At 44.8% G+C, this 72089-nt stretch overlaps 1 non-coding gene across 1 annotated transcript; it reads right to left on the bottom strand.

The window, feature by feature from the left end:
- Positions 1-40242: 40242 nt before the first annotated feature.
- Trnat-ugu (transfer RNA threonine (anticodon UGU)) lies at positions 40243-40317 on the bottom strand. Its single transcript has one exon. It is a non-coding gene; the product is annotated as a tRNA-Thr (tRNA).
- Positions 40318-72089: the final 31772 nt, after the last annotated feature.

Genomic DNA, 72089 nt, shown 5'->3' with positions numbered 1-72089 from the left:
ATCGTACCGACCGAGCGGATGGCAGGAGGGGAGGCGGCACGGCAATCATCATACACAGAGACATAGACCACACGAACATCGAGCTCCCAGCACTTGAAAGACTAGAGGCTACGGCCGTCAGGGTCAAGTTCAACGGAGCCAAAACCACACTGGTATCGCTATACAATCCTCTTATAAACATAGTAACACGCGATATCAGCACAGTACTCAACATAGCACCGCGGGTAATAGCCGCTGGAGACCTCAACGCAAAACACCCCGATTGGAACTCACGAATACGAACCTCCAACGGCAAGAAACTGTACGAACACGCACTAGGCCGAAACTACATTATACTTGGGCCGGACGTTCCCACCTTCGTGCCTACACAGGCTCGACATAGGCCAGACGTGTTAGACATAGCCCTCATAAAGGGCATCACATGCACACTCAACCTAACGGTTGAAAACGATCTGGACTCAGACCACATGCCTGTATTACTGCACATGGAAGAGACACTGCAGGACATCGAACCACGCAGGATGCTTAACTACAAGCGTGCGAACTGGACACTGTTCAAGGAAACGCTTGATAGTCGCATTCCTGACACACACGAAATTAACAACACACAGCAAATCGATGAGGCTGTGGCGGCTCTCACAACTGCCGTCCAAGACGCAATGACTGACGCCATTCCATTTACAACACCAAGACAACACTCGACGGCCCTGCCCCAGGAAATCCTGGGCCTTATCTCAATGAGGAACCGCCTCAGGAGGTACTGGCAGCGTACCAGGCGCCCGTTCTATAAACTGCACGTCAACAGACTCCAGGGCATAATACGGAATAAAATTCAAACATTCAGAAATGAACAATGGGGACAGAAACTCGCTCGGCTGGATACCACACGTCCTGGCGTGTGGCAGCTGGCCAGACACTTCACCAGGGAGAAACACTACATCCCCACGTTACAAGGACCAGACGGCCCAGCCTACTCCGCGACGGAGAAGGCAGAGCTTATGGCCACAACACTTGCAGCGTCCTTCATGCCGAATCTGGTTCCTTCAGACCCAGCATTCACACTTGAAACGGACCAGGAGGTTACACGACTTGTAGCCCAGCCCTCGCGCGACGAAATCAGACGTGCTAGCACAAATGAAGTCACATGGGCTATCAAGCACACCAACGCTAGAAAAGCCCCTGGGCCTGATGGCATTCAAAACCGTGTCCACCAGGAGTTCACGGATAAAGCCGTAGAATACCTCACACACCTAACGAATGCCATCCTGACACACCAACACTTCCCTGACTTTTGGAAGGCGGCCAAGGTCCTGATGTTCAGGAAGCCAGGGAAAGACCACTCCCTCCCACAAAATTACCGACCCATCAGTCTGCTGTGCTCGCTCAGCAAGATTGTTGAGAAGGTAATACTAAAACGTATCACTAGGCATTGCATCGCCAACGACACCCTAAGACCGGAGCAATTCGGCTTTAGGAATCACCACTCGACAACACAACAACTCCTCCGCGTAGTCGAACATATAACACACGGCTACAACATGAACAAAGCCACAGGGGCCGTGTTCCTAGACATCGAAAAGGCTTTCGATCGTCTCTGGCACAACGGACTCATACGCAAACTAAGCGAAGCTGGTTTCCCGGACGGACTCGTACGTCTCATACACTCATATCTCACGAACAGATGTTTCAACACTAACGTGCAGGATAAACAATCAACACAACACGGTATCCAAGCTGGAGTACCCCAAGGAAGCATCCTAGGGCCCATCTTGTTTAACCTGTACATTAATGACTTCCCAGCGACACGAAACACGACGTTAGCCGTCTACGCGGATGACACAGCCATCCTCGCGCAAGACTGGAAACCGTCGATCATCAACTCACGAATACAGACAGCACTCAGAACAGCTGAGCCTTGGCTGGAGCGATGGCGTATTAAAGTAAACGTCGACAAGTGCGAAGCAGTTCTGTTCACACGCAGACCGAAACTACTGTGCAAACACCAACACTGCAAACCGATAACACTACATACACGCCCAATACGTTTTCGAAAGAAAGTCAGATACCTTGGTGTCTGGCTGGACCAGAAACTTACATGGGGGGACCACATCGAATACGTTGCCAACCGAGCGCACGCGAGGCTCAAACAGCTCTACCCAATGCTCAGCAGGGAAAGCACACTGAATAGGAGGGTGTCGAGGTCCTTATACATGACACTGATTAGACCTCTGATGACGTACGCAGCTCCCGTCTGGGGATATGCAGCTCCCACACGACTGCGCCGCCTGCAGATCATACAGAACAAAGTGCTACGAATCATTAGCAATGCTCCACGCTACACACGCACCGTGGGTCTTCACCATGAATACCGCATTGATACCCTCAAGGAAGTATTCAAAAAACACGCCACACGACTATACAGGAACTCGAGACACTCGAACAATCCTTTCATCCTCACTCTGGGAAACTACGATAACAACCACAGGTGGAAGCACAAGCGGCCAAAGACACTGCTAGCTAGGGCACAGCCACCTATGGTAAACTAACATACGCAAACAGCGACAAACGTCGGTAAGCCCCTGCATATCAGCAACGCTGACTGGCAACTACCAGCTGCTATTAGAGCCGACCAACAGGCCACAGCAGGGACACCGACGAGCTCGCCCACAGACGCACGAACAATCTGCCAACACTGCCTCACACTGTGCCTCCGGTATATGACCTATCGGACACAAGACCGATAACAAACCTAACTGTTGCAGTTTGCTGACGCTGAACGAGGACTCTGTACCAGCACCCAGCGCCAGCCGCCGAGCAGCACAAACGCACAACGTCAAGGTATCGACATGCATGATACCCACTACTAACAAAGCCTATCCTTGCACAACCTATCGCAGGCAGCAAGACAACCGCTACTGTTCTTGCCGCCCGACCTAACTTTCGCAGAGGTTTTTTTCCCTTGGCTCTTGCCTAGGCACTTTTTTTCCTCTGCCCTTCAAACCGCTACCCTTCGTCAGATTTCGACCAATCTATCTCCAGATGAGCGCGTATTAATGGTTAATCCTAACCAGACGTACGCAAACATCGCAGTACCCACATCCTGCGACACCTCACTTTAGTGAATACTAATCTTATGCAGAGATGGCAGTAGACCTTTCGTGTTGGCCATCATGCCGGTGCGAGCGTGGAGGGGCTCCACCTCCATTTTTTTTTTTTTTTTTTTTTTTTTTTTTTTTTTTTTTTTTTTTGGCAAGGAAAGCGTTTCTGAAGAAGAGAAATTTGTTAACATCGAATATAGATTTAAGTGTCATGAAGTCGTTTCTGAAAGTATTTGTATGGAGGGTAGCCATGTATGGAAGTGAAACATGGACGATAAATGGTTTACACAAAAAGAGAATAGATGCTTTCGAAGTGTGGTGCTACGGAAGAATGCTGACGATTAGATGGGTAGATCACATAACTAATAAAGAGGTATTGAATAGAATTGAGGAGAAGAGGAATTTGTGGCACAACTTGACTAGAAGAAGGGGTGGCTTGGTAGGACATATTCTGAGGCATCAAGGAATCACCAATTTAGTATTATAGGGCAGCGTGGAGGGTAAAATCGTAGAGGGAGACCAAGGGATGAATACACTAAGCAGATTCAGAAGGATGTAGGCTGCAGTAGGTACTGGGAGATGAAGAAGCTTGCACAGGATAGAAAAGCAGGGAGAGCTGCGTCAAACTAGTCTCTGGACTGAAGACTACAACACCACACAGTCCTATTTCAAACGCTCGAGGGGAAAGGGGGGGGGGATCACTATCAAGTTTTCGCCCCGGTTCGGAAATATCATAGATCCATTGAGTTGCGACAGGTGGCCTTTTCAGATGAATCACGTTTTATGCCCTATCGAACAGGCGGCGATTGGTGTCTACGGTCCTGCAACAATGGTGGGAGGGGTCCAGGCCGGAGAAGGGGGGTTTGTGCTCTGGGAAATGTTTCTTGGCGTTCCCTTGGTGATTTAGTCATTCTGCGAGACACAATGGATCAAAACAAGTATGCATCTATTCTTGGAGACCATTTCCAGCCCCACATGCCATATTATTTATTTAAACGGATCTGATTAAGGTCATCAGGCTTTCACTTACATTGGACCAGGGTTTCACATATTTGGCAGCTGTTTTTACATCATAGGTACCTAAGAAAATAACGATTTCAGTACAACAGTAATATTAAAATGAGTGGAGTGTTTGAATCGGCAATGTAAGTAAATAATACAGACTATGAGCTAATGAAGTTAATAGTGGCAGTACTTGCTCTTGCTCTACAGCAGCTGCTGTCACTAATAGTCATAATGATAACCACTCCGTCTACAGGCGAGAAGTGGCCCATCGGGACCATCCGACCGCCGTGTCATCCTCAGAGGAGGATGCGGATAGGAGGGGCGTGGGGGCAGCACACCGCTCTCCCGGTCGTTATGATGGCATTCTTGACCGAAGCCGCTACTATTCGGTCGAGTAGCTCCTCAATTGGCATCACGAGGCTGAGTGCACCCCGAAAAATGGCCACAGCGCATGGCGGCCTGTATGGTCACCCATCCAAGTGCCGACCACGCCCGACAGCGCTAAACTTTGGTGATCTCACGGGAACCGGTGTAGCCACTGCGGCAAGGCCGTTCCGCTATAATGATAACAATAATAATCATGATTATAATAGTAATAATTGTTATGGTGTAAAGCAAAGCGCCGGCATGCCAACTGGAAATGAGAGAGCAGAGAGGGCTGTAAAGAAGAAGACATCAGCCAATTGCACACTGACCGAACACTCTCCAGGACGATAACGCGGCAGCAGTTGCCTAACATAAGCGCCGTGCCCGACTGGTCACAGCCCAGTTTTACCAGAAGCTTCAAGACCAGCGACCTGGATAGAAGCGTGAAAGCTCATTACACTGCTCGTACATTCTATGTTGCTCAAACTTGCAGTTGTTATACTGAAGAGATTGTTTATTTTGCATGTCGCCCTTTGCTTGCGACATCACCGCCACACCTTCACCTGCCCATGTCAGGCAAAATTTTCTGCCTGACTCATGTATAGTACTATCACCGTCAGAGGGTGGTACGGGACTACAAGTCCCACCGCCACACCTCCAAAGTGAATTGCAGTGACGCAGTCACTGCCCAGTGGAAATTCACTGCCTCACCAACACAGTTAGACCGCAATAGACCGGTGATGCTGTATTGTAACATATCACCCCGGACTAGAAGTCCAATTAAAAAAAAAAAAAAAAAAAAAAAGGAAAAATGCTTGCGACACATTTATTGTAATTGTCAAATTTAAGTTCTATCATTTACTTTTCGTAATAAAACTCACTCATATGATTTGCTTGAATTGTTGTCTAGCGGCTGGCCGCTGTGACCGAGCTGTTCTAGGCGCTTCAGTGTGGAACCGCGCGACTGCTACGGTCGCAGGTTCGAATCCTGCCTCGGGCATGGATGTGTGTGATGTCCTTAGGTTAGTTAGGTTAAAGTAGTTCTAAGTTCTAGGGGACTGATGACCTCAGATGTTAAGTCCCATAGTGCTCAGAGCCATTTGAATTGTTGTCTAGCGCTCCGAGAAAGCAGGTTTTCCTAGACGCCCTATCTTTGACAACTTGGCAGGATTCAACAATAATGTCAATAATAACAATAATGATGGTAGCAGATATAAAAAGATTACGTAGGTGTGCAAAATAGATGTTTTCTGAGGTAGTGTGTTCTGGAAATTTAAGACGGCTGGTACGTGGCTCCTTTAATACGACCTTGCACAATCCGTATCACAACTATTAACAGGGCAGGAAACGGGATAGCGAATCATGGTTGGTAGTCATACTTTGATTTACACATATTTAATTTATTAACTTAAGGTTACTTCAGATAATTCACCACAATCTTCGGTACAATGCAACAGTTACTTAGTGTAAGTTCTTATTGAGACAAGGCAGTTATCAGAACCCAACAAGTGTAACCATAAAATGCATATGAAATCAGTTAAGAAACAACTAGCAAATCAAGAATTACCGTGGCTTCGCCACACTTAACAAAAGCTTACAACTGACAGTAAAGTTCCTATCAGAGTGAGCGAGCCACTTAATTGCGTTTCATAAATACACGGCCCAAAATAACGCTTAAAACTCACGTGGTTAACCCCAGTTCACTACAACATGGATATGTAATACAAGCAAGAAAGATTGGCATGAAACAAACCCAGATTACACTTTACATGACTACACACTGTAACTTAAATAGAGATGTGACATCGACTCAACAAGCACTGTGGCCTGTCTATTACTACAGAGACAGATCGCTGCAATTAGCCCAGAATTACATGACAATCGATAGAGAGAATTTAATTACTCTACACCTGCTCCATTTGCTAACGTTTACTTACTTTCAGGTCTGTCTTTTTATGTAACCCAAAACAAACATTTGTTTAAACACCAGAAAATCAAATTGCAAAACGCGTTTTACTCGCCTTGGCGGAAAGGAAAGATATACTAAACTTTTGGTATGAGGTCTTCGCCCAAAGCAATCCAGCCGTGGCAGGGTTACGTAAACACAGCTTTTGACAAACACAGGACAATTGCAACTCTCTGAAACACACACACAAAAATACAGGGCAGAATCCTTGCACCAGACGTAGATGCATGAGTCTACAAAATGTTCCATCCACAGCAATCACTGCACTTTAAACTGAAACCATTCAGGGACGGTTCACTGATAATAGTAATATCACTTGGGTGCAGTTTTCAGTCATTTAATGCCCTTAATAATCAATTAGAGAACAACCGATACAGTTGTAACTAAGACTTCAGTGCGAAGCCAACATTTAACCAGCTCACACGGAGCTCATCCACATACTTTTCGATTAATGGCTGTGTAAGTTCCACAATCACCGCCTCTTAACACGTCGCCGGCCGAAGTGGCCGTGCGGTTGTAGGCGCTGCAGTCTGGAACAGCGGGACTGCTACGGTCGCAGGTTCGAATCCTGCCTCGGGCATGGATGTGTGTGGTGTCCTTAGGTTAGTTAGGTTTAACTAGTTCTAAGTTCTAGGGGAGTAATGACCTCAGAAGTTCAGTCCCATAGTGCTCAGAACCATTTGAACCATTTTTTTCTTAACACGTCGCTCAGCCACACAGACTGATGGCCAACTTACTTGATGTTTACACACAGCACAACTCAGCGGCTCAAGCAGCTTAACTTCAGGGACCTTTCGCATGATAGAAATCACGAAACTTGGGTCTCCGAGCTGCCCCAAAACACAACTTGCCGACCAATACAACTCCGCGGCATATAGTGCTGATAGGGCACACCTGGATGCAATCGACACTCCTTTCTCTGGAGACGTCCCAAGTGTCTCAATGTTTTTCTTTCGAAAGCTGACGGCCGACTCTTGAAGCCCGCCAACCCGGGAGAAAGCCACACGATATTCAAAGATGACATACACACTCCAAAATCGATCGCAACGATATAACGAGCGTGCCGCGTGCTGGCGCCAGTCCGCCACGGTTCAGAGGCTGCACCAGGTAAGTACGAGCGTTGTTTTTTAAGTAAGGGCCGTTTTTATTTAAAAAAAAGATACAAATAATTTTGTAAAAAAACTTTTATTTTCTGATTCTACACACTTTTACCTATTTTTCTACATAGTTGCCTTGTTTATTTAAGCACTTGTCATACCGTACAACTAAGTTTTTAATTCCCTCTTCAAAGAATTCGGCCGCCTGCTCCGACAGCCAAGAGTTCACGGCCGCTTTCACTTCACCGTCGTCATTGAAGCGCTGCCCGCCAAGATGGTGTTTCAGGTACCGGAAAACGTGAAAATCGCTAGGAGCAAGGTCGGGGCTGTATGGCGCATGGCGCAAAACTTGCCAGCCAAAAGAATCAATCAAATCCCGAGTCTTTTGAGACGTGTGAGGCCTAGCGTTATCGTGCAGGAGCAAAACTCCTTTTGTCAGCATGCCGCGCCTTTTGTTTTGAATTGCTCTGCGGAGCCTCTTTAGAGTTGCACAGTAGGCATCTGAGTTGATTGTAGTTCCTCGTGGCATAAAGTCCACTAGCAAATCACCGTGCCGGTCCCAGAACACAGTTGCCATAATCTTGCGCGCGTCTGTTTGGCTTCGACCTTGACGGGTGAGGATGTGTGTCGCCATTCCATCGATTGTCGCTTGCTTTCGGGAGTGATATGGGATACCCATGTTTCATCTCCAGTGACAATTTGACTCAACGTGTCATCCCCTTCTTCCTCGTAACGAATCAAAAAGTCCAATGAAGTGGCAAATCTCTTCCCTTTGTGGTCCTCTGTGAGGAGTCTGGGTACCCACCGAGAACACAGTTTCTTAAAGTTTAGGTTTTCAGACACAATTTCGTACAAAACCGATCTCGAAACTTGTGGAAATTCCAAAGAAAGAGTGGAAATTGTGAATATTCTGTCCTCACGAATCTATGTTTCGACTGCAGCCACCAAATCATCAGAGATCACAGAAGGCCGGCCTGAGCGTTCTTCGTCACGGACGTTTTGACGGCCATTTTTAAACTCTCTAACCCATTGAAGCACTTTACCTTCACTCATTGCATTCAAGCCATAAACTTCTGTTAACTGACGATGAATTTCTGCAGCTGATAGTCTTCTCGCGGTCAAAAAACGTATCACTGACCGTATCTCACACGCGGCGGGCGATTCAATAATCGTAAACATTATAAAGTAGCACAGCGATGCGTACACGTCAGCTACAGAGCTGCAACTTGCATCAGTGTGAACGGGAAGGATGCCGGCAAGTGGCGCAGTGGCTTGTTGCGGCGTCCGCGCGAACTACGGGACTGTACGCGCGAACGGCCCCTACTTAAAAAACAACCCTCGTATGTTGGCATAAGCTGTCGCCAGCACACCAGTCGGCATGGACGAAGTGCGAAGATCGATTACTAGGCGCTGCATCAAGCGCGCCTATCACGAGAGAGGCCAGACACACACCTACAAGCAACAGGCAGCCAACGCCCTCTCGACAGCATGTATTCAAGCCGCCGCCGCTGACTGGACGGCCTCACTCAGTCAACCAGTTTGGCGTCTGTCAGTTTACCCGTGGAGTGGGTTTAGTTTGTCACAGGCTACGACAGTACGTAGTGTCCAGTGGGAATAGTTAACATCAACCAGAATTGCACTTTACTATCTGCAAGAGGACTATTACTGATGAACTTGTACGACAAAACATGTACTCTCTTCAAGTTAAGGGGGGGTAGGACGTCAAAGGGGCCGACTTGGAGCAGGAGAGGCACCACAGGACATTTTAATTTCCACTATCTATACTTTTACAAATAAATTCATAAACGTTGGTCAGCATGACCAGGAAGGTTTCAGAATTCACACTCATAGCGGTGGAAGTTCGAAAACATAACGAAATTGTTGTGGCTTGGCAAGACAGCCAACCCAGTATGAAGAAGCCGAAAGGCACGCGGTTAAGCTCACGCAGGCTGGCGTGAGGTCTGGAACAGGACACGGAAATGAGACTAGTAAAAAACGTACGTAGCTTCTGGAATACTTAACTTTAATCCATAATTGGTGAACATCGCTCTTGACGGTACATGTTTTACAGCATCAATAGTAACTGGTAATGGCGCCTTGCTAGGTCGTAGCAAATGACGTAGCTGAAGGCTATGCTAACTATCGTCTCGGCAAATGAGAGCGTAGTTTGTCAGTGAACCATCACTAGCAAAGTCGGCTGTACAACTGGGGCGAGTGCTAGGAAGACGCTCTAGACCTGAAGTGTGGCGGCACTCGGTCTGCAATCACTGATAGTGGCGACACGCGGGTCCGACGTATACTAACGGACCGCGGCCGATTTAAAGGCTACCACCTAGCAAGTGTGGTCTCTGGCGGTGACACCACAGAAATAATTTTCTTTACATGTGAAATTTCATCATTTTTTTCACTTACTAATGGCAGCATTTGTTGCTATAGGTACACTTTTCTTCATAAGTAAGAGAGATTCTTCGATGAATTTTGCACAGCATACAAACCATAATTAAAGGTGTATGAAACTCTAGAATTTTCCACATCTATTAAAAACTGTGGTAAAAATTGAGGTAATTATAAAAGTGTTTTTTTCTAAACATGAAGTTTAAAATATAACAGCTCATTCGTTTTTTCATAAATTACGTAAATTCTAGAGCTTCATACACCTGTAAGTATGGTATGTATTCTGTGCAAAATTCATCGAAGAATCTCTCTAACTTATGAAGAAAAGTGTACCTATAGCAACAAATGCAGCAATAAGTAGTGAAAAAATGATGAAATTTCACATGTAAAAAAATTATTTTGTTGTGTTTTCCAACTTCCACTGCAATGTGTGTGAATCCTGAATCCTTCCTGGTGATGCTAACAAAGTTTTATGACTTTATTTGTAAAAGTATAGACACTGGAAATTAAAATGTCCTGCGATGCCTCTCCCGCTCCAAGTCGGCCCGTTTGACGTCCTACCCGCCTTAAGCAAATGTTTTCAGTGCCATCAAATAAAGAGCCGGCCGCTGTGGCCGAGCGATTCTAACTGCTTCAGTTCGGAACCACGTGGCTGCTACGGTCGCAGGTTCGAATCCTGCCTCGGGCATGGATGTGTGTGATGTCCATAGGCTAGTTAGGTCTAAGTAGCTCTACGTCTAGGGGACTGATGATCTCAGATGTTAAGTCCCGTAGTGCTTAGAGCCATTTGAACCATTTGTAAAAAGAAAAAAACCATTTTAACACACGTGCACGTGCTGTAGAAAGAGGATATCAGCCACCGATAACAACATCCTCTCCATTGCTGCCTTGCAGTACAAGACTCCACAATAAGAATACCCAACGTAGAATCCGTGGGACCACCTCAGAAATCCGACGGTGCTGGCGGCAGCACTGGAGTCGGTACCTTCTATAAGCTCACTGAATCTTCTTTCTCGTCTCTCGCTGGAAAAGGTCGCTATTCATCTTCTCACAGGCGGTCACATAAATGCAGCTGGACAGTGTATTTCTCTTTTAAAGCAACAGCTCAGCTCACAGACTCAATACCCGGAGGTAAACTGATCTCATTAAAGACGGGGCGTGAATCGTGCTTGGGTAGCTCAGATGGTGGAGCACTTGCCCGCGAAAGGCAAAGGTATCAAGTTCGAGTCTCGGCCCGGCACACAGTTTTAGACTGCCAGGAAGTTTCATATCAGCGCACACTCCGCTGCAGAGTGCAATCTCATTCTGACCTGATTAAGTGCTCGAGACAGAGCGGCAATAAGAGGTGTCATTATCGTTGCCTGAAGATGATGCCGACGAATGTCGTCGAAACGTCGCGCCGTTTCCGCCACACTGAGTCAGCTGCAAGACGGGGAACGTAGCGAGCGGCCTGCTTCGTTCTTTGCGAAGCCTGGCGCGGGCGGTTTCGGTCCCGCTGTTGAGACTGCATGGCACGTAACGTCACGCGTACTGTGCGTGTTTTGTCAGCGCGCGCGGTTTTTCTATGAGGTCGGGCGCGAACACGTAAACACGCTGCCATCTGCGGCACCGCGCAAAAAAGCGGAACGCTCAGAAATTCAGGGATGAGAACGACTTTGCACATCGTCAGTATGAAAGTGAACAGCTACAGGAGGGAAACGTAGGTGAGCTCCTAGTAGACGTTGAAGACGTTATTTGGTTGGTTGGGGGGGGGGGGGTACCAAACAGCGACATCATCGGTCCTACCGGATCAGGAAAGAATGAGGAAGGAAGTCGGACGTGCCCTTTCAAAGGAACCATCCAGTTTGCCTGGAGCGGTTTAGGGGAATCACGTAAAACCTAAATCCGGGTGGCCGGACGCGGGATTGAACCGTCGTCCTCCTGAATACGAGTCCAATGTGCTAACGACTGCCCCAGCTCGCTCGGTCCTCGTAGTAGCAAAACTATTACAATATGCAGAACTCTGCACCTGCAGCTGTAGCTGCCAAGTTAGGAGAGTTACATAATGAAATACCCGCTACCGCATCCATATAGGAAGTGAATCATGCAATTCAAATGGCTCTGAGCACTATGGGACTTAGCATCTGAGGCCATCAGTCCCCTAGAACTTAGAACTACTTAAACCTAACCAACCTAAGGACATCACACACATCCATGCCCGAGACAGGATTCGAACCTGCGACCGCAGCGGTCGCGCGGTTCCAGACTGTAGCGCCTAGAGCCACGCGGCCACAGTGGCTGGCTCAATCATGCAATTCCTGAAGGATACTTGAGTATTGGATTCGTCGTATCTTGCTTTCATTGATCTACATTCGCGAATATGTTTCACATTTTAACCGTTGTTTAACACAATTTGCAGTAACTTAATGACTGATGTAACAAGAGCCATGGGATAGTGATATGCATGTATACAGCTGGCAGCAGTATCGCATACACAAGCTATAAAAGCATAATGCATTGGCGGAACTGTCTCTTGTACTCTGCTTATTCATGTGAAAAGATGTCCACACACCGGGAATTGAAACACTTTGAACGCGAAATTGTACTTGAAACTAGGCGCATGGGACATTACATTTCGGTAATCGTTAGGGAATTCAGTATTCCGAGAAACAACGAAACAGACATGCCAATTTAAACAGACGCAACAACCCCACGATTGGCGATCTATTACAGAAGCTCGAAATTTAGCGCGGACTTCAATGCGAGATGCCTATAACAGTTTCCACAACGAAACTTTGTCTCGAAACCTGGCAGACAATCCAAAGAGATTCTGGTCGTATGTAAAGTATGTTAGCGGCAAGAAACATTCAATGCCTTCTCTGCCCGATAGCAATAGAGATACTATCGAAGACAGTGCTGCTAACGCAGAATTATTAAACGCAGCCTTCCGAAATACCTTTACAAAAGAAGACGAAGAAAATATTCCTGAATTCGAATCGAGAACAGCTGCCAACATGAGTAACGTAGAAGTAAACATCCTCGGAGTAGTGAAGCAACTTAAACCACTTAACAAAAGCAAGTCTTATAGTCCAGACTGTATACCAATTAAGTTCCTTTCGGACTATGCAGATGAATTAGCTCTATACTTAACAATCATGTACAACCATTCGCTCGACGGAAGATCCGTATCCAAAGACTGGAAAGTTGCAAAGGTCATACAAATATTCAAGAAAGGTAGTAGGAGTAATCCACTAAATTACAGGCCCATATCGTTAACGTCGATATGCAGCAAGATTTTGGAACATATATTGTGTTCGAACATTATGAATTACCTCGAAGAAAGCTGTCTATCGACACACAGTCAACACGGGTTAAGAAAACATCGTTCCTGTGACAGTGAAACACAACTAGCTCTTTACTCACATGAAGTGTTTAGTGCTATTGACAAGGGATTTCAGAGCGATTCCGTATTTCTGGATTTCCGGAAGGCTTTTGACACGGTACCACACAAGCGCCTTGTAGTAAAATTGCGTGCTTATGGAATATGGTCTCAGTTAAGTGACCGGATTTGTGATTTCCTGTCAGAGAGGTCACAATTCGTAGTAATTGACGGAAAGTCATCGACTAAAACAGAAATGATTTCTGGCGTTCCACAAGGTAGTGTTGTAGAGCCTCTGCTGTTCCTTATCTATATAAATGATTTGGAAGACAATCTGAGCACCTGTCTTCGGTTGTTTGCAGATGACGCTGTCGTTTATCGACTAATAAAGTCATCAGAAAATCAAAAGAAACTGCAAAACGATTTAGAAAAGATATCCGCATGGTGCGAAAAGTGGCAGTTGACCCTAAATAACGAAAAGTGTGAGGTCATCCACATGAGTGCTAAAAGGAACTCGTTAAACTTCGGTTACACGATAAAACAGTCTAATCTAAAAGCCGTAAATTCAACTAAATACCTAGGTATTACAATTAAGAACAACTTAAATTGGAAGGAACACATAGAAAATGTTGTGGGGAATGCTAACCGAAGACTGCGTTTTGTTGGCAGGACACTTAGAAAATGTAACAGACCTACTAAGGAGACTGCCTACACTACGCTTGTCCGTCTTCTTTTAGAATACTGCTGCGCGGTGTGGGATCGTTACCAGATAGGACTGATGGAGTACATCGAAAAAGTTCAAAGAAAGGCAGCACGTTCTGTACTATCACGAAATATGGGAGAAAGTGCCACAGAACTGATACAGGATTTGTGATGGTAGTTGTTAAAAGAAAGGCGTTTTTCGTTGCGACGGAATCCTCTCACGAAATTCCAATCACCAACTTTCTCCTCCGAATGCGAAAATATTTTGTTGACGCCGGCCTACACGGGGGAGGACGATCACCACGATAAAATAAGGGAAATCAGAGCTCGTACGGAAAGATACAGGCATTCATTCTTTCCGCACTCTATACGAGACTGGAATAATAGAGAATTGTGAAGGCGGTTCGATGAACCCTCTGCGAGGCACTTAAATGTGATTTGCAGAGTATCCATGTAGATGGAGATGTAGAAGGGAGCGCTGAGAACACCAAATTTCGGGCATCACCTCTCACCACGGAAGACACAGTGGCCGACGGCCTTCACATAACGACCGAGAGCAGCGGCGTTTGCGTAGAGTTGTCAGTGCTAACAGACAAGCAACATAGCGTGAAATAACCGCAGAAATCAATGTGAGTCGCACGACAAACGTGCAGCGAAATATGGGGTTAACGGGCTATGTCAGCAGACGACCGACGCGGGTTCCTTTGCTGACAGTACGACATCGCCTGCAGTGCCTCTCCTCGTGACCATATTGGTTGGACACTACATGAGTAGAACACCGTGGCCTGGTCAAATAAGTCCCGATTTCAGTTGGTAAGAGCTGATGGTAGTGTTCGAGTGTGGCGCAGATCCTGGTTGTCAACATGGCACTGTATAAGCTGCTGGTGGCTCCATAGCGATGTGGGCTGTGTTTATGTGGAATGGACTGGATCCTCCGGTCCAATTGAACCAATCATGGACTGAAAATGTTCGGCTACTCGGAGACCATCTTCAGCCATCCGTGGGCTTCTTCTCCCAAAGGTTGGTTGGTTGGTTTGGGGAAGGAGACCAGACAGCGTGGTCATCGGTCTCATCGGATTAGGGAAGGATTGGGAAGGAAGTCGGCCGTGCGCTTTCAGAGGAACCATCCCGGCATTTGCCTGGAGTGATTTAGGGAAATCACGGAAAACCTAAATCAGGATGGCCGGACGCGGGATTGAACCGTCGTCCTCCCGAATGCGAGTCCAGTGTTCTTCTCCCAAAGAATGGTGGAATCTTTATGCACGACAGTGCTCCATGTCGCTGGGTCGTAACTGTTCGTGATTAATTTGAAGAAAATTCTGGACAATATGAGCAAATGATTTGTCTACCCAGATCGCCGGACATGGATCCCATCGAACATTTATGGGACATAATCGAGAGGTCAGTTCGTCCAGGAACTCATGTACCCGCAAGACCTTCGCAATTATTGGTGGCTGTAGGGATAGCATTGTTGTATATTTCTGCACGGGACTTCCAACGACCTGTTGAGTACCTGCCACGTGGAGCTGCTAAAGTACGCAGGGCAAAAGGAGGGCCGACACGGTATTATGAGGTATCCCATGACTTTTGATACCTCAAGTATGATTCTATATACTAAACTAGGTAAATGTAAAAATTAAAACTTCCAATTAACATGTCGCAGTTCATTTCATTCATTTTAATGTCTCTTCGATTATTTAATCCAGATTCGTTATCTACACTCATAAACTAAGGAAATGCTAATACATGGTGAAACAACGATCTGGCGGGCTGTTTGCGCGTTTAAATCACCTCGGGGTATGACCATGCGGTGCATTTGACCTGCGGTCGTCGCACGGTGGCGCTGGCAGCAGTCCACATACGCAGAGGTGTGTTGGTGCGCGTCAGAGTACGGTGCAGCGAGTAAGTGTGCAGACGTTTGCAGACGTGCTAGTGCTGACTGTGTCTTGAAAATGGCTCAGAGAACACATATTGATGACGTTGTGAGGGGTAGAATACTAGGGTGACTGGAGGCTGGTCAAACACAGCAGGTTGTAGCACGGGCCCTCCGTGTGCCACAAAGTGTGATCTCAAGATTATGGCAACGATTCCAACAGACAGGAAACGTGTCCAGGCGCTACAGCACGGGACGTACACAGCGTACAACATCACAAGAAGACTCAATATCTCACCATTAGTGCCCGCAGACGACCACGCAGTACGGCAGGTAGCCTTGGGTGGTCTGATGGTCTGGGGTGGTATTATCATTGGTGCACGTACACCCTGCATGTCTTTGACAGAGGAACTGTAACAGGTCAGGTGTATCGGGACGTCATTTTGCACCAGTTTGTCCGCCTTTTCAGGGGTGCAGTGGGTCCCACCTTCCTCCTGATGGATGATAACACACGGCCCCACCGAGCTGCCATCGTGGAGGAGTACCTGGAAACAGAAGATAGCAGCCGAATGGAGTGGCATGCCTGTTCTCCAGACCTAAACGCCATCGAGCACGTCTGGGATGCTCTCGGTCGACGTATCGCAGTACGTCTTCAAACCCCTAGGGCACTTCACGAGCTCCGACAGGCACTGGTGCAAGAATGGGAGGCTATACCCCAACAGCTGCTCGACCACCTGATCCAGAGTACGCCAACCCTTTTGCGGCCTGTTTACGTGTGCATGGTGATCATATCTCATACTGATGTCGGGGTACATGCGCAGGAAACAGTGGCGTTTTGTAGCACATGTGTTTCGGGACGGTTTTCTCAACTTATCACCAATACCGTGGACTTACAGATCTGTGTCGTGTGTGTTCCCTATGTGCCTATGCTATTAGCGCCAGTTTTGTGTTGTGCCACGTTCTGTGGCACCACATTCTGTAATTATTCTTAGTTTATGAGCATGAGTGTAGTATGTAAACAAATCAGGTAATTACAACGTTAAATGAGATTTCTGAAACGCTTCTGCTTTTGAATGAATAGTTAATCAGTCATGGAGTTTTTGTAAATGAAGGCAACTGGAATCAGATCCTGCCACAAACGTGCACATACACTAAATCGCCAAAAAAACTTTTATAGGTATGCATATTCAAATACAGGGACTAAAATGGCATTGACCATTAGAGATCGTATAGTTGTTGATAATTCCTTTCTGAGTTCACTGGATATTGAAAACTTATATACAAATGTTCCTATAAACAAGACATTAGAAATCATAACGAAAATTTTTGTGAAATATAATAGAATTAGCACTGGTGAACTGTGAATCTTTGGAATTACTCTAGTTATCCTTATCCTTTAATTACTTTTCCTTTAACGGTAAGACTCGTTACCAAAAATATGGGATAGTTATGGATCGTTCATTGTGTGGGATTTCAGCAGTAATTTTTATCAAAGGCTTAGAAAATAAGTTTTTGATTCTCATCCAGACCTTACTATCAATCTGATCTTGTACCACAGATGCGTTGATGACGTTTGTTTGGTATTCAAAGGTAGCAAGGATAAGAACATGTATTTTGCGCCAACTTCCGTCACACACAATCTAAAATTCAGATCACAGTTGACCTAGAGGACGATTCCCACCTTTTTTCAGACATAACGATTGTGTGGGAGGACTTTAAACTGACCACAGACATCCACAACAACTGTTATAATTATTGGTGTAGTTTCAAACCATCCTAATGTGCGTAACAGAGCTTATTTTTTAACTTAGCCGGCCGGAGTGGCCGAGCGGTTCTAGGCGCTTCAGTCTGGAACCGCGCGACCGCTACGGTCGCAGGTTCGAATCCTGCCTCGGGCATGGATGTGTGTGCTGTCCTTAGGTTAGTTAGGTTTAAGTAGTTATAAATTCTAGGGGACTGATGACCTCAGCTGTTAAGTCCCATAGTGCTCAGAGGCATTTGAACCATTTTTTAAACTTATTTTAATAGACTGTCAGAGTAACAGTGAGGGAGGAAACCGACATCATTCTTGAAGTTGCATTATTGATTGGTTACACGTCAGTGCCATTCGTGCAGTTGTTAAACCATTCTCAATGACAAAAGCAACAAAATGAAAGTAAAAACAGCTGTTTCACTCTCCACTGATGGAAGTAAATTCGTTTCCGTAGCTTAGTATACACAGCCAACGCCCTTGTCGCAGTGGTAACACCGGTTCCCGTCAGATCAGCGAAGTTAAGCGCTGTCGGGCTGGGCTAGCACTTGGATGGGTGACCATCCGGCCTGCCGAGCGCTGTTGGCAAGCGGGGTGCACTCAGCCCTTGTGAGGCAAACTGAGGAGCTACTTGACTGAGAAGTAGCGGCTCCGGTCTCGTAAACTGACATACGGCCGGGAGAGTAGTGTGCTCTCCACATGACCCTCCATATCCGCATCCAGTGACGCCTGTGGTCTGAGGATGACACGGCGGCCGGTCGGTACCGCTGGGCCTTCCAAGGCCTGTTCTGACGGAGTTAATTTAGTTAATACTGAAAGAAATGTTAACACGAATAGCACCCAAGATTGGAGTGGTTTCTGCATTTGATTGCGTTTCTTTTGTCACTGCTAGATAAAACGAAAGAGGCCATTCTAATACTGCAAAAATTGTAACATACACCAAATAAACGAGACACCGTGGTGTACTCAGTAATGAAGCAAAGCAGTAGGCTCTGCCAGAAATATCGACTCTTAGACAACTTGTCTAATAGTCTATGTCAGTACGACAGTATGCCATCTTGGGCAATTTATTACACTTAAAACACTTGATAATGGCACTTTGAAGCCGAAATCATGATTGTATAAGTGTAAATGTAGCACTGTAAACAAACAAGTCTATTGGCGGCACTGACTTTAAAGAAATATACTATGACTGTAGCTCCGCATTATAAAACAATTATCAAATTTTATAGCTAGTTATGTCACTTTTTACGAGAGTTTTTAATATATTTGGAAAATTGTAGAGTTTCATACACCTGTAGGTATGGTTTTGTATGCTGTGCAAAATTCATCTAAGAATCTCTCTTACTTGTGAAGAAGTGTACCTAAAGCAACAAATGTAGCCAATAGTAAGTGAAAAATGATGCATCCAGAATGAGATTTTCACTCTGCAGCAGAGTGTGCGCTGATATGAAACTTCCTGGCAGATTAAAACTGTGTGCCCGACCAAGACTCGAACCCGGGACCTTTGCCTTTCGCGGGTAAGTGCTCTACCATCTGAGCTACCGAAGCACGACTCACGCCCGGTACTCACAGCTTTACTTCTGCCCGTACCTCGTCTCCTACCTTCCAAACTTTACAGAAGCTCTCCTGCGAACCTTGCAGAACTAGCACTCTTGAAAGAACGGATATTGCGGAGACATGGCTTAGCCACAGCCTGGGGGATGTTTCCAGAATGAGATTTTCACTCAGCAGCGGAGTGTGTGCTGATATGAAACTTCCTGGTAGACTAAAACTGTGTGCCGGACCGAGACTCGAACTCGGGACCTTTGCCTTTCGCGGGCAAATGCTCTACCATCTGAGCTACCGAAGCACGACTCACGCCCCGTCCTCACAGCTTTACTTCTGCCAGTACCTCGTCTCCTACCTTCCAAACTTTACAGAAGCTCTCCTGCTTGGGTAGCTCAGATGGTAGAGCACTTGCCCGCGAAAGGCAAAGGTCCTGAGTTCGAGTCTCGGTCGCGCACACAGTTTAAAAAAAAACCGGGAGTTTATAAAATCAATAATACCTCCATAGAGCACACTGGTGTGGAATTCGGGACACGCCTCAAAGAACGTGAGTATAAATATAATAGTGCCATGGGCAGACATCTTACAAGGGAAACACCTCATCACATCCCCCTCAGATTTAGTGGTAAAATGGACCAGCAGACAGTCCATCAAGAAACTGAACACAGATCGAGCATGGAAACAGGAAGATGATGTACTGAAGCGTGAAAAATGAAGCAAAATAGAAACAGTGAACGGTCCAAGCACAAGATGTGCAACATGGAGCGAACTTGAATAGCCCTCGCGTAGTTGTTATACCGTCACGATACTGGAGTGCAGTGTTCAGATCTCACTCGTGCCATATATATATATATATATATATATGTCATGGGTGACTGGAATTTCAGTGTAGGAAAAGGGAGAGAAGGAAACGTAGTAGGTGAATATGGATTGGGGCTAAGTAATGAAAGAGGAAGCCGCCTGGTAGAATTTTGCACAGAGCACAACTTAATCATAGCTAACACTTGGTTTAAGAATCATGATAGAAGGTTGTATACATGGAAGAACCCTGGAGATACTAAAAGGTATCAGATAGATTATATAATGGTAAGACAGAGATTTAGGAACCAGGTTTTAAATTGTAAGACATTTCCAGGGGCAGATGTGGACTCTGACCACAATCTATTGGTTATGACCTGTAGATTAAAACTGAAGAAACTGCAAAAAGGTGGGAATTTAAGGAGATGGGACCTGGATAAACTGAAAGAACCAGAGGTTGTACAGAGTTTCAGGGAGAGCATAAGGGAACAATTGACAGGAATGGAGGAAAGAATTACAGTAGAAGAAGAATGGGTAGCTTTGAGGGATGAAGTAGTGAAGGCAGCAGAGGATCAATTAGGTAAAAAGACGAGGGCTAGTAGAAATCCTTGGGTAACAGAAGAAATATTGAATTTAATTGATGAAAGAAGAAAATATAAAAATGCAGTAAATGAAGCAGGCAAAAAGCAATACAAACGTCTCAAAAATGAGATCGACAGAAAGTGCAAAATGGCTAAGCAGGGATGGCTAGAGGACAAATGTGAGGATGTAGAGGCTTATCTCACTAGGGGTAAGATAGATACTGCCTACAGGAAAATTAAAGAGACCTTTGGAGATAAGAGAACCACTTGTATGAATATCAAGAGCTCAGATGGAAACCCAGTTCTAAGCAAAGAAGGGAAAGCAGAAAGGTGGAAGGAGTATATAGAGGGTCTATACGAGGGCGATGTACTTGAGCACAATATTATGGAAATGGAAGAGGATGTAGATGAAGATGAAATGGGAGATACGATACTGCGTGAAGAGTTTGACAGAGCACTGGAAGACCTGAGTCGAAACAAGGCCCCCGGAGTAGACAACATTCCATTGGAACTACTGACGGCCTTGGGAGAGCCAGTCCTGACAAAACTCTACCATCTGGTGAGCAAGATGTATGAAACAGGCGAAATACCATCAGACTTCAAGAAGAATATAATAATTCCAATCCCAAAGAAAGCAGGTGTTGACAGATGTGAAAATTACCGAACAATCAGTTTAATAAGCCACAGCTGCAAAATACTAACACGTATTCTTTACAGACGAGTGGAAAAACTGGTAGAAGCCGACCTCGGGGAAGATCAGTTTGGGTTCCGTAGAAATACTGGAACACGTGAGGCAATACTGACCTTACGACTTATCTTAGAAGAAAGATTAAGGAAAGGCAAACCTACGTTTCTAGCATTTGTAGACTTAGAGAAAGCTTTTGACAATGTTGACTGGAATACTCTCTTTCAAATTCTGAAGGTGGCAGGGGTAAAATACAGGGAGCGAAAGGCTATTTACAATTTGTACAGAAACCAGATGGCAGTTATAAGAGTCGAGGGACACGAAAGGGAAGCAGTTGTTGGGAAGGGAGTAAGACAGGGTTGTAGCCTCTCCCCGATGTTATTCACTCTGTATATTGAGCAAGCAGTAAAGGAAACAAAAGAAAAATTTGGAGTAGGTATTAAAATCCATGGAGAAGAAATAAAAACTTTGAGATTCGCCGATGACATTGTAATTCTGTCAGAGACAGCAAAGGACTTGGAAGAGCAGTTGAATGGAATGGATAGTGTCTTGAAAGGAAGATATAAGATGAACATCAACAAAAGCAAAACGAGAATAATGGAATGTAGTCGAATTAAGTCGGGTGATGCTGAGGGAATTATATTAGGAAATGAGACACTTAAAGTAGTAAAGGAGTTTTGCTATTTGGGGAGCAAAATAACTGATGATGGTCGAAGTAGAGAGGATATAAAATGTAGACTGGCAATGGCAAGGAAAGCGTTTCTGAAGAAGAGAAATTTGTTAACATCGAGTATAGATTTAAGTGTCAGGAAGTCGTTTCTGAAAGTATTTGTATGGAGTGTAGCCATGTATGGAAGTGAAACATGGACGGTAAACAGTTTGGACAAGAAGAGAATAGAAGCTTTCGAAATGTGGTGCTACAGAAGAATGCTGAAGATTAGATGGGTAGATCACATAACTAATGAGGAAGTATTGAATAGGATTGGGGAGAAGAGAAGTTTGTGGCCCAACTTGACCAGAAGAAGGGATCGGCTGGTAGGACATGTTCTGAGGCATCAAGGGATCACCAATTTAGTATTGGAGGGCAGCATGGAGGGTAAAAATCGTAGAGGGAGACCAAGAGAAGAATACACTAAGCAGATTCAGAAGGATGTAGGTTGCAGTAGGTACTGGGAGATGAAGAAGCTTGCACAGGATAGAGTAGCATGGAGAGCTGCATCAAACCAGTCTCAGGACTGAAGACCACAACAACAACATATATATATATATACCAGGCCAAATATCTCACGAAACAAGCATCAAACGGAAAAACAACAAAGAACGAAACTCGTCTAGCTTGAAGGGGGAAACCAGATGGCGCTGGCGCTATGGTTAGCCCACTAGATGGCGCAGCCATAGGTCAAACGGATATCAACTGCGTTTTTTAAAATAGGAACCCCCATTTTTATTACATATTCGTGTAGTACGTAAACAACTATGAATGTTTTAGTTGGACCACTTTTTTCGCTTTTGTAATAAATGGCGCTGTAATAGTCGCAAACGTATAAGTACGTGGTATCACGTAACATTCCGCCAGTGCTTCGTGATACATTACCCGTGTTAATATGGACCGTTTACCAACTGCGGAAAAGGTAGATATCGTGTTGATGTATGGCTGTTGTGATCAAAATGCCCAACGGGCATGTGCTATGTATGCTGCTCGGTATCCTGGAAGACATCATTCAAGTGTCCGGACCGTTCGCCGGATAGTTACGTCATTTAAGGAAACGGGAAGTCTTCAGCCACATGTGAAACGTCGTAAGGTCAGTATTGCCTCACGTGTTCCAGTGTTTCTACGTAATACAAACTGATCTGCCCCGAGGTCGGCTTCTACTAGTTTTTCCATTCGTCTGTAAAGAATTCGTGTTAGTATTTTGCAGCTGTGGCTTATTAAACTGATTGTTCGTTAATTTTCACACCTGTCAACACCAGCTTTCTTTGGGATTGGAATTATTATATTCTTCTTGAAGTCTGAGGGTACTTCGCCTATCTCATACGACCGGGCCAAATATCTCACGAAATAAGCGTCAAACGAAAAAACTACAAAGAACGAAACTTGTCTAGCTTGAAGGGGGAAACCATATCGTGCTATGGTTGGCTCGCTAGATGGCGCTGCCATACGTCAAACGCATATAACTGCGTTTTTTTTTAATAGTAGCCCCCATTTTTATTACATATTCGTGTAATATGTAAAGAAATATGAATGTTTTATTTGGACTACTTTTTTCGCTTTGTGACAGATTGTGCTGTAATAGTCACAAACGTATGAGTACGTGGTATCACGTAACATTCCGTTAGTGCGGACGGTATTTGCTTCGTGATACATTACCCGTGTTAAAATGGACCAATTGCAGAAAAGTGCGATATCGTGCTGATGTATGGCTATTGTGATCAAAATGCCCAACGGGCGTGTACTATGAATGCTGCTCGGTATCCTGGACATCATCCAAGTGTCCGGACCGTTCACCGAATAGTTACGTTATTTAAGGAAACAGGAAGTGTTCAGCCACATGTGAAACGTCAACCACGACCTGCAACAAATGATGATTCCCAAGTAGGTGTTTTAGCTGCTATCGCGGCTAATCCGCACAACAGTAGCAGACAAATTGCACGAGAATCGGGAATCTCAAAAACGTCGGTGTTGAGAATGCTACATCAACATCGATTGTACGCGTACCATATTTCTATGCACCTGGAATTGCGTGGTGACGACTTTGAATGTCGTCTACAGTTCTGCCACTGGGCACAAGACAAATGACTGGCCGATGACAGATTTTTTGCGTTCTATTTAGCGAAGAAGCGTCGTTCACCGACAGCGGTAACATAAACCGGCATAGTATGCACTATTGGGCAACGGAAAATCCACGATGGCTGCGACAAGTGGAACATCAACGACCTTGGCGGGTTAATGTATGGTTGCGGCATTATGGGAGGAGGGAAAATTGGCCCCCATTTTATCGATGGCAATCTAAATGGTGCAATGTATTCCGATTTCCTACGTAATGTTCTACCGATGTTACTACTTGATGTTTCACTGCATGACAGTATGGCGATGTACTACCAACATGATGGATGTCCGGCACATAGCTCGCGTGCGGTTGAAATGGTACTGAATAGCATATTTCATGGCAGGTGGATTGGTCGTCGAAGCACCACACCGTGGCGCGCACGTTCACCGCATCTGACGTCCCCGGATTTCTTTCTGTGGGGAAAGTTGAAGGATATTTGCCATCGTGATCCACCGGCAACGCCTCACAAGATGCGTCAGCGCATTGTCAATGCATGTGCGAACATTACGGAAGGCGAACTGCTCGCTAAATCCTGACTATAGGGAGGGTTTGGGATGCACTTCACGCTGATTTTTGCAAGATATTCAGCAACAACATTGGCTATATGCGGCCGCGCATTGTCGTGATGCACCGTCCAGCCTGCTTCACCTTAATGTGGTCTTTTGCGCCTGATACGGACTTGAGATGTTTTCAGGACATCCCTATAGCAATGTCCAGTTTCTGATGTGTGTGCAGATACAACATGCTGATAGACCATTCCACGAATATCAAAGAACGAGATGACCATAAGTTTCCAGCAGAAGCAACCACTTCTGCTTTTTTGGGTGTTGGTGATGGAGATTTCGACACTGAGCTTTCCTGTTTGCTCTCAGGATCAAAATGATGTGGCCAAGTTTCATCAACGCCGGCCGGTGTGGCCGAGCGGTTCTAGGCGTTTCAGTCTGGAGCCGCGCGACATGTCAGACATGTTCAGTATCGCCTACCGCTGCAATGCAGGTAACACGCGAGGAGCAATGCTTTCTGCATTCGTCTCAACAAATCTTCAGCTGAGGCCTATACAATGTTACACGAGGCCTATGGAGAGCCTGTTCTTCCCTACAGCACAGCTCGAAGGTGGTTCGACTTTTTAAAGAGGGGAGACAGTCAGTTTCAAAGTAAGGTGGACCCGGTGGTCCAGTTACTGCTCTTACGGAAGAAAACATCAACACTGCTGCTGTCATTGTGAGAGAGGATCGACGAATTATGTTAAGATCACTTTCTGAAATACTGAGTACTTCATTGGGTGCCACCCACACGTTAGTGACAGAAAAATTACACATGACACGTGTTTGTGCGCGATAGGTTCCAAGACTGTTGCTTCCCGAACAAAAGGACATTCGCGTGCAGGTCTGCATGCAGTTACATCTACATCTACATCTACATCTACATGGTTACTCTGAAATTAACACTTAAATGGCTTGCAGAGGGTTCATCAAACCATTTTCATACTACTTCTCTACCATTCCACTCTTTAATGGCGCGTGGGAAAAAGGAACAGCTAAATTTTTCCATTTGAGTTCTGATTTCTCTTATTTAATTATGATGATCATCTCTCTCTATGTAGGTGGGTCTCAACAAAATATTTTCGCATTTGGAAGAGAAAGTTGGTGATTGAAATTTCGTAAATAGATCTCACCGCAAAGAAAACCACCTTTGTTTCAGTGACCGCCACCCCAACTCGCGTATCATATCAGTGATACTATCACCCCTATTGTGCAATAACACGAAACGAGCTGCCCTTCTTTGCACTTTTTGGATGTCATTCGTCGATCATACCTGGTAAGGATCCATTTCTGTGCAGCAATATATCAGCAGAGGACAGACAAGTGTAATGTAGGATGTCTCTTTAGTTGGTTTGTCGCTTCTTCTAAATGTTCTCCCAGCAAAGTGCAATCCTCGTTTCGCCTTCCCCACAGTATTATCTATGTGGTCTTTCCAATTTAAGTTGCTCGTAATTGTAGTTCCTAGGTATTTAGTCGAATTGACAGCCCTTAGATTTGTGCGATTTATCGTATATTCAAAATTTATCGGATTTCTTTAGTACCCATGTGGATGACCTCACACTTTTCTTTGTTTATTGCTAATTGCCACTTTTCGCACCATACAGAAATTCTCTCTAGATCATTTTGTAATCGGAATAGATCGTCTGATGATTTTACTAGGTGGTAAATTACAGCGTCATATGCAAACAATCTAAGGGGGCTGATCAAGTTATCACCTAGATCATCATAGTTGATATTAGACGAGTTTCTTTCAAATGTAATCACTGCTGATGAAACTTGGCTCAAAAATGTCTCTGAGCACTATGGGACTCAACATCGGTGGTCATCAGTGCCCTAGAACTTAGAACTACTTATACCTAACCAACCTAAGGACATCACACACATCCATGCCCGAGGCAGGACCGTAGCGATCGCGCGGTTCCAGACTGAAGCGGCTAGAACCGCTCGGCCACTCCGGCGGGCTGAGTCGTGTCAGGTGTGATGCATCGTTAAGGCCGTGATAGCAGTCAGTGTTACTGTCTTGGTCTTACACGGATCAAAGGGGATAAGGCTTGGTTGTTCACTGAAACCCCTGTCCTACGGATGTCGTCGGACTTACAGAAAGACGTTTTGACGATTATTTTGCGTTATTTGCAAGCAACTGGGGATTCCGGCGTCTACAGTAATTCGGCGAAGATTATTTGTTTCGTCGGAGTGTAAATGACTGAACAAGGAGCAGTTTATTTAATGCTCACCTTGTCCTCCTGTTACTGCGTGTGCATCTTGCGAGTGTAAACGTGACTCTCACGTTTGTTGATTTTAAGCGCATCGTCAAATCCTGAATCCGAGTAGTGACTTTGAATTAATTAGCTGGATTGTTCCATTTCCTCGTCACGACGCGTGTGAAATGGCCAAGTAGAATTGTAGACCTTAACTTTCTACCTCATTTGCGTGGCATCAATAACAGAGCCTAATCTGTTAACTAATTAAGGCTTGTGGTAAACAAACGTATCTAAGTATGTTGTTTTAAATGTTATTTGAAATGTGTCAATGATTTATGTTGCGCTAGTTGATTCTGGGATATGAACGGACACTCTGTGACCAAAATGGTACTGAAACAGAGGATGACAGACTAAAGGCCGAAATACTAAATGTCTTTTTCCAAAGCTGTTTCACAGAGGAAGACTGCACTGTAGTTCCTTCTCTAGATTGTCGTACAGATGACAAAATGGTAGATATCGAAATAGACGACAGAGGGATAGAGATACAATTAAAATCGCTTAAAAGAGGAAAGGCCGCTGGACCTGATGGGATACCAGTTAGATTTTACACAGAGTACGCGAAAGAACTTGCCCCCCTTCTTGCAGCGGTGTACCGTAGGTCTCTAGAAGAGCGTAGCGTTCCAAAGGATTGGAAAAGGGCACAGGTCATCCCCGTTTTCAAGAAGGGACGTCGAACAGATGTGCAGAACTATAGACCTATATCTCTAACGTCAATCAGTTGTAGAATTTTGGAACACGTATTATGTTCGAGTATAATGACTTTTCTGGAGACAAGAAATCTACTCTGTAGGAATCATCATCGGTTTCAAAAAAGACGGTCGTGTGAACCCCAGCTCGGGCTATTCGTCCACGAGATTCAGAGGGCCATAGACACGGGCTCACATGAAGATGCCGTGTTTCTTGACTTCCACAAGGCGTTCGATACAGTTCCCCACAGTCGTTTAATGAACAAAGTAAGAGCATATGAACTATCAGACCAATTGTATGACTGGATTGAAGAGCTCCTAGATAACAGAACGCAGCATGTCATTCTCAATGGAGAGAAGTCTTCCGAAGTGAGAGTAATTTCAGGTGTGTCGCAGGGGAGTGTCATAGGACAGTTGCTATTCACATTATACATAAATGGCCTTGTGGATGACATCGGAAGTTCAATGAGGTTTTTTGCAGATGATGCTGTGGTGTATCGAGAGGTTGTAACAATCGAAAATTGTACTGAAATGCAGGAGGATCTGCGGCGAATTGACGCATGGTGCAGGAATGGCAATTGAATCTCAATGTAGACAAGTGTAATGTGCTGCGAACACATAGAAAGGAGGATCCCTTATCATTTAGCTACAAAATAGCAGGTCAGCAACTGGAAGCAGTTAATTCCATAAATTATCTGGGAGTACGCATTAGGAGTGATATAAAATGGAATGATCATATAAAGTTGATCGTCGGTAAAGCAGATGCCAGACTGAGATTCATTGGAAGAATCCTAAGGAAATGCAATCCCAAAACAAAGGAAGTAGGTTACAGTACACTTGTTCGCCCACTGCTTGAATACTGCTCCGCAGTGTGGGATCCGTACCAGATAGGGTTGATACAAGACATAGAGAAGATCCAACGGAGAGCAGCGCGCTTCGTTACAGGATCATATAGTAATCGCGAAAGCGTTACGGAGATGATAGATAAACTCCAGTGGAAGACTGCCTGAGAGACGCACAGTAGCTTGGTACGGGATTTTGTTAAAGTTTCGAGAACATACCTTCACCGAAGAGTCAAGCAGTATATTGCTCCCTCCTACGTATATCTCGCGAAGAGACCATGAGGATAAAATCAGAGAGATTAGAGCCCACACAGAAGCATACCGACAATCCTTCTTTCCACGAACAATACGAGACTGGAATAGAAGGAAGAACCGATAGAGGTAAGGTACCCTCCGCCACACGCCTTAGGTGGCGTGCGCAGTATGGATGTAGATGGAGAACGGATGTGTTGGCACGTCTGCCGTGTAAGGGAATCCTGCTAGTTTTGATTACTTCTGACCAGAGTCGTTGCTCGACGCTTGTCTTTAAATACGCCGCTAACCTGGTAAGCATATGTCTACATCAACATACGCCGCAAGCCACCCGACGGTGTGTGGCGGAGGGTACCTTGAGTACCTCTATCGGTTCTCGCTTCTATTCCAGTGTCGTATTGTTCGTGGAAAGGATTGTCGGTATGCCTCTGTGTGGGCTCCAATCTCTCTGATTTTATCCTCATGGTCTCTTCGCGAGATATACGTAGGAGGGAGCAATATACTGCTTGACTCTTCGGTGAAGGTATGTTCTCGAAACTTCGACAAAAGCCCGTACCGAGCTACTGAGCGTCTCTCCTGCAGAGTCTTCCACTGGAGTTTATCTGTCATCTCCGTAACGCTTTCACGATTACGAAATAATCCTGTAACGAAGCGCGCTGCTCTCCGTTGGATCTTCTCTATGTCTTGTATCAACCCTATCTGGTACGGATCCCACACTGCTGAGCAGTATTCGAGCAGTGGGCGAACACGTGTACTGTAACCTACTTCCTTTGTGTTCGGATTGCATTTCCTTAGGATTCTTGCAATGAATCTCAGTCTGGCATCTGCTTTGCCGACGATCAAATTTATATGATCATTCCATTTTAAATCACTCCTAATGCCTACTCCCAGATAATTTATGGAATTAACTGCTTCCAGTTGCTGACCTGCTATTTTGTAGCTAAATGATAAGAGATCTATCTTTATATGTATTCGCAGCACATTACACTTGTCTACATTGATTTAATTCCCATTCCCTGCATCATGCGTCAATTCGCTGCAGATCATCCTGCATTTCAGTACAATTTTCCATTGTTACAACCTCTCGATACACCACAGCATCATCTGCAAAACATGCTATCGTATGTTGTGGCTATTTTAAATTAATCACTGCTCAACAGCTCAACACAGTTTGTTGGGCGTCAGAAACCTTGTATGTGTTATTTATTCCTTCATTCTAGTCGATCTGTAAGCATGCTATCGTTTATTTGTTACTCTAGGTAGCCATTAAGTTTCCATTTTTGGGCTGTTTAGATGGAGAGCTGCTCCTTTTAGTATAGATTTGTCAATTTCCAATTTATTGTTTTTTCACCAGTTTTTAATTGTGCGTATGCGCGTATACAGGGTGTTACAAAAAGGTTCGGCCAAACTTTCAAGAAACATTCCTCACACACAAAGAAAGAAAATATGTTATGTGGACATGTGTCCGGAAACGCTTACTTTCCATGTTAGAGCTCATTTTATTACTTCTCTTCAAATCACATTAATCATGGAATGGAAACACACAGCAACAGAACGTACCAGCATGACTTCAAACACTTTGTTACAGGAAATGTTCAAAATGTCCCCAGTTAGCGAGGATACATGCATCCACCCTCCGTCACATGGAATCCCTGATGCGCTGATGCAACCCTGGAGAATGGCATATTGTATCACAGCCGTCCACAATACGAGCACCAAGAGTCTCTACATTTGGTACCAGGGTTGCGTAGACAAGAGCTATCAAATGCCCCCATAAATGAAAGTCGAGAGGGTTGAGGTCAGGAGAGCGTGGAAGCCACGGAATTGGTCCGCCTCTACCAATCCATCGGTCACCGAATCTGTTGTTGTGAAGCGTACGAACACTTCGACTGAAACGTGCAGGAGCTCCATCGTGCATGAACCACATGTTGTATCGTACTTGTAAAGGCACATGTTCTAGCAGCACAGGTAGAGTATCCCGTATGAAATCATGATAACGTGCTCCAGTGAGCGTAGGTGGAAGAACATGGGGCCCAATCGAGACATCACCAACAATGCCTGCCCAAACGTTCACAGAAAATCTGTGTTGATGGCGTGATTGCACAATTGCGTGCGGATTCTCGTCAGCCCACACATCTTGATTGTGAAAATTTACAATTTGATCACGTTGGAATGGAGCCTCATCCGTAAAGAGAACATTTGCACTGAAATGAGGATTGGCACATTGTTGGATGAACCATTCGCAGAAGTGTACCCTTGGAGGACAATCAGCTGCTGATAGTGCCTGCACACGTAATACATGGTACGGAAAGAACTGGTTCTCCCGTAGCACTCTCCATACAGTGACGTGGTCAATGTTACCTTGTACAGAAGCAACTTCTCTGACGCTGACATTAGGGCTATCGTCAACTGCGCGAAGAATTGCCCCGTCCATTGCAGGTGTCCTCGTCGTTCTAGGTTTTCCCCAGTCGCGAGTCATAGGCTGAAATGTTCCGTGCTCCCTAAGACGCCGATCAATTGCTTCGAACGACTTCCTGTCGGGACACCTTCGTTCTGGAAATCTGTCTCGATACAAACGTACCGCACCACGGCTATTGCCCCGTGCTAATCCATACATCAAATGGGCATCTGCCAACTCCGCATTTGTAAACATTGCACTGACTGCTAAACCACGTTCGTGATGAACACTAACTTGTTGATGCTACGTACTGATGTGCTTGATGCCAGTACTGTAGAGCAATGAGTCGCATGTCAACACAAGCACCGAAGTCAACATTACCTTCCTTCGATTGGGCCAACTGGCGGTGAATCGAGGAAGTACAGTACATACTGACGAAACTAAAATGAGCTCTAACATGGAAATTAAGCGTTTCCGGACACATGTCCACATAACATCTTTTCTTTATTTGTGTCTGAGGAATGTTTCCTGAAAGTTTGGCCGTACCTTTTTGTAACACCTTGTATATATTACTATTGAGCTATACTTATTGTCATAACGTGAAGAAAGGAACTTATTGGAGGTTAACTGTCGCCCTAAGGTGTTGTGTACGGTGCACTTTCCTGTTATTCATTTTAATGTTCTAGTCAATGTGTAAACTTGCTAATCATTTTCCCTTTAAATGGAGTGTGCCTGCCTTGATGTTATAAGTGATTGTTTCATAACCAGTTCTTTAACGCACCTACTCGCATATTTACACTTATGGGAGAACTTAAAGTGTGTTCCCCCGTTGAACTTTAACTAAAGTGCAGAAAACTGAATCAGGTGTTTATTATTGTTCTATTGCTATTATCTGTCAAGTGTGACACGCAACATTTTCTCGATTTGTTATCAAGTGTTACAATAAATTCAAATTGCAGTGAAGCGATGCAGTATTTCGATTTTTCCCGCGATTTCCTATCTCCGCATTGGTTAATCTAAAACAAATATTTAATCGTTTACAAGCTGCGACACGTCGCGAAAATACAGGGACCCGTATATGTAATAAGTTTCCTTTAATTTACGTGTATGGTCGCAAACTTTTTGTTAACAGATTACCAGTTTCGGTCTATAATGACCATCATCAGATCTGTTTCATAAAAACAAAGTTTTTCATAAAGTTTTTATGAAACAGATCTGATGATGGTCATTATAGACCGAAACCCGTAATCTGTTAACAAAAAGTTTGTGACCATAGACGTAAATTAAAGGAAACTTATTTAATCGTTTAAATATTGGAGGGAGGTGCGTGTGACCCTGTTGAAACATTCCCTTTGAAAAATTAATGAATTACTGTGCTGATAAACCTCTGCGTTATTTGATTTTCAAACAGCTGAGCAAAACTGAACGTACTCACACATTACTCTCTTTACTTATTCTGATCAACACTAAACTGACACACAATATTTTTAGCGCAACGCAATCTGACTTTGAAAAATCCCTGCAAAAGAATACCCCTGAGTAACAATAACCTATACCTTTCATGAATCTCTTACAAAAATCTTCGTTACTCGAACTACTGCAATACAGCGAGCGCCACTACTGTCAGCTAAATAGAAGATTCTAACTCTTGAAGGCACTAACTACTGATAGGCATAGTTAGAAAATGAAAGATTTTGATAGAGAACAAACAATGTATTTACCTTAATAGTGTTCAGAAGTCATAATATATACATATATATCGGCTCATGACATCCAGTCTTACAAACTTCCTTTTTCTGACAGACACAAACTTCCTTTTTCTGACAGACACACGTCCAGATCGTCCGCTCTCAAAACTCCGCCATCTCTCCCCCCACATCCACCACTGCTGGCGGCTCACCTTCAACTGCCCAACGCTCAGTGTTGCCAACTCTAAAAAACCTGAGTCGCTAGATTCAGTATCAAAAGTCGCTAGAAAGTCGCTAAAACTGATTTTACTAGGGGTGTACTGAAAATTTCGTGCTCTGAATGGTGCAATAAGCCAGTGTGTGTGTGTGTGGGGGGGGGGGGGGGGTGTAATAAAATATTAATACAGATTGTCTCATACGTAATTGCTATATTGTCTTAATTAAATGACGCATCACAACATCATACGTATAAAATACGCTAACGTTTAATTAAACATGTTATCGTAATTGACGCAACGCATAAATTGTTGTTTCTATCACAGTAGTCATATATACTAGAAATATACAACTATATTTGTAACAAAAGAAAGCAAGAACTCAAATTAGGTTACAAAATATATACATACTGGTATGTGAGCTATTCATCGTCGTCACTCAGAAGATCGAATAACTCTTCTGTTTCATGCTCTGACAGAACTGTAGTTGGTGTAGAGGTTGAACGTCGCACAAAAGATGATGTTGCAGTTTGACTGGTTTTGTCGCAAAAGAGTAGCTTTTTCAATAAGCTCCAATACGTGTGACGGTATGTCAAAAGATGCCACAATGTTTATTTTGTTTCTTCAGCTGGTCTCTCAATATGATCAAAGCATTAATTGTCTTTAACGATAATCTGTTACGTTGTTTAGTTTTTATAATGTTCATAGAACTGAATATTCTTTCCACTTCTGCATTTGAAGGTGGAAGGCATAGAACAGTCATTGCTAGCTGTGAAATCAAAGAGAAAGGATTCTCCCCTGCGGCATTTTTATACTGTAAATCCTCACTCCAAAATCGAACAGTGTTAGTAGTGTTATTCCACCTAATGAAGTTGATATTATGCCATTCTTGCAGCACAGCACACCGTCTATGAAATCGCCACTAAAACCCAATTCTTTGGCTACATCCGCTACAGCATTATTTTTATTCAATTTTAGTGTTTCTTCAACATTCAGTATTGACATTTTTTTCAGGATCGTAACGTTACTTGTCAGTCTTTGTTGAATTTCTTTTATGAGTTTCAGACTAAACTGAATGCATCTCTTCTTCAAATAAAATTTATTTTCTTCAAACAAACTTGACTCATACAATTTCTGTTCAAACATAAAGCCAAGGTTCGGATTTGCGTACATAGATTCGCATAGAACGGGGTTGTCAACAAATCAACAGTTGGAAAAAACTATGTTTTGTCCGAGTGACTGCATGAGAAATACAAATGTATCTAGTAATGTAGTGGGGTCATTGTCTTCTCCTTCAAAATCTTTTATTGCTATTTGTACGTCTTTTAAAGCATGTTTAAGGTAAAACATGTAAAGGTGATTTGAGTCGTCACAATACATCTTGTAGAAAAGATCGACAGTGTAAAAATTGTCTTGAACCAAGGCAAGTGAAAAATGTAGCTTTAGTTCTTCCCATTGCTCCAGAATTCTTCGTGTTTCTGGTTCAATTGAAAGCTAACGTCTTGCACAGACCTTCAAAATTTTTAGTGGCTGTTTTCCACAATTTATTGTCTCATAAACCTTTTTATATTCCTCTTGTCTTTTGGGTGAAATGGAGAACCAATTGTAGGTGTCCCGTACAAGAAACTCTATGTTTCTAGGTATGGTATTCATTGAGGCGTGCGAAACTGCAAGCTGAAGAGAGTGACAAATGCAACGGATTAATACCATTTCTCTCTTGATTTGTTCGAAAAGCCCATTGCTTATTCCAATTATTGCAGAAGCATTATCTGTGCCAATTCCCACCATATTAGCGACTGGAAGTTTGAGATCTTTCAAAGAATTCACAAGAACAGCAGCCAGATTTCTTGCATCTGCAGTTTCTACTACAGCAAGTTTGAGAAACGCTGATCTAATGGTTTGGTTGTTTACACTATAGTACCGTATAACGATACCTAGCATTTTAGATATTGATACATCTGTGGATTCATCTATTTGTACACTGTATTTTTGGTTACCTATATCTTCAACCAATCATTGTGTAAAATATGGAGCCAAAACCTCAGTTATAATGTTAGTGCACTTTGTACGATGTAATTGGAAGTTTATAGCGCCCTCATCACCGGAAAACACCTTCTTGCACAGTATTCCTAAATGATCTACAGCTAAAATAGAACAATGTTCAGCAATAAATAAAGAAAGGGTGCCTTCCGCACTGCTTGCTATTCTAACTGTAGTTTTCGGAACAATTTTCACAGGTTAGGTTTTTTTTTTAATCAATTTTTTGTTTATGCTTAATAGTTTTCGAACGCTTTCTAATATCACAATTTAGCATAAAAGTGTTGACATACTTAACAACTTGCCTTGGATAAGTCTCCAACGACTGGTTTCAGCCACCCATTGAATTCAGGTTCTGCTTCCCACGCATCCCGATATTTTTGAGCGTACTGCTTCTTCTTCTGCGGTAAATCCATTATGTAAGCCACCACAACATAATTTTCACCAGTTTATAATCGTTTATAATAATATATTAAAACTCGGGCGAACTAGAGGTCATGAAACAATCTAATCACTCGGTAACTCGACATCAGTCCTACTGTTCATTGTTTAAAACGAGATACCCCCACCGAATTGTTCTTGCTTTATGACTGTGCATGTGGTAATAATTTGACTGCGAGTTAAAATTTCGAAAAATTGGAAGTTGCTGGACAGAAATGTATTTTATTATACTTAATATTAAGTATGTTTTTTGTCAATTCGAAAAATAAAGGGAGTTCAAAAGATGAAGAATTATAGATCGATACGCTATCGACGATAACAGGCTAGTGGGTAATGAATAATGAATTGTTCTATAGTCAAGGTTTTCTTACTCTGTAGGCAATTCCCACATTCAGGTTTACTAAACGTTTAACAATGCTACATGATCTGCTAAGAACTTAATTTAACTTAGTAAATCTAGAACAAAGTCTGTGTAGTACCCATTCTATAGTTAAAATCTGGCCCAAAATAGTTTTGATTTGTACTTCAAAAGTCGTCAGTACTCCAAAAGTCGCCAGATAAGTCGCTAAGTAATTTTTGTCGCTAAAAAGTTTTTTTTGTCGCTAAGACGAAGGCAAAAGTCGCCATTTCTAGCGACAAAGTCGCTAAATTGGCAACACTGCCAACGCTACGCTCTGTCCACATCCAACTGCCCAACACTACAATAGCAAATATTCGAACAATGCAAACCAGCCACAGACTGCACACAGCACAGCCAGTGATTTTCATACAGAGCGCTACATGGCGTTACCAACATAAAAGCCTAAAGAGCCTACTTACAGTATTACTTAGTTCATTCTTACTTGACTCTCGCCGGCCGTAGTGGCCGTGCGGTTCTAGGCGCTACAGTCTGGAGCCGAGTGACCGCTACAGTCACAGGTTCGAATCCCGCCTCGGGCATGGATGTGTGTGATGTCCTTAGGTTAGTTAGGTTTAATTAGTTCTAAGTTCTAGGCGACTGATGACCTCAGAAGTTATGTTGCATAGCGCTCAGAGCCATCTAAACCATCTGAACTTGACTCTCCGACGTGAGGGGTACCGGTTTTATGAGAGACACCCTGTATGTACGTGTTTGTCTTTCCCACGCGCTATTGGAGAGTGGAACAGTGTGGGAGTACTCAGAAAGAGGCTCTGGCCAAACACTTCAGTGTGAATTGCAGCGAACTCGCGTACTTGTAGAGAAGCAATTAACAGAATGCGTAACCAAATGGCGTAAGTGTGATCGTTTAGACAGAAGGCACGCCGAGATTAGCTTTTTTTCGGCGCGCAGTGTCATCTCGCGGAGTACTGAGCATTCCGGCCGTACGTGTTGCAAGAAGTCGGCGGCTTTGACCGGGCGGCCCGTGCCTTTACCGCGCCCTGTGCTGTGCGCTCCGGTCTGGCACGCCGTGGCCGTCGCTGTGTGTGTCGGCTGCCTTTGGCGGGCGCGCTTTTTGCCTCCTCTCCTCGGCAATGCGGGTGTGACGTCAGCGCCAGGCGGTGCTGGCTTCTTGTCGCACCACACAGCCGGCCGCGCCTTCGCCGGGCCGCGGGGTTGACATGCCACAGCGCGATGATTGTCTCGCACGCTGTTGGCACTGCTGCAGGGGCTTGGCTGGCCAGATTCCGAAGAGGAAAACACCGGGACACCTCTGTTTGTATGCAACCCCATTCCTACACTTCCACTTACCTTTCTTGTCACTTGTCATTATATTTTGAAGTTGAGAATAGCTCTGATTACTGCCAGCATCATATTTAAAGTATCAGGGAAGCAGGTTGCTAGCCTTACTTGCCCCGAGTCCCATTGGGCTTTACCCCTAACGGCTGAGGGACTAACCGGTGATTTGGTAGTCTTTGCCATATGAGCACAAAGGTGACCACGACTCAGAATATGTCCGAGATGCCCAGCCTTATTCCAAAGTAACTGGTATCCCGACTGTCGGGACCACTTACTTGGCCACTCATACGTTGCCCGTGGTTCATGAACTAGGACATGACTAGAGGAACCCACACCATGAACCAGGAACCCACACCATGAACTGGAAGCGAGGTGTAGCAAAGCTAATGCAGTGAGCGCTCAGCTACGATCTACTCTCTTCTGCAAGAAGGAAGTCAGTACCAAGACTAAGTTATCTGTGCACCGTTCAATCTTTCGACCAACTTTGTTGTATGGGAACGAAAGCTGGGTGGATTCAGGTTACCTTATCAACAAGGTTGAGGTTACGGATATGAAAGTAGCTAGGATGATTGCAGGTACTAGTAGATGGGAACAATGGCAGGAGGGTTTCCACAATGAGGAAATCAAAGAAAAACTGGGAATGAACTCTATAGATGTAGCAGTCAGGGCGAACAGGCTTAGATGGTGGGGTCATGTTACACGCATGGGAGAAGCAAGGTTACCCAAGGGACTCATGGATTCAGCAGTAGAAGGTAGGAGGAGTCGGGGCAGACCGAGGAGAAGGTACCTGGATTCGGTTAAGAATGATTTTGAAGTAATAGGTTTAACATCAGAAGAGGCACCAATGTTAGCACTGAATAGGGGATCATGGAGGAACTGTATAAGGGGGGCTATGCTCCAAATTGAACGCTGAAAGGCATAATCAGTCTTAAATGATGATGATGATGATGATTATGATGAGAATAGCTCTATGATAATGTAAAAGCTGAAGAACCTATACAAGAATGTACAGAGTGGCAATTATTGAGCTACATAAAAAAAGTAGATTAGCTGCAAACAGATATTCGGTTACGACATGTTCGATACGCGTGCCAGCCACCTGACTGGCCGTTTTCAGCTCAGCAATGGTTTTGGGGTTATTACTGCCCACTTTGTCTTCAATATAGCCCCACAAAAAAGGAGTCGCATGTGTTCAGATCCGGAGAACATCGCGGCCAATCGAGGCCCATGCCACTGTCCTCTGGGTACCCCAGAGCCAGAATGCGGTCCCCAAAGTGCTTCTTCAGGACATCAAACACCCTCCTGCCTCGATGGGGTCGATCTCCGTCTCGCATGAACCACATCTTGTCGAAATCAAGGTCACTTTGGACAAGAGGTAGAAATAGTCTTCCAAAACCTCCAGGTAGTGTTCGGTAGTCACTGTGTCATCGAGGAACATCACACACACAATTCCTATACAGGGTGTTACAAAAAGGTACGGCCAAACTTTCAGGAAAAATTCCTCACACACAAATAAAGAAAAGATTTTATGTGGACATTGTGTCCGGAAACGCTTAATTTCCGTGTTAGAGATCATTTTAGTTTCGTCAGTATGTACTGTACTTCCTACGCTCAATGGAGCACGTTATCATGATTTCAACCTGTGCTGCTAGAACATGTGCCTTTACAAGTACGACACAACATGTGGTTCATGCACGATGGAGCTCCTGCACATTTCAGTCGAAGTGTTCGTACGCTTCTCAGCAACAGATTTGGTGACCGATGGATTGGTAGAGGCGGACCAATTCCGTGGCCTCCACGCTCTCCTGACCTCAAACCCTCTTGACTTTCATTTATGGGGTCATTTGAAAGCTCTTGTCTACGCAACCCCGGTACCAAATGTAGAGACTCTTCGTGCTCGTATTGTGGACGGCTGTGATACAATACGCCATTGTCCAGGGCTGCATCAGCGCATCAGGGATTCCAAGCGACGGAGGGTGGATGCATGTATCCTCGCTAACGGAGAACATTTTGAACATTTCCTGTAACAAAGTGTTTGATGTCACGTTGGTAAGTTCTGTTGCTGTGTGTTTCCATTCCATGATTAATGTGATTTGAAGAGAAGTAATCAAATGATCTCTAACATGGAAAGTAAGCGTTTCCGGACACATGTCCACATAACATATTTTCTTTCTTTGTGTGTGAGGAATGTTTCCTGAAAGTTTGGCCGTACCTTTTTGTAACACCCTGTATATGACGGTAGTATCTGTACCCGAAAGAACAGTTAGCGTTGATGACGTCGCAGCTTTGCTAGAATGAAATGATACTTAAATGGACACCCTAGCTGCAAACAGGCACTGATATAGAATGAAATTTTCACTCTACAGCGGAGTGTGCGCTGATATGAAACTTCCTGGCAGATTAAAACTGTGTGCCGGACCGACACTCCAACTCGGGACCTTTGACTTTCGCGGGCAAGTGCTCTACCGACTGAGCTACCCAAGCACGACTCACGCCCCGTCCTCACAACTTTACTTCTGCCAGTACCTCGTCTTCTACCTTCCAAACTTTACAGAAGCTCTTCTGTAAACCTTGCAGTACTAGCACTCCTGCTGGACTCGCATTCGGGAGGACGAAGGTTCAATCCCGCGTCCGGCCATCCTGATTTAGGTTTTCCGTGATTTCCCTAAATCGCTCCAAGCAAATGCCGGGATGGTTCCTTTCAAAAGGCACGGCCAACTTCCTTCCCCGTCCTTCCCTAATCCGATGAGACCGATGATCTCGTTGTCTGGTCTCCTTCCCCAAAGTAACCAACCAACCAACTAGCACTCCTGGCAGAAAGGATATTGCAGAGACATGGCTTAGCCCCAGCCTGGGGGTTGTTTCTAGAATGAAATTTTCACTCTACAGCGGAGTGCTAGTTCTGCAAGGTTCGCAGAAGAGCATCTGTAAATTTTGGAAGGTAGGAGACGAGGTACTGGCGGAATTAAAGCTGTGGGGACGGGGCGTGAGTCATGCTTGGGTAGCTCAGTCGCTAGAGCACTTGCCCGCGAAAGGCAAAGATCTCGAGTTCGAGTCTCGGTCCGGCACACAGTTTTAAACTTCCAGGAAGTTTCAGGCATTGATATACTTCATTGGGGACATGTTGAAAATGTGTGCCCCAACCGGGACTCGAACCCGGGAACTCCTGCTTACATGGCAGACGCTCTATCCATCTGAGCCACCGAGGGCACAGAGGATAGTGCGTCTGCGGGGACTTATCCCTTCCACACTCCCAGTGAGACCCACATTCCCAACTGTCCACACCACTACATTTGTAGTGCGCCTAATAGATGTTTGCCCATCATTGACCTTCTTGTGCGAATTCGCAAGCAATGCCCGAACTCGTACGGAAGTTGATAGATTTATCTGCCACGAGTAATGTCCCCAATGAAGTATGTCAACGCCTGTTTGCAGCTAGGGTGTCCATTTAATTATCATTACAAATAATTCCGTGATTGGAGGCTGCACAGCACACAGTCACCTGTTTGAGCGTGAAGAGACTTCTCGATCGCGAAATCTGAATTCTCGGTCCTCCAAATGCGCCAATTTTGCTTATTGGCGAACCCGTCCAAATGAAAGTGGGCCTCGTCGCTAAACCAAACCATGCATGTGCATACTAATCCCCATCATGCCCTGTGGCCAGCCATGCAGTTTGAACGTCCTAACGCAAACAACTCAGATGTTATGGCGATTTTATTTCATATAGGTGTCACACTCTATTTCCATTTTCGTCATTTTATTAATCAGTCACGGCTGCAAAATACTAACGCGAATTCTTTACAGACGAATGGAAAAACTGGTAGAAGCCGACCTCGGGGAAGATCAGTTTGGATTCCGCAGAAATGTTGGAACACGTGAGTCAATACTGACCTTACGACTTATCTTAGAAGAAAGATTAAGGAAAGGCAAACCTAAGTTTTTAGCATTTATAGACTTAGAGAAAGCTTTTGACAATGTTGACTGGAATACTCTCTTTCAAATTCTGAAGGTGGCAAGGGTAAAATACAGGGAGCGAAAGGCTATTTACAATTTGTACAGAAACCAGATGGCAGTTATAAGAGTCGAGGGACATGAGAGGGCAGCAGTGGTTGGGAAGGGAGTGAGACAGGGTTGTAGCCTCTCCCCGATGTTACTCAACCTGTATATTGAGCAAGCAGTAAAGGAAACAAAACAAAAATTCGGAGTAGGAATTAAAATCCATGGAGAAGAAATAAAAACTTTGAGGTTCGCCGATGACATTGTAATTCTGTCAGAGACAGCAAAGAACTTGGAAGAGCAGTTGAACGGAATGGATGGTGTCTTGAAAGGAGGATATAAGATGAACATCAACAAAAGCAAAACGAGGATAATGGAATGTAGTCGAATTAAGTCGGGTGATGCTGAGGGAATTGGATTAGGAAATGAGACACTTAAAGTAGTAAAGGAGTTTTGCTATTTGGGGAGCAAAATAGCTGATGATGGTCGAAGCAGAGAGGATATAAAATGTAGCCTGGCAATGGCAAGGAAAGCGTTTCTGAAGAACAGAAATTTGTTAACATCGAGTATAGATTTAAGTGTCAGGAAGTCGTTTCTAAAACTATTTGTATGGAGTGTAGCCATGTATGAAAGTGAAACATGGACGATAAATAGTTTGGACAAGAAGAGAATAGAAGCTTTCGAAATGTGGTGCTACAGATGAATGCTGATGATTAGATGGGTAGACCACATAACTAATGAGGAGGCATTGAATTGGGGAGAAGAGGAGTTGGTGGCACAACTTGACAAGAAGAAGGGACCGGTTGGTAGGACATGTTCTGAGGCATCAGGGAATCACAAATTATCGTTGGAGGACAGCGTGGAGGGTAAAAATCGTAGAGGGAGACCAAGAGATGAATACACTAAGCAGATTCAGAAGGGTGTAGGCTGCAGTAGGTACTGGGAGATGAAGTAGCTTGCACAGGATAGAGTAGCATGGAGAGCTGCACCAAACCAGTCTCAGGACTGAAGACCACAACAACAACAACAACAATTATGACGAAAATGAAAATAGAGGGTGACTGATTTATACTTTTTATTGCAGCAGCCTGGATATATTTTCTCCAGTGATTAGTCACTTGCTAGGTACTTAGGTACAATTTGTTAATCCTAAAACCCGTGTAATATTACTGATCAGTAATCAGAATAAAATGGTACATTCCACACTAAAATTTATGATTTTGTTTGAGTGTACACTGTTAGGGCAAGCTGATTTATGGAGAGCCCTGCAGGATTCATGGTGTTAGTTCCCTCCAGCACTACTTCAGACATTAGTCGGGAGCATGCCACGTCGTGGTGAGGAACTTGTGCGTGCTCTTGGAGGCCCTACAGGGTATTAGGCAGGTGTGACGGTTTCTTTGGCTCTACTTCTAAGAAACTTGTTTTTCACAAATATTTAGCTAACTGAGAAATACTAATGCACACACTTTGTTTCTCGATTAAAACCCGCGACAGTTATGTATCCCGAAGTATTTTCTCGGGATACCGGGAAGTTTTTGTGAAAAGTGGGACTGTCTCGGTTATCGGACGGGATTCGTGACACGCTCCTCCGAAGCGTCTTGTTTGAGCGTCATTCGATAGTTGAACAGGCTAATAAAGCCGACTCTCCATTATTCGAAGCCAAACGTACCACAGAAATATGCGAATATGGTTCAAATGGCTCTGAGCACTATGGGACTTAACATCTATGGTCATCAGTCCCCTAGAAGTTAGAACTACTTAAACCTAACTAACCTAAGGACAGCACACAACACCCAGCCAGCACGAGGCAGAGAAAATCCCTGACCCCGCCGGGAATCGAACCCGGGAACCCGGGCGTGGGAAGCGAGAACGCTACCGCACGACCACGAGATGCGGGCACAAATACGCGAATAATTGAGAGTTCAATTAAACCAATGTTTGGCAAATTAAGAAGGACTCGAGAAGTAATCGAAGTAAAGGTGCGGTCGAAGTGGCGCCAGACATCGGCTGGTTCCACCGACAGCCGCCACCGGCCGATGACGTTCAGTCTTTTGAAATCAGTTCAGCAGTTTACACGCCCATCGGTGACATTCAGCTCAGTTTCTCTTCTGGTGAATGGGTCCACGTTCTCACACACGAACTACGTACTGTGATAAACTAACGGGTTTAGTCCAAGAAAGGAGTCTGTAACATCCTGGGAATGAAAAATACCATCATCGTCATAAAGCTCAAAATCTGTGGATTTACATCACTGCAGTACTGGAAACCACAAGCACGGAAATCAGTTATCGGAAATTTTACACATAAATTGTAACCTCAAGAAATAATTCGTTCAAATGGGAAGGGTTGCGTATCTTCTGCTTAGAGCTACTCTAGTGAATCTTTTTTGTCTTTTGGTACGTGCACATTAGCTGTCTACAAATTATTACTATTGCTTACTGTCGTTTTTATGCCAGCAGGGTCGAGATCCAGTTACATGAGGTGTTTTGCAAGTCTGGTGTATGTGTTTGCGCTTTTGAGTCCTCAGATGTTCAGAGTGTCTTACTATAAATTTTATCTTCCGCTAACACATGCTCCATTACGCGTTTTCTTAGTGTTTTTCCATCGCTTAATGAAAAAGCATCATCCAAAAAGTGATTTCTTAAATGTTTGACCATATGTGGTAAATTAGCAAATGCCCAGAAACGTTTCGTTTCATCGTTAGGGTTGATAAAGAACGTGTTGGCGTAGTCTATGTGCAATTTATTCCACACATTCCCATTCTTACCTCCCAAATCAGATACAATACCGACTATAACAAATCACACTTTCTGCGGCCCTTTGGTGATATTGCCTAGAAAATCTCAGTTCATCGTAGTAACAAAATTATGAGGGTTGGAACTTAAATACTGGCAACTATTTATTCACAACCGATACAAAAGAGTTTCATGTTTGCACCTGTTACTGTCCTTCAAAGTAGTCACCAGCGTTGTGAAGAACCCGCTGCCATCGATGTGGAAGACGTAGTATACCATTAGCAGAGCCTGTTCTGTTGATGGTGCGAATGGGGTGGTCTAAAGTTATGGTGATTCTCGTGTACGACTGTGATGGTGTTATCCTAACGCATTATGTTCCTCCACAGCAGACTGTCAATGCACAGTATTACTGTTCGGTTTTGGAGCATCACCTGCGATCAGCTTCACGAAAGAAGCGGCGACACTTTCTGCGCAACCCACCCATCATTTTGCACGACAATGCGCGGGCGCATACAGCGCAAGCTGTGGCTGCTCTGTTCGGCTGATGGGACTGCGAAGTACTGTACCATCTACCATACTCCCCGGATTTAAATTCTTGGGACTTTGATTTGATTGATGAACCCCTTCGTGGCATTCGCTTCAGAACTGTTCCAGGGATTCGACAGGCAGTAGACCGCTCCATTGGCGCCATCAACAGAACAGGTTCTGCTAACGCTATACTAAGCTTTCCACATCGCTGGCAACGGGTTCTACACATCGCTGGTGACTACTTTGAAGGATAGTAACAGGTGCTAACATATAACTCTTTTGTAATGGTTGTGAATAAATAGTTGCAGCTACTTAAGTTCCAACCCTCGTATAATACACGAGCTGCTTCCAGGTTCCACATAAACAACGTTCCAGGACAACTTGCACCTGGCTATGTGCCCAGTATATGGTGCCAGTTTCTTGGTCGTAGCATCAAAACTCAGAATGCACATCCTCTATGCTTCACTTAAGCTTGTTGCTTGCTTACATCCACAACACATCCACCAAAATATCAAGAAGACATATAAAAGAATTAAAAATCCATATTTTTGACGTAAAAAATCCCGGTAATGGTACACCCAATATCTTCCTCAAAGAAATGTACGTTTTTCTTTACAGAGAACGCAGAAGCAAGGCTTTGCTTACATCTTCCTGACTCCAACGAATACTCTTCTTGGATTTCATGAGGCATTTTAATTTCTTGGTCCGTAAATACTTTTTCTAAAAATTGCTATACTTTAGTTATCAGTTTAGCATCTTGTCGATACTGAACACTTTGCCATTCCTTCCTCTCTGCACTTCATGCATGAGACATTGTACAGTAGGCTAGCGGCAAGATACAATCGATGCCTTCTCTGCGCGATAGCAATGTAGATACCACCAAAGACAGTGCTGCCAAAGCAGAGTTACTAAACACAGACATCCGAAATGCCTTCGCAAAAGAAGACGAAGTAAATATTCCAGAATTCGAATCAATAACAGCTGCCAACATGAGTAACGTAGAAGTAAATATCCTCGGAGTAGTGAAGCAACTTAAATCACTTAATAAAAGCTAGTCTTTTGGTCCAGACTGTACACAATTAGGTTCCTTTCAGAGTATGCTGATGCAATAGCTCCATACTTAACAATCATATACAACCGTTCGCGCGACGGAAGACCCGTACTCAAAAACCGGAAAATTGCACAGGTCACACCAATATTCAGGGCCATATCATTAACTTCGATATGCAGCAGGATTTAGGGACATATATTGTGTTCGAACATTATAAATTACCTCGAATAAAACGGTCTATTGTCACGCAGTTAACACGGATTTAGAAGACATCGTTTTTGTGAAACACAACTAGCTCTTTATTCACTTGAAGTGCTGAGTGTCACTGAAAAGGGATTTCAAAATTATTTCTGGATTTCCAGAAGGCACTTGACACTGTACCACCGAAGTGGCTTGTAGTAAAATTGCGTGCTTATGGAATATTGTCTCAGTTATGTGACTGGATTCGTCATTTCCTGTCAGAGAGGTCACAGTTCGCAGTATTTGAGGGACTGTCGTCGGGTAAAACAAGGTAGTGTTATAGGCCGTTTGTTGTTTATTATCTACACGGTGGTCAATTGATCGTGACCGGGCCAAATATCTCACGAAATAAGCGTCAAACGAAAAAAAATACAAAGAACGAAACTCGTCTAGCTCCAAGGGGGAAACCAGATGGCGCTATGGTTGGCCCACTAGATGGCGGTGCCATAGGTCAAACGGATATCAACTGCGGTTTCTTAAATAGGAACCCCCATTTTTTATTACATATTCGCGTAGTACGTAAAGAGAGATGAATGTTTTAGTTGGACCACTTTTTTCGCTTTGTGGTAGATGGCGCTGTAATAGTCACAAACGTATGGCTCACAATTTTAGGCAAATAGTTGGTAACAGGTTGGTTCTTTAAATTAAAATACAGAACGTAGGTGCGTTTGAGCATTTTATTTCGGTTGTTCCAATGTGATACATGTACCTTTGTGAACTTACCATATCTGAGAACGCATGCTGTTACAGAGTGATTACCTGTAAACACCACATTAATGCAATAAATGCTCAAAATGATGTCCGTCAACATCAATGCGTTTGGCAGTACGTGTAACGACATTCCTCTCAACAGCGAGTAGTTCGCCTTCCGTAATGTTCGCACATGCATTGACAATGCGCTGACGCATGTTGTCAAGCGTTGTCGGTGGATCACGATAGCAAATATCCTTCGAATTTCCCCACAGAAAGAAATCCGGGGACGTCAGACCCTGTGAACGTTCGGGCCATGGTATGGTGCTTCGACGACCAATCCACCTGTCATGAAAAATGCAATACTACTTCAACCGCACGCGAGCTATGTGCCGGACATCGGTCATGTTGGAAGTACATCGCCATTCTATCATGCACTTAAACATCTTGTAGTAACATCGGTAGACCATTACGTAGGAAATCAGCATACATTGCACCATTTAGATTGCCATCGATAAAATGGGGGTCAATTATCCTTCCTCCCATAATGTCGCACCCTACATTAACCCGCCAAGGTCGCTGATGTTCCACTTGTCTAAGCCATCGTGGATTTTCCGTTGCTCAATAGTACATATTATGCCGGTTTACGTTACCACTGTTGGTGAATGACGCTTCGTCGCTAAATACTCGTTGAACGCGTGCAAAAAATCCGTCATCGTCCCGTAATTTCTCTTGTGCCCAGTGGCAGAATTGTACACGACGTTCAAAGTCATCGCCATGCAATTCCTGGTACATAGAAATATGGTACGGGTGCAATCGATGTTGATGTTGCATTCTCAACACCGACGTTTTTGAGATTCCCGATTCTCGCGCAATTTGTCTGCTACTGTTGTGCGGATTAGCCGCGACAGCAGCTAAAACACCTACTTGGGAATCATCATTTGTTGCAGGTCGGTGTTGACGTTTCACATGTGGCTGAACACTTCCTTAAATAACGTAATCCGGTGAACGGTCCGGACACTTAGTTGATGTCGTCCAGGATACCGAGCAGCATACATAGCACACGCCCATTGGGCATTTTGATGACAATAGCCATACATCAACACGATATCGACCTTTTCCGCGATTGGTAAACGGTCCATTTCAACAAGGGTAATGTATCACGAAGCAAATACCGCCGCACTGGCGGAATGTTACCTGATACTTATACGTTTGTGACTATTAGAGCGCCATCTATCACAAAGCGAAAAAAGTGGTCCAACTAAAGCATTCATATTTCTTTACGTATTACACGAATATCTAATTAAAAATGGGGGTTCCTATTTTAAAAAAACGCAGTTGATATCCGTTTGACATATGGCAGCGCCATCTAGCGGGCCAACCATAGCGTCATCTGATTCCTCCCTTCAAGCTAGACGAGTTTTGTCCTTTGTAGTTTTTTCGTTTGATGCTTATTTCGTGAGATATTTGGCCCAGTCACTATCAATGGACAACTCAGTATGTAAATGATTTGCGAGACAAATGGTCACGAAGTCAATGAAGTTAAGGAATTCTGCTACCTAGGCGGTAAAATAACCAATGACGGACAGAGCAAGGAGGACATCAAAAGCAGACTCGCTATGGCAAAAAAGGCATTTCTGGCCAAGGGAAGTCTACTAATATCAAATACCGGCCTTAATTTGAGGAAGAAATTTCTGATGATGTACGTCTGGAGTACAGCATTGTATGGTAGTGAAACATGGACTGTGGGAAAACCGGAACAGAAGAGAATCGAAGCATTTGAGATGTGGTGCTATAGACGAATGTTGAAAATTAGGTGGACTGATAAGGTAAGGAATGAGGAGGTTCTACGCAGAATCGGAGAGGAAAGGAATTTGTGGAAAACACTGATAAGGAGAAGGGACAGGATGATAGGACATCTGCTAAGACATGAGGGAATGACTTCCATGGTACTAGAGGGAGCTGTAGAGGGCAAAAACTGTAGAGGAAGGCAGAGATTGGAATACGTCAAGCAAATAATTGAGGACGTAGGTTGCAAGTGCTACTCTGAGATGAAGAGGTTAGCACAGGAAAGGAATTCGTGGCGGGCCGCATCAAACCAGTCAGTAGACTGATGACAAAAAAAAAAAAAAAGAGACAATCTGAGCAGCCATCTTATGTTGTTTGCAGACGACGCTGTCGTTTATCGACTAATGAAGCCGGGTGTTTCAAGGAGCACTTCACAACTTTGAAAATTCGTATAAATCAATTCATAGTACCTACAGAGGTAACTGTAGTGACAATTTGTAGGAAAATACATCAAGTTTTTTCAGGCGTAGTTCGCTAGTGCCGAGTCGCACCGTAAGGAGCGCTAGTGGCTGTTGCGTTAAAGATGGCTGCCTTCACTGGACCCGGGCGTGCCAGTTGTGTGTCTTGGTTTGAAGAATCGAAGTCCGCGAAAACAGTTCAGAGTAATCTCCGTACCAAGTACGCTAAAGACCCTCCTAGTAGGCCTACAGTTTATGAGTGGCATATATGTTTTGTAGAAACAGGGTGCTCGGTAAGACGTGGGAAATCGTCAGGTCGTCCAAGCACATCTGGCGACAACGTTTTGTCAACATTCCTACGAAACCTACCCAGCGTGCATCTCGCTAACCAAATCCCATGTACGACTGTTTGACGTGTGTTGAGAAATTGTTTCATTTGAAGCTGTACAGATTGACAGTTGAACGAGCACTGATAAAATTGCTCGCAAGAAGTTCTGCGTGCATATGTTAAATCAATTACATGAGGATTAACATTTCTTGGATAAAATCATCTTTTCTGACGAGTCGGCTTTTCACTTAAGTGACAAGGTAAACACACATAACTGTAGGATTTGAGGCAGTGAAAATCCACATCAAAGATTGCAACATGTTCGCTATAGGCCTAAACAGCGTTTTTTGTGCATTGAGCAAGTACAAAGTTTTTGTTGTTGTTGTTGTTGTGGTTTTAGGGCGCAAAACTGCTATGGTCATTAGCGCCCGGTCCGTGACTTAGGAAACAGTAAAAAACCGAAAATGGAAATCAGCAGCAATGGGAACGAAAGTCATAAAATTGGAGAAACTAAAAGCAGAAGGAAGGCTTAAAAATCCTCTACAGAAATGGGTTGGTTGTCCCCAAAAAAAGCTTCAAATGACTGACGTCATTTCACTGGCACTAATAAATTCGAGAACGCAATCGGCTGAGCGCGTGTCATCTGCTAAAATCGACGATATATCAGGCGACAGCTGTAGACGGGAGCGTAACGGATTAAAATACGGGCACTCAATTAAAAGGTGTCTTACCGTCCACAGCTGAGAGCAGTGGGGACAGAGTGGGGGAGGATCGCCACTTAAAAGATGTCGATGGCTAAAAAGACAGTGCCCTATCCGGAGTCTAGTTAAAATTACCTCCTCCCGACGACGCGTTCGGGAGGAAGAGGTCCAAGCACAGGGAAGAGCTTTCACGTCCCGCAATTTATTATGGGGAAGTGTCGACCAATGTGCGTGCCATAAAAGAACAACACGACGACATAAAACGCTCCGTAGATCGGCGACGGGAATCGATTGAATAGCTGGCCGGAGAAGAGAGACTGCAACCTTGGCCGCAATATCGGCCGCCTCATTTCCACAGATACCAACGTGTCCCGGGAGCCAGAGGAACGCCACCGAGACGCCCCCCCAAGTGGAGCAAGCGCAGACAGTCCTGGATCCGGTGGACCAGAGGATGCACAGGGTAAAGAGCTTGGAGACTGAGGAGAGAGCTGAGAGAATCGGAGCACATAACGTACTGTATCCGCTGATGGCGGCGGATGTAGTGGACAGCCCGGAGAACAGCGTAAAGCTCCGCAGTATAGACCGAACACTGGTCGGGAAGCCGAAAGTGATTTGGGGTGTCGCCAACAACATAGGCACTCCCTACACCTAACGATGTTTTCGAGCCATCGGTGTAAATAAATGTGGCTTCCGTCATTTGTGCACATAGAGCAGCAAATGCCCGACGATAAACAAGTGAAGGGGTACCATCCTTGGGAAATCGACAAAGGTCACGGAGCAGGCAGATCCGGGGACGGAGCCAAGGCGGTGCTGTACCCCAAGTTGTCAAGAAGGTTTTAGGAAAGCGGAAGGAAAGAGAATGGAGCAGTTGACGGAAGCGGACTCCCGGTGGTAGTAGGGAGGAGGGGCGGCCTGCATACCCTACATCAAAGGAGGCGTCGAAAAATATGTCATGGGCTGGATTAGCAGGAATGAAAGACAGATGGCTAGCATAACGACTCAGAAGGACTGCTCGCCGATTGGACAGCGCAGGTTCAGCAGTCTCAGCATAAAGGCTTTCCACAGGGCTGGTGTAAAAAGCTCCAGACAATAAACGTAATCCACTGTGGTGGATAGAGACGCCGAAGAATAGACGGCCGAGCAGAGGAGTAGACTATGCTTCCATAGTCCAATTTCGAGCGCACTAAGGCGCGATAGAGGCGGAGAAGGACCACTCGGTCCGCTCCCCAGGAGGTACCATTCATTACACGGAGGGTGTTGAGGGATCGCAGACAGCGAGCCGAAAGATACGAAATGTGGGAGGACCAGCATAGTTTTCTGTCAAACATAAGACCCAAGAATTTAGCGACGTCTGAAAACGGAAGGTTGACAGGTCCTAGATGTAAGGAGGGTGGAAGAAACTCCTTACGTCGCCAAAAATTAACACAAACGGTCTTACTGGGAGAAAAACGGAAGCCGGTTTCAATGCTCCAAGAGTGGAGGCGATCGAGACATCCTTGAAGACGTCGTTCAAGAAGGCTGGTCCGTTGAGAGCTGTAGTAGATCGCAAAATCGTCCACAAAGAGGGAGCCCGAGACATCAGGAAGGAGACAATCCATAACTGGATTTATCGCAATGGCAAACAGTACAACACTCAGCACGGAGCCCTGGGGTACCTCGTTTTCTTGGGAGAAAGTACGGGAGAGAGTAGTGTTTACCCGCACCCTAAATGTGCGCTCTGCCATAAATTCGCGAAGAAAAAGGCGCAGCCGACCTCGAAAGCCCCAAGAGAACAGTGTGCGGAGGATGGCTGTCCTCCAACAGGTATCGTATGCTCTCTCCAGATCAAAAAATATTGCTACTGTTTGGCGTTTCCGGAGAAAATTGTTCATGATAGAAGTGGAGAGAGCAACAAGATGGTCAACTGCAGAACGATGCTTTCGGAATTCGCATTGGGCAGGTGTTAAAAGACTGCGGGATTCCAGCCACCAAGCTAAACGGTAATTCACCATACGATCCAAAACCTTACAGACACTACTCGTGAGAGAAATGGGGCGATAGCTAGAGGGGAGATGTTTGTCCTTTCCAGGTTTCGGAATAGGAACGACGACAGCTTCCCGCCATCGTCGGGGAAAAGTACTGTCAGTCCAAATTCGATTATTAAGGCGAAGGAGGTAACGCAGACTATGGGTTGATAATTGCAGCAACATTTGGACGTGGATACCATCCGGTCCTGGGGCGGAGGAGCGAGAAGAAGAGAGTGCATGTTGGAGTTCCCGCATGGAGAAAACAGTATTGTAGCTTTCGCGATTTGGAGAGGAGAAAGGAAGAGGTCGCGCTTCCGCTGCACGTTTCTTCGGGAGAAATGCTGGCGGGTAATTGGAAGAGCTCGAAATCTCAGCAAAGTGCTGACCCAATGAGTTAGAAATTGCGACGGGGTCCACTAATGTATCATGCGCGACAGTGAGCCCAGAGACCGGGGAGAAACTAGGCGCGCCTGAGAACCGTCGAAGCCGACTCCAAACTTCCGAGGAGGGAGTGAAAGTGTTAAATGAGCTAATAAAGAATTTCTAGCTTGCCTTCTTGCTATCGCGGATGACACGACGGCATCGCGCACGGAACTGCTTATAGCGGATACAGTTGGCCAAAGTAGGATGGTGGCGGAAAACGCGAAGAGCACGTCGCCGCTCACGTATTGCGTCACGGCATGCCTCGTTCCACCAAGGAACTGGGGGGCGCCGTGGCAATTTGGAGGTGCGTGGTATTGAATGTTCCGCAGCTATAAGAATAACGTCGGTAATATGTGTGACCTCATCGTCGACGCTGGGAAAGTGACGGTCATCGAATGTCGCTAGAGACGAAAAAAGTGTCCAATCGGCTTGGGCAAACTACCAGCGTCGCGGGCGCATACATGGCAGTTGAGGCTGCAGTCTAAGGACACATGGAAAGTGGTCACTCGAGTGTGTGTCATCAAGGGCGAACCATTCGAAGCCCCGAGCTAGCGGAACAGTACCGACCGCAAGGTCCAAATGAGATAAATTTGTCGTGGAGGCAGATAAAAATGTAGGGACCCCAGTTTTGAGGCAAACTAGATCCACTTGGTGGAAGAGGTCTAGCAATAGCGAGCCACGTGGACAAGGATGTGGAGAGCCCCAAAGCGGGTGGTGGGCATTGAAGTCCCCAACCAGCAAATACGGGGGTGGAAGCTGACCAAGAAGATGAAGGAGATCAGCTCGCGCCATTGGTGTGGACGATGGAATGTATACAGTACAAAGAGAGAACGTGTATCCAGAAAGGGAAAGACGGACGGCGACAGCTTGGAAGGAGGTGTTTAAGGGGAGTGGGTGATAATGGAGAGTATCATGGAGAAGAATCATGAGTCCTCCATGGGCTGGAGTGCCTTCAACAGACGGGAGATCATATCGGACGGACTGAAAATGAGGGAGAACAAAGCGGTCATGGGGACGCAGCTTTGTTTCCTGAAGACAGAAGATGAGCGGCGAGTAGGATCGTAAGAGGATCGACAATTCATCCCGATTGGCTCGAATGCCGCGGATATTCCAGTGGATAATGGACATAGGGTGAACAGAAAATGGAGGAGTGTGACCAAGGTTGCTGTCAACTCAACGACTGCTCAGAGCTTGCGACCGACAGCATGGAATGGCATTCAGCCGAAGGCAGAAGATGCTGATCCATAGGTTGGTCAGGAGCAGCTCCTGCCACCAGCGATCGGCCGGTTGACCGGCCGCCAGCAGTGCGCCTCGGCGACACAGAAGACGGCAGAGGGCGATTTCCGCCAGGTGGTGCTGTAGATGGGACACGCCTTGGCGGAGAAGGAGATGAACTGGGTTTCTGTGTAGCCTTCTTGGAATTATGATGTTTAGATGAAGGAGGAACCGATGGTTGTGAAGTTGGGGTACGTAAAAAATCTTCACGAGTATGCTCCTTTTTTCGAAGTCTTGGTGTCTGACTTTTGGGCTTGAGATTTAGCAGAACCCGAAGAAGGGTAAGCCATAGAGCGGGCAGGCGAAAGTGGTGAGGTTGAACGGGCGATCTTTGCGCTGGCCGATCTGACGACCGTGGCACTAAAGGTGAGGTCGCAAGTCTGCGTGGCCGCCTCCTTTGTTAGCCGAGGAGAAGCAAGGACAGTGCCGTATTTTCCTCTCTGAGGCACGGTGGGCTGTCGACTGGCGAATAATTTTCGAGCAGCAAAGGTCGACACCTTTTCCTTCAATCTGATTTCCTGGATGAGCTTTTCGTCCTTAAAAACGGGGCAATCTCGAGAGGAAGCAGCGTGGTCACCCATACAGTTGATGCAGCGAGGGGATGGAGGTGGACAAGCACCCTCATGGGCATCCTTGCTACAGGTAACACATTTGGCCGGATTGGAACAGGACTGGCTGGTGTGATTGAACCGCTGACACCGATAACAACGCGTAGGGTTTGGGACGTAAGGGCGAACGGAAATTATCTCATAGCCTGCTTTGATTTTCGATGGGAGTTGAACTTTGTCAAATGTCAAGAAGACAGTGCGGGTTGGAATGATGTTCGTGTCAACCCTTTTCATAACTCTATGAAGCGCCGTTACGCCCTGGTCAGACAGGTAGTGCTGAATTTCTTCGTCAGACAATCCATCGAGGGAGCGTGTTTATATGACTCCACGCGAGGAATTTAAAGTGTGGTGCGCTTCAACCCGGACAGGGAAGGTGTGGAGCAGTGAAGTACGCAGCAATTTTTGTGGCTGGAGGGCACTGACTGTTTCTAACAACAGGGTGCCATTCCGTAATCTGGAACAAGACTTTACAGGACCTGCAATTGCGTCGACACCTTTCTGAATAATGAAAGGGTTGACTGTGGAGAAGTCGTGTCCTTCGTCAGACCGAGAAACGACAAGGAACTGTGGCAACAATGGAAGAACCGTCTGTGGCTGAGACTCAGTATACTTACGCTTGTGAGCGGACATAGTGGAAGGTGAGGAAACCATTGCGGAAGAATCCCCCATGATTACCGGCGTCTCCGATGGCGCGCTCCTCCCTTGTGGGGGCCCTCTCTGAGGGCACTCCCGCCTTAGGTGATTGTTCACACCTCAGGTCACACCTCCCGACAAACGGACGGAGGGACCAATCGGCACTTTCGGAAGGTATCAGCTCGGGTAATCACCCCTCCCTGGGCCTGGCCGTTACCAGGGGGTACGTACGTGTTCTACCTGTCTACCCGGGGCGGGGAATTACGCGTTAGATCGGTTACTGGTGCTACAATGGCAGGTTATCAAGATTTAAGTGAGCCTGAACGTGGTGTTATAGTTGGCGCACGAGAGATGGAACACAGCATCTCAGAGGTAGCAATGAAGTGGCGATTTTCCGGTACGACCATTTCAAGAGTGTACCGTGAATATCAGGAATTCGGTGAAACATCAAATCTGCGATATCACTGCAGCCGAGAAAAGGGCCTGCAAGAACGGGACCAACGACGACTGAAGAGAATCGTTCGACGTTACAGAGGTGCAATCCTTTCGCAAATTGCTGCAGATTTTAATGCTGGGCTATCAAAAAGTGTCAGCGTGCGAACTATTCAACAAAACATTCGATATGGGCTTTCAGAGCCGAAGGCTCACTCGTGTACTCTTGCTGACTGCACGATACGATGCTTTACGCCTCTCCTGCGCCCGTGAACACCGAGATAGACCTGGTGATGACTGGAAACATGTTGCCTGGTTTGACGAGTCTCGTTTCAAATTGTATCGAGCGGATGGACGTCTGCGCGTATGGAGACAACCTCACAAATTCGTGGGCCCTGCATGTCAGCAGGGGACTGTTCAAGCTGGCGGAGACTCTGTAATGGTGTGGTATGTTAATACACTCCTGGAAATGGAAAAAAGAACACATTGACACCGGTGTGTCAGACCCACCATACTTGCTCCGGACACTGCGAGAGGGCTGTACAAGCAATGATCACACGCACGGCACAGCGGACACACCAGGGACCGCGGTGTTGGCCGTCGAATGGCGCTAGCTGCGCAGCATTTGTGCACCGCCGCCGTCAGTGTCAGCCAGTTTGCCGTGGCATACGGAGCTCCATCGCAGTCTTTAACACTGGTAGCATGCCGCGACAGCGTGGACGTGAACCGTATGTGCAGTTGACGGACTTTGAGCGAGGGCGTATAGTGGGCATGCGGGAGGCCGGGTGGACGTACCGCCGAATTGCTCAACACGTGGGGCGTGAGGTCTCCACAGTACATCGATGTTGTCGCCAGTGGTCGGCGGAAGGTGCACGTGCCCGTCGACCTGGGACCGGACCGCAGCGACGCACGGATGCACGCCAAGACCGTAGGAACCTACGCAGTGCCGTAGGGGACCGCACCGCCACTCCCCAGCAAATTAGGGACACTGTTGCTCCTGGGGTATCGGCGAGGACCATTCGCAACCGTCTCCATGAAGCTGGGCTACGGTCCCGCACACCGTTAGGCCGTCTTCCGCTCACGCCCCAACATCGTGCAGCCCGCCTCCAGTGGTGTCGCCACAGGCGTGAATGGAGGGACGAATGGAGACGTGTCGTCTACAGCGATGAGAGTCGCTTCTGCCTTGGTGCCAATGATGGTCGTATGCGTGTTTGGCGCCGTGCAGGTGAGCGCAACAATCTGGACTGCATACGACCGAGGCACACAGGGCCAACACCCGGCATCATGGTGTGGGGAGCGATCTCCTACACTGGCCGTACACCACTGGTGATCGTCGAGGGGACACTGAATAGTGCACGGTACATCCAAACCGTCATCGAACCCATCGTTCTACCATTCCTAGACCGGCAAGGGAACTTGCTGTTCCAACAGGACAATGCACGTCCGCATGTATCCCGTGCCACCCAACGTGCTCTAGAAGGTGTAAGTCAACTACCCTGGCCAGCAAGATCTCCGGATCTGTCCCCCATTGAGCATGTTTGGGACTGGATGAAGCGTCGTCTCACGCGGTCTGCACGTCCAGCACGAACGCTGGTCCAACTGAGGCGCCAGGTGGAAATGGCATGGCAAGCCGTTCCACAGGACTACATCCAGCATCTCTACGATCGTCTCCATGGGAGAATAGCAGCCTGCATTGCTGCGAAAGGTGGATATACACTGTACTAGTGCCGACATTGTGCATGCTCTGTTGCCTGTGTCTATGTGCCTGTGGTTCTGTCAGTGTGATCATGTGATGTATCTGACTCCAGGAATGTGTCAATAAAGTTTCCCCTTCCTGGGACAATGAATTCACGGTGTTCTTATTTCAATTTCCAGGAGTGTAGTTGGAGTGATGTGGGATCCCCGATACGTCTAGATACGACTCTGACAGGTGACACGTACGTAAGCATCCTGTCTGATCACCTGCATCCATTCATGTCCATTGTGCGTTCCGACGGACTTGGGCAATTCCAGCAGGACAATGCGACACCTCACACCTCCAGAATTTGCTACAGAGTGGCTTCAGGTACATTCTACTGAGTTTAAAGACCCGCTTCCCACCATACTCCCCAGACATGAACGTATCTGGAATGCCTTGCAACGTCCTGTTTAGAAGAGATGTTCACTCCCTCGAGCTCTTACCGATGGACTGATTTGCAGGATTCGTGCTGTCAGTTCCCTCCTGCGTACTTCAGACATTTATTCAAGTCCATGCCACGTCGTGTTGCGGCACTTCTGCATGTTAGCGGGGGCCCTACACGATATTGGGCAGGTGCACCAGTCTCTTTGGCTCTTCAGTGCACTATCATCATTCAACATAGGATTAAATCGCCAAGTGGTTGCACGTAAACGGCGGTTACACTGACCTAGGTTTCCACATCTACTAAGGGTGTCTTCATCGGAATGAAATGTTGCTAAATCCTATAAAATAATACACGGAAAGTCAGGTATGACAAAGAAACAGGTTCACCAAGGTGACGTAAAGTTACATTGCCAAAAAGCAATAGTTGGAATTTGGAGCAGCTATGCTCAAGTCAAAAGTAAAATAAAACGTTCGAGCCCTTGCCATGTGTGCCCAGCTGAGAACGACTTGAGACTGATCGGCCCAGTGGCTTACATTACGAAAACGATACGAATTCCGCCGTCTATAATGCGCGGACAATAACATGTATCCATTTGAAACATTATAACAGAAATGATAGACAAAAAATGACAGTTAATTTTAAAAACAAAATATAAAGAGAGCTTAATGTCTTTTTGAAAAAACACAGAAGTCAAGCAGATTAAGTATAGTATTCGGGGCAGCCATGTAAGCCACTGGGCCGATAAATTTGATGTTGTTCCCAGCTGGGCACGTATGGCAAAAGCTAGAACGTTTTATTTTACTTTTGAATTGAGCAGAGCTGCTCCAAATTCTGACTATAGTTCCTTAGCAATGTAGTTTTACGTAAGTAATCTTTGTGTTACATGAAAATTGGTGGTCCCAGCTGTACCACGCTGCACGGTGTCGGGGTTGAAAAGATGGACTTCGCCATGGACGTCGGGAGTGAAGTTGCACATCATCCAGCCTACTGTACACAGTTTGAGCCGTAGCACAACGTCCTGTGGCTGCAAGAAAAGCGTAGCTGTCATGTTTCCTCCGAGCCATAATCCGTAGGTAGCGGTTATTCACTGCAGCAGTAGCCCTTGGGCGGCCTGAGCGAGGCATGTCATCGACAGTTCCTGTCTCTCTGTATCTCCTCCATGTCCGAACATCGCTTTGGTTCACTCTGAGATACCTGGACTCTTCCCTTGTCGAGAGCCCTTCCTGACACAAAGTAACAATGCGGACGTGATCGAACCGCGGTATTGACCGTCTAGGCATGGTTGAACTACAGACAACACGAGCCGTGAAACTCATTCCTTGTGAAATGACTGGAACTGATCGTCTGTCGGACACCTCCGTGTAATAGGCGCTGCTCATGCATGATTGTTTATATCTTTGGGCGGGTTTAGTAGCATCTCTGAACAGTCAAAGGGATTGTGTCTGTGATAAAATATCCACAGGCAACGTATATCTTCAGGAGTTCTGGGAACCGGGGTGATGCAAAACTTTTGATGTGTGTATATACGACTTGACGTCCTCCACTAGCAGCTCTCGTAACAAATTTTGCTGAATGCTTTTACTATCTCGATGTAATACCTATGGCTTCATCCAAGTATGTTTCCTTTTTTTCCGCCGCTTTTCTTCCAAATACACTCGCGATGGAACTGTGGTAGTAGCAACTGCAGCGCATAATACACTCCTGGAAATTGAAATAAGAACACCGTGAATTCATTGTCCCAGGAAGGGGAAACTTTATTCACACATTCCTGGGGTCAGATACATCACATGATCACACTGACAGAACCACAGGCACATAGACACAGGCAACAGAGCATGCACAATGTCGGCACTAGTACAGTGTATATCCACCTTTCGCAGCAATGCAGGCTGCTATTCTCCCATGGAGACGATCGTAGAGATGCTGGATGTAGTCCTGTGGAACGGCTTGCCATGCCATTTCCACCTGGCGCCTCAGTTGGACCAGCGTTCGTGCTGGACGTGCAGACCGCGTGAGACGACGCTTCATCCAGTCCCAAACATGCTCAATGGGGGACAGATCCGGAGATCTTGCTGGCCAGGGTAGTTGACTTACACCTTCTAGAGCACGTTGGGTGGCACGGGATACATGCGGACGTGCATTGTCCTGTTGGAACAGCAAGTTCCCTTGCCGGTCTAGGAATGGTAGAACGATGGGTTGGATGACGGTTTGGATGTACCGTGCACTATTCAGTGTCCCCTCGACGATCACCAGTGGTGTACGGCCAGTGTAGGAGATCGCTCCCCACACCATGATGCCGGGTGTTGGCCCTGTGTGCCTCGGTCGTATGCAGTCCTGATTGTGGCGCTCACCTGCACGGCGCCAAACACGCATACGACCATCATTGGCACCAAGGCAGAAGCGACTCTCATCGCTGAAGACGACACGTCTCCATTCGTCCCTCCATTCACGCCTGTCGCGACACCACTGGAGGCGGGCTGCACGATGTTGGGGCGTGAGCGGAAGACGGCCTAACGGTGTGCGGGACCGTAGCCCAGCTTCATGGAGACGGTTGCGAATGGTCCTCGCCGATACCCCAGGAGCAACAGTGTCCCTAATTTGCTGGGAAGTGGCGGTGCGGTCCCCTACGGCACTGCGTAGGATCCTACGGTCTTGGCGTGCATCCGTGCGTCGCTGCAGTCCGGTCCCAGGTCGACGGGCACGTGCACCTTCCGCCGACCACTGGCGACAACATCGATGTACTGTGGAGACCTCACGCCCCACGTGTTGAGCAATTCGGCGGTACGTCCACCCGGCCTCCCGCATGCCCACTATACGCCCTCGCTCAAAGTCCGTCAACTGCACATACGGTTCACGTCCACGCTGTCGCGGCATGCTACCAGTGTTAAAGACTGCGATGGAGCTCCGTATGCCACGGCAAACTGGCTGACACTGACGGCGGCGGTGCACAAATGCTGCGCAGCTAGCGCCATTCGACGGCCAACACCGCGGTTCCTGGTGTGTCCGCTGTGCCGTGCGTGTGATCATTGCTTGTACAGCCCTCTCGCAGTGTCCGGAGCAAGTATGGTGGGTCTGACAAACCGGTGTCAATGTGTTCTTTTTTCCATTTCCAGGAGTGATGTCAGCCATTTTGAAATTTGATGAAAAATATGACGACAGTGTAATGCCCCTTTTTAGCGCCACGTCAAAGAAATTTGACGAATATTTAATAATATTTCCTTGCCAAAGAAATATGAGAGTGTAATACCGGCCTAAGAGCACGCGAATTGAGCTGACGTGTCGCGCAGAACGGTGAAAAATCCTTGTCCTGCGCACGCAATATGCCCTCCCCCCCCCCCCCCCCCTGCTGCATGATTATCAGTTAGTTAGTTAGTTACGTGTTCCATTGATCAATATCACGGAAAAACCGTTATGATGTGGAACGTGTCAAATGTACAAGAAATGCGCACACGAAACAAGTTTTTTTTTTTTACATTATAGTGTTATACCTAAATATTTCTATTATCTATCCCATTCCCGTAAATGGCACAAAGTGCATATATTACATCTCCAGATTTATTTACTCATATTCAAGAATTCATCTATGGTATAGAAGGAGTCCCCCCACGAACCATGGACCTTGCCGTTGGTGGGGAGGCTTGCGTGCCTCAGCGATACAGATGGCCGTACCGTAGGTGCAACCACAACGGAGGGGTATCTGTTGAGAGGCCAGACAAACATGTGGTTCCTGAAGAGGGGCAGCAGCCTTTTCAGTAGTTGCAGGGGCAACAGTCTGGATGACTGACTGATCTGGCCTTGTAACATTAACCAAAACGGCCTTGCTGTGCTGGTACTGCGAACGGTTGAAAGCAAGGGGAAACTACAGCCGTAATTTTTCCCGAGGACATGCAGCTCTACTGTATGATTAAATGATGATGGCGTCCTCTTGGGTAAAATATTCCGGAGGTAAAATAGTCCCCCATTCGGATCTCCGGGCGGGGACTACTAAAGAGTACGTCGTTATCAGGAGAAAGGAAACTGGCGTTCTACGGATCGGAGCGTGGAATGTCAAATCACTTAATCCGGCAGGTAGATTAGAAAATTTAAAAAGGGAGATGCTTAGGTTAATGTTAGATATAGTGGGAATTAGTGAAGTTCGGTGGCAGGAGGAACAAGACTTTTGGTCAGGTGATTACAGCGTTATAAATACAAAATCAAATAGGGGTAATGCAGGAGTAGGTTTAATAATGAATTAAAAAATAGGAGTGCGGGTTAGCTACTACAAACAGCATAGTGAACGCATTATTGTGGCCAAGATAGACACAAAGCCCATGCCTACTACAGTAGTACAAGTTCATATGCCAACTAGCTCTGCAGATGATGAAGAAATAGATGAAATGTATGACGAGATAAAAGAAATTATTCAGGTAGTGAAGGGAGACGAAAATTTAATAGTGATGGGTGACTGGAACTCGTCAGTAGGAAAAGGGAGAGAAGGAAACATAGTAGGTGAATATGGATTGGGGGGAAGGAATGAAAGAGGAAGCCGCCTTGTAGAATTTTGCACAGAGCATAACTTAATCATAGCTAACACTTGGTTCAAGAATCATGAAAGGAGGCTGTATACATGGAAGAAGCCTGGAGATACTGACAGGTTTCAGATAGATCATATAATGGTAAGACAGAGATTTAGGAACCAGGTTTTAAATTGTAAGACATTTCCTGGGGCAGATGTAGATTCTGACCACAATCTATTGGTTATGAACTGCAGATTGAAACTGAAGAAACTGCAAAAAGGTGGGAATTTAAGGAGATGGGACCTGGATAAACTGAAAGAACCAGAGGTTGTAGAGAGTTTCAGGGAGAGCATTAGGGAACAATTGACAGGAATGTGGGAAAGAAATACAGTAGAAGAAGAGTGGGTAGCTCTGAGGGATGAAGTGGTGAAGACAGCAGACGATCAAGTAGGTAAAAAGACGCGGGCTAATAGAAATCCTTGGGTAACAGAAGAAATATTGAATTTAATTGATGAAAGGAGAAAATATAAAAATGCAGTAAATGAAGCAGGCAAAAAGGAATACAAACGTCTCAAAAATGAGATTGACAGGAAGTGCAAAATGGCTAAGCAGGGATGGCTAGAGGACAAATGTAAGGATGTAGAGGCTTGTCTCACTAGGGGTAAGATAGATACTGCCTACAGGAAAATTAAAGAGACCTTTGGAGAGAAGAGAACCACTTGTATGAATATCAAGAGCTCAGATGGCAACCCAGTTCTAAGCAAAGAAGGAAAAGCAGAAAGGTGGAAGGAGTATATAGAGGGTTTATACAAGGGCAATGTACTTGAGGACAATATTATGGAAATGGAAGAGGATGTAGATGAAGATGAAATGGGAGATAAGATACTGCGTGAAGAGTTTGACAGAGCAATGAAAGACCTGAGTCAAAACAAGGCCCCGGGAGTAGACAACATTCCATTAGAACTACTGATGGCCTCAGGAGAGCCAGTCATGACAAAACTCTACCATCTGGTGAGCATGATGTATGAGACAGGCGAAATACCCTCAGACTTTAAGTAGAATATAATAATTCCAATCCCAAAGAAAGCAGGTGTTGACAGATGTGAAAGTTACCGAACTATCAGTTTAATAAGTCACAGCTGCAAAATACTAACGCGAATTCTTTACAGACGAATGGAACAACTGGTAGAAGCCGACCTCGGGGAAGATCAGTTTGGATTCCGTAGAAATGTTGGAACACGGGAGGCGATACTGACCTTACGACTTATTTTGGAAGAAAGATTAATAAAAGGCAAACCTACGTTTCTAGCATTTGTAGACTTAGAGAAAGCTTTTGACAATGTTGACTGGAATACTCTCTTTCAAATTCTGAAGGTGGCAGGGGTAAAATACAGGGAGCGAAAGGCTGTTTACAATTTGTACAGAAACCAGATGGCAGTTATAAGAGTCGAGGGGCATGAAAGGGAAGCAGTGGTTGGGAAAGGAGTGAGACAGGGTTGTAGCCTCTCCCCGTGTTATTCAATCTGTATATTGAGCAAGCAGTAAAGGAAACAAAAGAAAAATTCGGAGTAGGTATTAAAATTCATGGAGAAGAAGTAAAAACTTTGAGGTTCGCCGATGACATTGTAATTCTGTCAGAGACAGCAAAGGACTTGGAAGAGCAGTTGAACGGAATGGACAGTGTCTTGAAAGGAGGATATAAGATGAACATCAGCAAAAGCAAAACGAGGATAATGGAATGTAGTCAAGTTAAGTCGGGTGATGCTGAGGGAATTAGATTAGGAAATGAGACACTTAAAGTAGTAAAGGAGTTTTGCTATTTGGGGAGCAAAATAACTGATGATGGTCGAAGTAGAGAGGATATAAGATGTAGACTGGCAATGGCAAGGAAAGCATTTCTGAAGAAGAGAAATTTGTTAACATCGAATATAGATTTAGGTGTCAGGAAGTCGTTTCTGAAAGTATTTGTATGGAGTGTAGCCATGTATGGAAGTGAGACATGGACGATAACTAGTTTGGACAAGAAGAGAATAGAAGCTTCGAAATGTGGTGCTACAGAAGAATGCTGAAGATAAAGTGGGTAGATCACGTAACTAATGAGGAAGTATTGAATAGGATTGGGGAGAAGAGAAGTTTGTGGCACAACCTGACTAGAAGAAGGGATCGGTTGGTAGGACATGTTCTGAGGCATCGAGGGATCACAAATTTAGCATTAGAGGGCAGCGTGGAGGGTAAAAATCGTAGAGGGAGACCAAGAGATCAATACACTAAGCAGATTCAGAAGGATGTAGGTTGCAGTAGGTACTGGGAGATGAAGAAGCTTGCACAGGGCAGAGTAGTATGGAGAGCTGCATCAAACCAGTCTCAGGACTGAAGACCACAACAACAACAACATAGAAGGAGTTGTCAAGGAGGTATGATTTCAATTTGTTTTTGAAACTATTACAGCTGTGTGTCAGACATTTTATTTCCGCTGGTAATTTATCAAAAAGTTTTATAGCAGCATATTTTACCCCTTTCTGTGCCAAAGTTCTACCAACTCAAGAATGAATTCAAGAATGAAAGAAGTTAAACGAACGGAGATCCTAATACGAGATCACAACAAGTGTATCTCTTATATCGATAAAACACGATGAAAACCTCTGAAAGTGATTTTTAGTGTCAACTCGACAAACTTATCAACAATAATAGTAGCTTCAGCTGGACGAACTTTTCAATGATAATAGTTACACAGAATCAAGAAAGATGCAGGTAAAAAAAAACAAAAGAGAGACGGCGCAAGAGAATTACACTATACGTTGTTTTGAAGCCAGAATGGGTGTGGTCTGCTGCCATCTTAAATAGCAGAAAACATTAGCACACTGCTGTTTGCGATCGCTTCTTGGTCATTATTTCTGTCACGTACACGCAACAACTGTTTTCGGTACTAAAAATTACAGTGCTTACACGAACAACATAGTGTCAGGGAGGCAATTTCGAACGTTTTTCTGTTCTTAAATGTGTATTTGCTCCAGTAATACGACACATTTGGCCTCGTTAATGTAATTTATTTTTTGTTGATATATTTCGAATAGCAAAGAAGAGAAATAAGTGCTGTGAAAAGCGTGCTTTCGTAATCCATCTAATTTACGGTTGCCATCCGTTCCGATGGCGACCTTTCTGGGCCTAACCGTCTCCACGTTCCGACAAGGCCCAATTTGATCCCTATTTTGCAAAATACTGTTACTTGCTTGGCTCAAGTACCGAAGAAACGCCATCTGCTTGCGCAACATGTAAATGCAGCCTCCGTTAGTTTTATTTGTCGTCAAGTTTATGTTGATGAGGTCATCTCACAAGTGGCCGTTTCTAAACTAAGCGTGACAAGGAAAAATGGAAGTCTAAACACTCCGTGGAAGAAAGGTGGATTTACTTTCTTATGGAAACCGAAAATCCCGAACACAGATGAGTACTGCTAAAATTATGCGAGTATTTGTTTTCTCTTCGTGCACACAATGTTTGTGTGGAAAGACTATTTTCGATTATGTCGGCCCAATGGACTGATGAAAGAAATCATATGCTGCCAGGGACTGTAGAATCAATCTTATAGTGGCAATTTAACTGGGTGGAATTTTATAACTACGTAAAAGAAAAAAAAAAGATTTGCTGGAAAAGGTGAAATCTTCCGAAAAGTATGGCATAACAACTTGTTCTTCCGCAACATATTCCTGTAAGTATCTTCTAAACAAAGAGTAATTATATTAAACAAACCGGCGAGGTCCCAGCTAGATAGGGCAACACTAATTTAATTCCACTTTTACTGTGTTTGTAACAATAGCAGATATTTTATTACTCGTACTGCTTCTTGTTCGTTACATTTTCAGCTTTCAACTCGTATGCGCTTCATTTGCAAAAAACCTGCGTGCGTGTTCTTTGTTAATCTCTAAACGTGTGCAACGGCATAAGATACAAGGCATGCTATCGTATCTTGTGCATGTCAACAAAGTGCATCTTTGGTCGGAATTTAAAGGTATTGTCCACCATGTACTAGAGAAATATAGGCCTAGCAAAAATACACGGGAGGGAAAGGGTCTACCTTGGCTCAACAAACATATTAGGAAGTTGCTGAGAAAGCAGAGAATTTTGCACAGTCGATTTAAACGTAGTCACTGCCTCGCTGACAAACAGAAATTATGCGAAATGAAAGCAGCTGTCAAAAGGTCAATGAGAGATTCTTTCAACGAATTTAAAAGCAATATTTTACCTGCAGATCAAAAAATAACCCCAAAAAATTTTGGTCGTACTTAAAATCTATGAAAGCTACAAATAATTCAATACCTTCTCTTGCTAACAGTACGGGTAATGTAACGGATGATGATAAACAGAAGGCCGAAATTCTAAAACTAGCTTTCAAAAAATCATTCATGGTAGAGGACTGTGTTGTGGATTGGCAAGACAGCCAACCCACTATGAGGAAGCCGAAAGGCACGCGTTTTAGCTCACGCAGGCTGGCGTGAGGTCTGGAACAGGACAAGGTATTGAGACTAGCAAAAAACGTACGTAGCCTCTGAAATACTTAACTTTAATCCATAATTGGTGAACATCGCTCTTGACGGTACGTATTTAACAGCATCAATAGTAACTGGTAATGGCGCCTTGCTAGGTCGTAGCAAATGACGTAGCTGAAGGCTATGCTAACTGTCGTCTCGGCAAATGAGAGCGTATTTTGTCAGTGAACCATCGCTAGCAAAGTCGGTTGTACAACTGGGACGAGTGCTAGGAAGTGTCTCTAGACCTGCCGTGTGGCGGCGCTCGGTCTGCAATCACTGATAGTGGCGACGCGCGGGTCCGACGTATACTAACGGACCGCGGCTGATTTAAAGGCTACCACCTAGCAAGTGTGGAGTCTGGCGGTGACACCACAGACTGCAACACCATTCCCACTTTCATTTATCGAACAAACGCAAGGATGGCTGACATAGTGTTTATTGCATCTGCGATTGTAAAACAGTTAAGTTCTTTAGACGCCAAGAAGGCATCTGGCCCGGTCGGTATTCCGTAAGATTATATGTTGACTATGCTACAAATATAGCACCATTCTTATCCATCATCTATCAAAGATCATTGGAACAGCGGAAAGTTCCACGGGACTGGAAGAAGGCCCAGGTCATAGCAATCTATAAAAAGGGGAGAAAATCGGATGCACATAATTACCGGCCAATTTCACTAACATCGATTTGTTGTAGAATCATGGAACATATTTTGTGTTCAGACAAAATGACCTTTCTAGACGCTGAGAAGCTCATCTGCAGAAACCAGCACGTTTTTAGGAAACAGCGGTCATGCGAGACACGGCTGGCCCTCTTTGTGCATGATTTACAACAGGCTCTAGATAACGGCTCCCAGGTTGATGGCATATTTCTCGACTTTCGACAGGCGTTCGACTCAGTTACGCACTGTCGCTTGCTCCAAAAAGTGCGCGCTTGCGGTCTATCCAATGGCATATGCTGTTGGATAGAAAGATTTCTAACAGACAGGGAGCAGTATGTCGTCCTGAATGGGGTGACTTCAACAGAAACAAGCGTAACTTCAGATGTGCCCCAGTGCAGCGTGATAGGTCCGCTGCTTTCTACGATTTACATAGACGATCTGGTTGATGGTATTGACAGCGACATTTGACTGTTTGCCGATGATGCTGTAGACTACAGGAAAGTAGTATCATACGAAAGTTGTGAATAAATCGATGAGGATTTGCAGAAAAGAAATGCGTGGTGCAATGACTGGCAATTATCTCTCAATATTAGTAAGTGTAACCTACTGCGTATAACAAGGCGAAAATCCCCATTAATGTGCGAGTACAAAATAATTGCCCAGTCTTTGGAAGCGGTAACATCCGGCAAGTATTTGGGTGTGACTATTCGAAATGATCTCACATGGAATGATCAGATTACACAAGTAACGGGCAAGGCGAATTATTGGTCGAATCCTGAAACGATGCAGTCGTTTAACAATGGAAATTGCTTACAATACGTTAGTTCGTCCAGTTTTAAGAGTATTGTTCGTCTGTATGGGACCCTTACCAGGTGGGTCTGATTCAAGAGATTGAGAAGGTCCGAAGAAGCGTGGCAGGTTTCGTCACTGTTACATTTAGCCATCGCGAGAGCGTTACAAATCTCATTGAAAGTTTGAAGTGGGACACACTTGCAGATAGACGGCGCGCTAAACGGAAGGGACTGCTCACTAATTTCCGAAATCCGATCTTCGTCGAGGATGTAGAGCGTATATTATTACCACCAACTTTCAAATCGCGTAATGATACTATTAAAAGATAAGGGGGGGGTAGGGGGGGGCAATATGACTGGTGCGAATTGTGCCCTCCGCCACACACCGCTTGGTGGCTAGCGGAGTATAGATGTCGATGTAGATTGTTGAATGTCAAAAAAACAGAACAGCACAGAACTATACCTCTATGGAGGACAGAGTTCTTGGTTTATTAGATTGCCAGTGCATTAGTATCGCTGTACTTTACCCATCTTCTCACGTTGAAATCTTAGCTATGATGCATCATTCACTGTGTTGCCAATAATAGCAATTTGCAGGGTAATAAACGATATAGTTTTTAAGTATGTTCCAGCAGTGTGCCATACTATAAATATGATTAAGGGAATGGTCTCAAACGCTTAGACCCAGTAAAATGGATATTTTTAACATGTATGAAAGTCAAATTTGAGTAATGATAGCTTAAAAAGTGTAACATATAGGCCTACCTTTCCAACAGTAGCCTATTTGAAACTTGTTTGGAAGGTAGGAGACGAGGTACTGGCAGAAGTAAAGCTGTGAGGACCGGGCGTGAGTCGTTCTACGGTAGCTCAGATGGTAGAGCACTTGCCCGCGAAAGGCAAAAGTCCCTAATTCGAGTCTCGGTCGGACACACAGTTTTAATCTGCCAGGAAGTTTCATATCAGCGCACACTCGGCTGCAGAGTGAAAATCTCATTCCAGTAGCCTATTTGCTTATTTGCCCGGAATATTTCTCGCCAGTAACTGTCAGTTTTTTAACCAAATATATCACAATCGGAATACACGTCTAGTTTCATCACCTGCTTTAGTTTACTTTTGAATTTCATTTTGAGTTTTCCAAAGAATACAAATCTTTACCGTTCTTTGTGATATACCAGTAGTTAGTTCCATGTTCCATGTATCATTTACATGATCAATCATAATGATGTGGAATGAGTCATTTTATATTCAAATTTTTTTTGTAAATATGCCTCCTCCCTAAAAATTTATTAGATTTTTGTTTTTTAATTGAAGACACAAATGTTAGTAATTCCTATCCATCTACATATATACATTACAACAACAGATAATTTTCTTCGGAATAGGAGGAGTTATCAGACAGGAATGTTTTCAGTTTGGTTTCAAATTTTACTTTGCTGTCTGTAATGCATTTTAGATCATTGGCTAAGTGATTAAAACTTTTGGTTGGATAAGTGATCAAAAGTTTTGGTTGCAGTGTTGTGAATCCCTGTTTGTACCACAGACAACCATCTTAACTTGGTATAGTGAATGTCATTTTATTCTACTGGTATTGTAGTTATGTAAACCACTGTTCCTGGCGAAGTGCAATGGATTATTTACAACAAACTTCATGAGGGAAGAACTAGCCGGTGAAGCGAATACATTGCTGCTCACATGCCGAGCAACAGGCAAGCTCTAGGAAACAAGCGTTCACATAAGTTTTCGGCCAAAGCCTTCTTCAGAAAGGAACCAAAGCTCACACACACATTCAACTTTCAGTTGCACAAATCCTTTTAGGGGTGTTGAAACGTAACAACCCATTAAGAACCACTTAACACATACATTCTCCAAATTAATTCGGGAGCACTCATGTAAATAAAAAAGGATCACAATATGTAATATATGCCTCAATAAATTTATACCAACAAAAATAATTACTACATTATTTTTACCTTAAAGTGTAGAAGCCCTGTAAGTGAATGGAATATTTTCCATGAAGGGAGCCTCTATTAATTAATAAAAAATGTAAATGCATTATTGTAATTACGTATTGAAGAAGTTATTCTCGAATAAAGTAACAGACATGTACTAATATCATAGTGTACTTACTGTTTTGGAGCAGACATACGTTTATATACGTATTTTCAGTTTTTATATGTCAATTTTAATTGTTAATTAATCAAAAAATGATTCTAAACAATGCCGAGGATTGTTCAGGATTGTTTAGATTATATATATATAGGGGTAGCCATACTGGCGTAGGGAGGTCAGTCTGGTTTTCGTTTTTGAGCAGTATGCATGTAGCTGCTCCTTTGGAATTGTAACTATTGTTTGTCTTTTAATAATACCTTAATTGTTTTGAAAGTATAATAAATATATTGAAACATAATACAAAATTGATTTGTAATTTTAAATTTTCTGAAGTTAAAATTTTACAGTTACTGAGAACTTAAGCCTTCAGCTGCAACAGATCTTCAGAAAGGACGAGTACACAAAAACCCCAATATAAATGTTTAACCTGAGAATAGTTACGTTTTATCTGGTGAGGGATATATGTGACTCTGGTCGTTGTGCTGATGTAGCTCGTTGTACATGTTGATTCCCCTCAGGTCCATTACGAAATAGGTGTAAAAAAAATGCAATAAAAATTGATCCTAAATCTTGTTTTGTATGGATAACAATAGTATATTTTTATTATGTAATATTATAATGGGATTTAACCCTTTTTAGTCAATAAATATGATTTATGTTGTCTGTGCTCTCATATTCTTCTATCACGTTATGTGCAGGGGCCTGAAGATGACATCATTTCGTGTCGAAACATTCACGTTCATGTAATCATACACACAAAACTCACACATGCATGACTCCCATCTCCGGGTGATCTAGCCAAAATCTTTTCGTCCAGAGGGAGGAAAAGTGAACAATGAATAACTATTGGCGAGAGGAATTTAGAGCTTGAGATACTGTATCAACAATCAGAGCTGTCACGCAGCCGTGTGCTGTGCGAGGACGAGATGGTTGGCGGAATCTGTGGCTCCGATGTCGGAGCGTTTGGCAGGAAATGAAAAACACCGGAATGCAGGCAGAGTGAACATGATTTATGTACGCAGAAAACTGAACAGCTCCACTTACGAATGAGATTTTATTTGATTTTTTGATCCAATTTCATCTACAGCTGCACACTGTGCAAGAGATATTTGGACTTTTATGTTAATATTAACAGTTTTACATATATTATACCTTTGTACATAACAACACACATGAATATATTAATAAATTATGAAACTTAAATAAATATTGTTACGCTATATACAGAGAGTAAAATACAAATGTTCTTCTGAATGAGACTACATTGGGTTAATGCAGAAAAATTTATTTTTGTAAGCAACCGTTTGTTGCGAAAGCTTGAATTTTGTGTGTATGTTTGTGTGTCTATCGACCTGCCAGCACTTTCGTTTGGTAAGTCACATCATATATATATATATAAACACATGATGTGACTTACCAAATATATATATATATATATAGCCAGCACGGTACCTCAGCGTGTTCGGTCAGAGGGTTAGCCGCCCTTTGTAATTTAAAACCGAGTTTTGGATCAACGACGAACTGAAACGGGTGTTTTGGGGCGTCCACCCTGAGCAGATGCAACGAACGGAAACGAACAAAATGAGAAAAAAAGGATGGATAGAGCGTCTGCCATCCGAGCAGGAGATCCCAGGTTCGAGTCCCGGTCGGGGCACACATATTCAGCTGTCCCCATTGGGGTATATCAACAACACCTGTCGGCAGCTGAGGGTTTCAATTAATTATCGTTTATACGTTGGTGTTAACAATGCTTTAATTATACAGTGATTAGAACGACTATTGTTTGCAGTAACTAACCCAGTCAGAACGATCAGACACAACAAATCAGGAACTTGGTTTGGAGAGCAGCCGCGGAGCATCTCAAGTATCGCGCAGATCTTTCCCACCCCGGCGCCCGTGACGTCAACACGTCCTCGATATTTTTCCCCGCTAGCAGGTGGCTGTCAGTCTCGAGCCACTACTCCTGCAACTCAAGTGACGGCGCCATCTATTTTTTTACAGTTGTGCCGCAGTTACGCTTCGCAAATGCTGGCGCTAATGGGTCACAAGTGCGACGTTACGAGCCCTGTTGATCTGCGCCGGCCGCTTCACGCTCCGGTGGCCGGCAGTATAAAGAGCCTCCCACCCTTTGGCTCAGACGCAGCCCGTGTGTCGTCCAGGCGCTTCTTCAGCCGTCTATGCCCGCTTCCCCAGCGGCCAGCTGTGACCAGGCGCCCACAACCGCACGAGTGGTCGACTGTGAAGAGCGGACAAATTGAAGGAGGATGCTAAATTCACCCAACCTGGATATGATGTGACGTCATTATGACGTATATACGCTTTAGTCGATTAACACACCTATCGACTTTTACGAACGTTCGAGATTCTAAACTGTCGTCAGCTAG

The sequence above is a fragment of the Schistocerca cancellata genome, chromosome 12, assembly GCF_023864275.1.
Source record: "Schistocerca cancellata isolate TAMUIC-IGC-003103 chromosome 12, iqSchCanc2.1, whole genome shotgun sequence".
NCBI lineage: Eukaryota > Metazoa > Arthropoda > Insecta > Orthoptera > Acrididae > Schistocerca > Schistocerca cancellata.
This window is presented reverse-complemented; position numbering and strand designations above follow the sequence as displayed.